The sequence below is a fragment of the Leptodactylus fuscus genome, chromosome 5 (assembly GCF_031893055.1).
Source record: "Leptodactylus fuscus isolate aLepFus1 chromosome 5, aLepFus1.hap2, whole genome shotgun sequence".
NCBI classification, from domain to species: domain Eukaryota; kingdom Metazoa; phylum Chordata; class Amphibia; order Anura; family Leptodactylidae; genus Leptodactylus; species Leptodactylus fuscus.
In genome coordinates this window covers 10,197,769-10,258,716 of record NC_134269.1, presented here as the reverse complement: position 1 = coordinate 10,258,716, position 60,948 = coordinate 10,197,769, and the positions used below count along the sequence as shown (strand labels likewise).

General features: G+C 46.8%; 2 protein-coding genes across 2 annotated transcripts in view; both read right to left on the bottom strand.

Moving 5' to 3' along the window:
* Positions 1-1,389: 1,389 nt before the first annotated feature.
* LOC142204685 (uncharacterized) lies at positions 1,390-42,282 on the bottom strand. Its single transcript, XM_075275991.1, has 6 exons — positions 42,131-42,282; positions 7,259-7,350; positions 6,867-7,100; positions 6,176-6,303; positions 2,367-2,436; positions 1,390-1,646 (listed from the first exon to the last, which is right to left on the bottom strand). The coding sequence occupies exons 1-6, from the start codon at positions 42,213-42,215 to the stop codon at positions 1,500-1,502; spliced, it is 756 nt and encodes a 251-aa protein (XP_075132092.1). The 5' UTR covers positions 42,216-42,282; the 3' UTR covers positions 1,390-1,499.
* Positions 42,283-52,045: 9,763 nt separating this feature from the next.
* WRAP53 (WD repeat containing antisense to TP53) overlaps positions 52,046-60,948 on the bottom strand; it is a 15,342-nt gene continuing 6,439 nt past the window's right edge. Inside the window, exons 6-11 of the mRNA XM_075272420.1 lie at positions 60,724-60,814; positions 60,518-60,650; positions 59,636-59,844; positions 53,733-53,836; positions 53,518-53,652; positions 52,046-52,470 (exon numbers count right to left, since the gene is read on the bottom strand). Of these exons, the coding sequence (XP_075128521.1) occupies positions 52,263-52,470; positions 53,518-53,652; positions 53,733-53,836; positions 59,636-59,844; positions 60,518-60,650; positions 60,724-60,814 (880 nt within the window). The 3' untranslated portion in view covers positions 52,046-52,262. The remainder of the gene's footprint in view (positions 52,471-53,517; positions 53,653-53,732; positions 53,837-59,635; positions 59,845-60,517; positions 60,651-60,723; positions 60,815-60,948) is intronic.

Below are 60,948 nucleotides of genomic sequence, written 5' to 3'. Positions count from 1 at the left end.
CAAGAAGTGTCCATGTTACCCCACCCCTCAGACTAATAATACACAGGAAGTGTCCATGTTACCCCGCCCCTCAGACTAATAATACACAGGAAGTGTCCATGTTACCCCGCCCCTCAGACTAATAGTACGCAGGAAGTGTCCATGTTACCCCGCCCCTCAGACTAATAGTACGCAGGAAGTGTCCATGTTACCCCACCCCTCAGACTAATAATACACAGGAAGTGTCCATGTTACCCCACCCCTCAGATTTATAATACACAGGAAGTGCCATGTTACCCCGCCCCTCAGACTAATAATATGCAGGAAGTGTCCATGTTACCCCGCCCCTCAGACTAATAATACACAGGAAGTGTCCATGTTACCCCGCCCCTCAGATTAATAATACACAGGAAGTGTCCATGTTACCCCGCCCCTCAGATTAATAATACACAGGAAGTGTCCATGTTGCCCCACCCCTCAGATTTATAATACACAGGAAGTGTCCATGTTACCCCGCCCCTCAGACTTGTAGGATTTTGAACAGATTTCTTAATTTAAAGGAACTGTATAAGACAAGGACATACAATTGTGTATGATAGGTTGTAATATAAGACACGACCTGTGGGCAGGAGGGGCGCTATTTCTGAGAGGTTTTGGCAGAGACCACCCCTTTCAGCTGTATAACCAGGACTAATGGTGAAGGCAGATGTTGCGGCCAGTGTAATAATGCACAGCGCACCGATCCATATCCAGCACGGACATAATGTGTGAGAACGTATCTGACACTTGTTAATAAGATAATGAGCAGATCTCTTAATTAAAGCCGTCTCTGATCTAATTACATGACCTGATTACAGGAAATGACAGCATTAAATCTATATACCCTGTGATACATTAGAACTGACACTCCGGTCACATCCAGAGCTGTGCTCACAATTCGCTCTGCTGCTGGGCCTGCAGGGGGCGTGCTTTGTGCTGCTGCATTAGATAAAGCCTCAACATCTCTCACAATGCAATGCAGCCTACAGCAGCGGGAGCTTAGCCAAGACCGCAGGGGCGGATCCGTCTGCACAGGGCTAACGCATTTCACATGGAAATAGAATATATTGTGAATGCAGCTTTGGAAGTGACTAGAGCAGAAGACGTGACTAATGCTAGATTTTTTTTCTGATTTGTCATCACCTCCTTCAGAAGGTGAGTAAGAAGAGAAGGAGGGAGGAACAGGGTGGAGGATGCGAATCTACGGAGAAGGTGGAGAAGTTATTGTATGGAGGGATCGGGAGATGGTGGAGCGCTGAGGGCCTCTAGTGGTGTCACAGTAAACTGCAACGTACTAAAAATTTGCATCCAAAACCCTACAAGTAACGAAAACCAGCGGAATATAAAAATATCACAGTTCTGTGCCGGATTAAAGGAATATCACTGTACACTAGTTGATATCTCCAAAACTTTGTGTCTGGCCCTTTAAGGACGAGCATTCCGGAATCTATCAGAACACTGACTGTATCGGAGACGACTCGTTACAAATTATCGATATCCGTGTCCGTCTGGACGGCAGAGTGGGCGTATCCTGGAGGTTTGCCCAGGCGGATTAACCGCAGAAGGTAATCGGAGTGAAGGGCGGAGTCTGTCAAATCGATAAACCGCTTGTAATTCAGCTGTAACTCCTGCAACAAAGGACAATGGAAAGTCAATGGTTAACACCCTGTATTATACTCCAGAGCTGCATTCATAATTCTGCAGACCCCGCTTGATCAGTGCCTGTGCACTCTGGGAAGTGTCATCTTTGCACCAGGAATTTGTCATCCAGTATTATAGCCGCTCCGCTAATTGTAGTTCTGTCAACAAGCTTGCTGCCTGTCTCCGCCTACAAGCAGCAGAATTGTGAATGCAGCTCTGAAGTATCAATCAAGATATAACTGTAATTATTAATGCTTGAAAGTCCCTCCCTTTTTTGACCCCATCCTTGACCACTGTCTGTATCACATGACCCTTCCTGCCACCTAACAGGAAATAGCCTGTTTCTAAGTTCCTTGGGGGTGGAGCTTACAATCCCACCCCTTTTTTTATGCTCCACCCCTGAACAAAAAAGATATGGATCCCTGCTTTTATAATATATGTATTTCTGCATTACTAAGTAGACTTGCCTTTCAGGAGCCAGGGAAAGTGATGGCCATAAATCACAATTGCCAATATTATATACTTGACCAATTACAAAGTTTTTAGGTTTAACCCTGAAGTGGGCAGTCTGTGGGTGTTCCTGGTTGTAAAAGGGGTGTTCACAATTGGGTTATGGGTGGGGCCAAGGGAGGAGCTTAAGTCCCCCAAGAGTTCTGACAACTGTGTGACCAGTGAAGTCTATGTATAGATAGAAACAGTAAAAATACCTTAAATTGACACTCAAAGTTGTCCTTTTCCCGATTGACGCTCTTCAGCTGCTCCTGGACGGCGCAGATCCTGGCGGTATAAGTGATAGGTTCAGTATACGGTATAGTGATGCTATATTCATGGTGGATGATGGGGTCAGGCCCAATGTGTTAGGAGTATTTAGGTTCATTACTTTCTATTTTTCTTACCTGGGGAGTTTTTGGCTGCGCGGTGTCTGGGGTGGCATCCTGGCGCTGCGGGGTTGTCCTGTCGTGGGTATTGGTGCACACCAATTTATACAATCTCACTATTCCGGAGAGGGAGGCGCTCAAAGAGTATATTGAGGGGAGTCTAGAGGTGGGGCATATTCGCCCATCTAAGTCCCCAGTAGCAGTGGGGTTTTTCTTTGTAAAGAAGAAAGATGGAGGGTTGCGCCCTTGTTTGGATTTTAGGGAGATTAACAAAATCACGGTGCGGAATCCCTATCCCATTCCGTTGATCTCGGATCTATTCAGCCAGATTACTGGAGCCCGCTGGTTTAGTAAAATAGATTTACGTGGGGCGTATAACTTGCTGAGAATCAAGAAGGGGGATGAGTGGAAAACAGCGTTTAACACACCCCTAGGACACTTTGAGAATCTTGTGATGCCTTTCGGTCTAACCAATGCGCCTGCGTTTTCTCAGAATTTTATTAATGATGTACTAAGGGCCGTCATAGGGAGGGGGGTTGTGGTCTATCTGGACGATATACTCATTTACACCCCGGATTTGGAGACTCATTGGGAGAGAGTGAGAGAGGTTTTAGATCTCCTGAGGGTTAACCAATTAAGTGCTAAGCTGGAGAAATGTGTGTTCGCGGTCAATAAATTATGTTTCCTTGGCTATATCCTATCGGAAAAGGGGTTCGAGATGGACCCTGAGAAGGTCAGGGCAGTCTTGGAGTGGCCGCGACCCGAGAACCTATAGGCGGTCCAACGGTTCTTGGGATTCTCCAACTATTATCGCCAGTTTATCAAGGGATTTTCTGAGGTTGTGAAACCTATCTCGGACTTGACTAAGAAGGGGGCTGACTGTGCTAAGTGGTCGCACCAGGCTAAGGTCCAGGCGGATCGGAAGAGAGGAGAGTTGCAGTTCTTCCCTGGTGAGATGGTTTGGTTGTCCACCAAGAATATCAGGTTGAAGGTTCCTAGCAAGAAGCTGGGTCCCAGATTTGTGGGTCCTTTTAAGATCAACAAGATGGTAAATGAAGTGGCGGCGCAGCTGCAACTACCTAAAAGGTGGAAGATAAACCGGGTCTTTCATGTCTCCTTGTTAAAGAAGGCCAAGAAGGGAACGTCTCCAGTTAAGGTTCCACCAGTTTCTGAGTCCGGGGAGTATGAGATATCCCGAGTTCTGGATAGCAAATATGTTCGGGGGAAGCTACGGTATCTGGTGGCATGGAAGGGATACGGTCCTGAGGATAATTCTTGGGTCCTGGAGTCGGATATGTCAGCCCCCAGACTCGTGGAGAAATTCCACAAGGAGTTCCCGAAGAAGGATGCTCCTAGAGAATCCGGAGTCTTCTCCTTGAGGGGAGGATCCTGTTAGGAGTATTTAGGTTCATTACTTTCTATTTTCTTACCTGGGGAGTTTTTGGCTGCGCAGTGTCTGGGGTGGCATCCTGGCGCTGCGGGGTTGTCCTGTCGTGAGTATTGGTGCACACCTTCTGACTTGCTCGCGCGCACTGCTGGTAGGCAGCTTTATCTCCTGGTTGATTAGTCTGTCCTCCCATTTGCACCTGGGAGGAGTGGTCTCTACTCTGTATTTAAACCCATGCCTCCCATGGTTCTGTGCTGAGTGTCGCTTTTACAGAGCTAGGCCTTAGCAGGAGGAGTAGGTGGTTATCTTGGATAGAGGAAGTTCCGTGGTTGGTTTTTGGGAAGTTTGGGTGAACGAGTTGGTTTGTGTGTTTTCCCTTCTGTGTTCACCAATCCTCCCTCTGTGTATAATTGACTGTGTGAGTGAATTGCCTTATCCTTTGATTTCTACTCAGTTTCCCTGTGTTTGTTTCCTAGTGTAAGGTTCCTTCCCATATTGGTTTGGGGGAATCCTTTCCCACATTTTTCCTGTGTGCTGCTTGTGTTGTTAGTCAGCGCACACCCTTGTCAGTCCCTGTCAGTAGCAGCTTCACTTCTTTGTTAGGGGTGACCCCCTTTAGTCTCCAGTCCCTAGAGATCTTATAGGGCAGTGATGGCGAACCTTTTAGAGACCGAGTGCCCAAACTGCAACCCAAAACCCACAAAATTTTCGCGGAGTGCCAACACGACAATATAGACTTAATACTATGCGGATCCACAATTGCGGACAGTTACTGACCAAAAATTACAGTCATGTGGGGCTTTACAGAGCTTTCAATAATACAAACAACGTTGTACTGAAATGTAAAGGTCTCGGCATTTGGTACTTTGAACAATTAATTTTCACTATTTACATCGCACAGGATCTGTTTTATAGTGAGCGTGTAATATTCTTACATCCTGTACTAATATCACGTCTGCTATAAAACAGATACTGTGTGATATAAATAGTGAGGGGACCCCAGACAGTATTATATGCTCTGCAGTGGGCCCACCACACAATATTATATTCTCCACAGTACCACAGTAGCCCCCCAGTGTTATATGCTCCGCAGTAGGTGTCCCCCCCCCCCCCCCCACAGGATTATATGCTCCACAGTGGCATCCACACACAGTATTGTGTGCTTATAAATAGGCCCCCCCCCAGTATTATATGCTCTTTAGTACACCCCCCAGTATTATAAGCCCCCCCAGTATTATAAGCCCCCTCAGTATTATACACTCCCCCCCAGTATTATACACTCCCCCCAGTATTATACACTCCCCCCAGTATTATACACCCCACCCAGTATTATACACTCCCCCCAGTATTATAAGCCCCCCCCAGTATTATACACTCCCCCCAGTATTATACACTCCCCCCAGTATTATACACTCCCCCCAGTATTATACACTCCCCCCCAGTATTATACACTCCCCCCAGTATTATACACTCCCCCCAGTATTATAAGCCCCCTCAGTATTATACACTCCCCCCAGTATTATACACTCCCCCCCAGTATTATACACTCCCCCCAGTATTATACACTCCCCCCAGTATTATACACTCCCACCCAGTATTATAAGCCCCCTCAGTATTATACACTCCCCCCCAGTATCATACACCCCACCAAGTATTATAAGCGCTCCCCCCAACATCATATAGACAGTGAGCCACTCTCATACTCACCCCTGAAGAGCCGCCGGCATCCACCTTCTTGTCACTGGCGGCGCTGATGACGTCATCGCGCCCGCGTCGGGGCAGAGGTCAAACTCTGCAGCCAGTGTAGGCCGCGGTCGCGCGATCCGCGGCCTACCCTGACAGCTTTCAGCTGTATGTGCATTTGCACATACAACTGAAGGCAGTGATCGCTCATCAACGGGGAATCCTGTACCGGATTCCCCGTTGGTGAGCGATCCGGGCGACCGCACACGTGCCAGCATGGAGGGCTCTGCGTGCCCTCTCTGGCACGCGTGCCATAGGTTCGCCATCACTGTTATAGGGCATTCCTTCTCCCACTTCCCTCTAGGCCTACGGTATCAGTGAGAGAGGAGCTGTCGGGGTCAGGCTTAGCCTGAGTACAGCCGACCCACACCCGTGAGGCAGGGATCGGGATAGCTAGTGGGAGTAGTGCAGGGCGAGATTCCCTACTGCTATTCCTTAGCCCCGTTGCAGCTACCTGGACTGACATAACACAATGGGCAAGAAGGCCAAGACAGAATAAAAGTCTTACTTTTCCTGAAATGACTTCAGTTCCTCCTCATGTTGCCTCTTCAGAGAGTCCGTCTGCAGCTCAGCCTGTCTCCGCTCCTCTGCGACCGCCTCCGATACGGCGTCCTTCATACGATCCCTGTAATACAACTAACAAGAAGTGGATGATAGGTGCAGTAGTGTCTGGTCAACGCTGTCATTACATACAGAATTCATTGGCATGATAAGCATGGGTGTGTCTGTGGAGGTGGAGTCATAATAAGGACTTCCTCTTGGTCACGCCCCTGAGCTTCCTTTTCCACTGATCTGAGCAGAATTGACATGAGGATTTGGGATTACCGTATTAGTAGAAAAGGATACTTGAGGGTGACGGTGGGATGGACCATGGGGCCCTCCTGTGGCCCTCTTGAATTGCGTTGACAGGACTGAATGTGAGTCCATCTACCACTAGTCATATAATTTCCCGTGATTAATGTGATTGGTCATACTACTCTGACTGCTTATGGCTCTGTCGCCATTTTATGAGGTACGGGCCCCTGTGGTCCTTTTGTTTTTGGACCCTTCATATTGGATATTGCCTTTACTGAACTGAGTGGGACTGAGCTGCTATACCACATACAACCTCAGGAAAGGTGTGGCGCTGTTTAGTGTAAAAAATCACAAACCCTTGTGGCCCTTGAAGGCCCATGTTCTTACAAACCCCACAATCTCACCTCCGCGGCCTCCTTCACTGCCTGCATCTCCCTCGCCCATTCCATCTCTGCCCGTTTCTGCGTTTCCTGACACGCCTCCTCCACAGCCACAGTAGACTCCGTCTTCCAGCCACGCCGCAGTTCCTCCATTTCCTCCTCCAGTTCCTTCCGTATCCTTTGCCGCAGCGTCCTTACTCTTTCCTCCTCAAGACGTTTGCGGTTCTTGGAGATCTCCGCCAGTTGTTTTTGGAAAGACTGGGCCACAGAACGGGCACGATGGAATTTTTAAAAATATTTTAGACATTTTTATGTTATATTTCCATATAAAGGCAACTTTTGGCACATGACTACAAGACTACAATGGGCAGTGCCGGGGGGATCTTTATACCTCCTGGGGGGAGGGGGGGTCTTACCTCATTTTGGCCCCTGATCGCCTCCTCCTTTTCCTTCTCTACCCTGTCAATGGTCGCTCGCAGTTTGGCACACGTCTCACACGAATCGGTATCTGTGAAGAAAAAATAAATATATTTTACAGGAACAGCGCCACATCTGCCCATGTCTGGTATTGCAGGCAATGAATGGACTTGAGCTGCAATACTGCACACAACCTGAGGGCAGGCGTGGCACTGTTTTCATTTAAGAAAGCAGCCATTTGTGTTCTGGAAAATCCCTTTAAATATAAAGGTGTCATTTCCTCTCAGAGAAGAGCTGTCCTAGGTTCCTGAATGGAATATCAGAATCCTTGGAAAGTTGGGTGGGATTCAGAACTAAGAAGAGCTGGATTCTCCTGTAACCATGGACATGTGATGTGACAGAGATGCTGGCGTCTCCTTATTTACCAGTGTGAGTTAGCGGCTACATCAAACACGTTTCGCCTCTTTATTTGCACAGATTCCTCATGACCCATAAAACCCGCCAATTCTTGACCTTTCACCTGTAACCAGCACTGGGGGCAGTAGTGTCAAGAAACCCCCCTCCCCAAAAGGGGCTATTACTAATACCAACACAGCAGGGCACCAACAGGTGGGAAAATACACCAAGGAGCAGCAGCACAGAGTATTACAGGAGAGGAGTGTGCTGATCTGGTGGTGACTACAGACTGAGAGTTATATAGTAGAAGGAGCAGCAACACAGAGTATTACAGGAGAGAAGTGTGCTGATCTGGTGGTGACTACAGACTGAGCGTTATATAGTAGAAGGTGCAGGGTGCACAGCAGCACAGAGTATTACAGGAGAGGAGTGTGCTGATCTGGTGGTGACTACAGACTGAGTGTTAGAAAGTAGTAGGCGCAGCAGCAGCACAGAGTATTACAGGAGAGGAGTGTGCTGATCTGGTGGTGACTACAGACTGAGAGTTATATAGTAGAAGGAGCAGGGTGCACAGCAGTACAGAGTATTACAGGAGAGGAGTGTGCTGATCTGGTGGTGACTACAGACTGAGCGTTATATAGTAGAAGGAGCAGCAGCAGCAGCACAGAGTATTACAGGAGAGTGTGCTGATCTGGTGGTGACTACAGACTGACAGTTATATAGTAGAAGGTGCAGCAGCACAGAGTATTACAGGAGAAGAGTGTGCTGATCTGGTGGGGACTACAGACTGAGCGTTATATAGTAGAAGGAGCAGCAGCACAGAGTATTACAGGAGAGGAGTGTGCTGATCTGGTGGTGACTACAGACTGAGAGTTATATAGTAGAAGGAGCAGCAGCACAGAGTATTACAGGAGAGAAGTGAAGGGAAATGTTCGTTGTTGTACCGTTTTAGCCAGTGGGTTGGAAATATAAAAAAAACACGAAAACTTGGTAATCTTCAGTAGTTGATACCTTTTTAATGGCTAACTCATAATGATGACAAATGGCTAACGTTTCGAAGCGCAAGGCTCCTTTGTCAAAGCAAATTTAAAAACATTTCTGAAGGATGCATATATATATATACACAGAGCAGGCACAAAGGGTGTTAGATTTCAGGAGGAGGGGGGGGGTTGTTAGTAGTTGGTGAGACAATGTAAGCAATTGGTGGAGACATTTGGTCGAGACAATGTGGTAATTGGTGGAGACAATATAAACACTTACAGGTCCTTGTCAGATCACACACTACTGTAAAAAGACATGAACCCCTGTGATGCATTAAGTCCACACTCTAGTGTCCGAAACAATGTCATGAATTTATATTCGTGTATGCGCCTTTCTCTCTTAGATCTGAAATTCCCTCTCAAAACCAGAATTTTCATGTCATTGGTAATGTTGTGATCCCCCCTGCAGAAATGTTTAGACACAGGAAGGTCAGATCTTTGTTCTTTAATAGTATGGCGATGTGAGTTCATGCGCAGTCTAAGTTGCTGTCCGGTCTCTCCAACATACAGATTATCAGTGGAGCATTTGGTACACATAATTAAATACACTACATTGGATGTGCTGCAGGTGAAGGTACCTGGAATGTTATATTCCTTGTTCGAGTTTGGTATCTCTATCCTGTCAGTGGTCAGTATGTGAGGGCAGGTTTTGCACCTCTTATTCCCACATGGAAATGTTCCTGCGTTGGTTGGGGATGGTAATGAGCTACTGACCATCATATTCCTGAGGTTTGGTGGCTGTCTATAGCACAGGAGAGGGGGGTCCGGAAATATGGATGTTAGACGGTTGTCTTTTTGTAGTAGTGGATGTAATTTGCGTGTGATTCCTCTCAGCGTCTCCAGGTGGGGGTTGTATGTGACGACCAGGGGCACTCGGTTGTTCTCCTTTTTGGTATTGTATCTTAATAACTCCGATCTTGGTATTCTGGTGGCTCTGGTGATTTGGTTATCAATCGTTCTTGGATGGTAACCCTGCTTCAAGAATGTGTCTCTGAGGACTCCGAGGTGTTCTTCTCTATCTGCAGGGTTAGAATATATGCGATGGTATCTGATGGCCTGGCTGTATACAATGGAGTTCTTTATGTGTTTCGGATGAAAGCTGTCCCATCCTAGGTAGGTTGGTCGGTCAATCGGCTTCCGATACAGTGATGTCTCAATTTTGTTGTCCTGTATCTTGATGACTGTGTCCAGGAAGTTTATTTCCGAGAAGGAGTGATTGAGCGTCAGGTTGATGGTGGGATGGAATTGGTTGAATAGTTCATGGAAGGTTTTCAGCTGTTGTTCAGACCCAGTCCAAATGATTAGGAGAGAAGTGTGCTGATCTGGTGGTGACTACAGACTGAGCATTATATAGTAGAAGGAGCAGGGCACCCAGCAGCACAGAGTATTACAGGAGAAGTGTGCTGATCTGGTGGTGACTACAGACTGAGAGTTATATAGTAGAAGGAGCAGCACAGAGTATTACAGCAGAGGAGTGTGCTGATCTGGTGGTGACTACAGACTGAGTGTTATATAGTAGAAGGAGCAGCAGCAGCACAGAGTATTACAGGAGAGGAGTGTGCTGATCTGGTGGTGACTACAGACTGAGCGTTATATAGTAGTAGGAGCAGCAGCAGCACAGAGTATTACAGGAGAGAAGTGTGCTGATCTGGTGGTGACTACAGACTGAGTGTTATATAGTAGAAGGAGCAGCAGCAGCACAGAGTATTACAGGAGAGGAGTGTGCTGATCTGGTGGTGACTACAGACTGAGTGTTATATAGTAGAAGGAGCAGTACAGAGTATTACAGGAGAGGAGTGTGCTGATCTGGTGGTGACTACAGACTGAGAGTTATATAGTAGAAGGAGCAGCAGCAGCACAGAGTATTACAGGAGAGGAGTGGGCTGATCTGGTGGTGACTACAGACTGAGAGTTATATAGTAGAAGGAGCAGCACAGAGTATTACAGCAGAGGAGTGTGCTGATCTGGTGGTGACTACAGACTGAGCGTTATATAGTAGAAGGAGCAGCAGCACAGAGTATTACAGGAGAGGAGTGTGCTGATCTGGTGGTGACTACAGACTGAGTGTTATAAAGTAGTAGGCGCAGCAGCAGCACAGAGTATTACAGGAGAGGAGTGTGCTGATCTGGTGGTGACTACAGACTGAGAGTTATATAGTAGAAGGAGCAGCAGCAGCACAGAGTATTACAGCAGAGGAGTGTGCTGATCTGGTGGTTACTACAGACTAAGTGTTATATAGTAGAAGGAGCAGCAGCAGCACAGAGTATTACAGGAGAGTGTGCTGATCTGGTGGTGACTACAGACTGAGAGTTATATAGTAGAAGGAGCAGCAGCACAGAGTATTACAGGAGAAGAGTGTGCTGATCTGGTGGTGACTACAGACTGAGCGTTATATAGTAGAAGGAGCAGCAGCACAGAGTATTACAGGAGACAAGTGTGCTGATCTGGTGGTGACTACAGACTGAGAGTTATATAGTAGAAGGAGCAGCAGCACAGAGTATTACAGGAGAGGAGTGTGCTGATCCGGTGGTGACTACAGACTGAGAGTTATATAGTAGAAGGAGCAGCACAGAGTATTACAGGAGAGGAGTATGCTGATCTGGTGGTGACTACAGACTGAGAGTTATACAGTAGAAGGAGCAGCACAGAGTATTAAAGGAGAGGAGTGTGCTGATCTGGTAGTGACTACAGACTGAGAGTTATACAGTAGAAGGAGCAGCAGCAGCACAGAGTATTACAGGAGAGGAGTGTGCTGATCTGGTGGTGACTACAGACTGAGAGTTATATAGTAGAAGGAGCAGCAGCACAGAGTATTACAGGAGAGAAGTGTGCTGATCTGGTGGTGACTACAGACTGAGAGTTATATAGTAGAAGGAGCAGCAGCACAGAGTATTACAGGAGAGGAGTGTGCTGATCTGGTGGTGACTACAGACTGAGCGTTATATAGTAGAAGGAGCAGCAGCACAGAGTATTACAGGAGAGTGTGCTGATCTGGTGGTGACTACAGACTGAGAGTTATATAGTAGAAGGAGCAGCAGCACAGAGTATTACAGGAGAGGAGTGTGCTGATCTGGTGGTGACTACAGACTGAGAGTTATATAGTAGAAGGAGCAGCAGCACAGAGTATTACAGGAGAGCAGTGTGCTGATCTGGTGGTGACTACAGACTGAGAGTTATATAGTAGAAGGAGCAGCAGCAGCACAGAGTATTACAGGAGAGGAGTGTGCTGATCTGGTGGTGACTACAGACTGAGAGTTATATAGTAGAAGGAGCAGCAGCAGCACAGAGTATTACAGCAGAGGAGTGTGCTGATCTGGTGGTGACTACAGACTGAGAGTTATATAGTAGAAGTAGCAGCAGCACAGAGTATTACAGGAGAGGAGTGGGCTGATCTGGTGGTGACTACAGACTGAGAGTTATATAGTAGAAGGAGCAGCAGCACAGAGTATTACAGGAGAGGAGTGTGCTGATCTGGTGGTGACTACAGACTGAGCGTTATATAGTAGAAGGAGCAGCACAGAGTATTACAGCAGAGGAGTGTGCTGATCTGGTAGTGACTACAGACTGAGTGTTATATAGTAGAAGGAGCAGCAGCAGCACAGAGTATTACAGGAGAAGAGTGTGCTGATCTGGTGGTGACAACAGACTGAGCGTTATATAGTAGAAGGAGCAGCAGCACAGAGTATTACAGCAGAGGAGTGTGCTGATCTGGTGGTGACTACAGACTGAGAGTTATATAGTAGAAGGAACAGCAGCACAGAGTATTACAGGAGAGGAGTGGGCTGATCTGGTGGTGACTACAGACTGAGAGTTATATAGTAGAAGGAGCAGCAGCAGCACAGAGTATTACAGCAGAGGAGTGTGCTGATCTGGTGGTGACTACAGACTGAGTGTTATAAAGTAGTAGGCGCAGCAGCAGCACAGAGTATTACAGGAGAGGAGTGTGATGATCTGGTGGTGACTACAGACTGAGTGTTATATAGTAGAAGGAGCAGCAGCACAGAGTATTACAGGAGAGGAGTGTGCTGATCTGGTGGTGACTACAGGCTGAGTGTTATAAAGTAGTAGGCGCAGCAGCAGCACAGAGTATTACAGGTGAGGAGTGTGATGATCTGGTGGTGACTACAGACTGAGTGTTATATAGTAGAAGGAGCAGCAGCAGCACAGAGTATTACAGCAGAGGAGTGTGCTGATCTGGTGGTGACTACAGACTGAGTGTTATATAGTAGAAGGAGCAGCAGCACAGAGTATTACAGGAGAGCAGTGTGCTGATCTGGTGGTGACTACAGACTGAGCATTATATAGTAGAAGGAGCAGCAGCACAGAGTATTACAGCAGAGGAGTGTGCTGATCTGGTGGTGACTACAGACTGAGAGTTATATAGTAGAAGGAGCAGAAGCACAGAGTATTACAGGAGAGGAGTGTGCTGATCTGGTGGTGACTACAGACTGAGAGTTATATAGTAGAAGGAGCAGCACAGAGTATTACAGGAGAGGAGTGTGCTGATCTGGTGGTGACTACAGACTGAGCATTATATAGTAGAAGGAGCAGGGCACCCAGCAGCACAGAGTATTACAGGAGAAGTGTGCTGATCTGGTGGTGACTACAGACTGAGAGTTATATAGTAGAAGGAGCAGCACAGAGTATTACAGCAGAGGAGTGTGCTGATCTGGTGGTGACTACAGACTGAGTGTTATATAGTAGAAGGAGCAGCAGCAGCACAGAGTATTACAGGAGAGGAGTGTGCTGATCTGGTGGTGACTACAGACTGAGCGTTATATAGTAGTAGGAGCAGCAGCAGCACAGAGTATTACAGGAGAGAAGTGTGCTGATCTGGTGGTGACTACAGGCTGAGTGTTATAAAGTAGTAGGCGCAGCAGCAGCACAGAGTATTACAGGTGAGGAGTGTGCTGATCTGGTGGTGACTACAGACTGAGTGTTATATAGTAGAAGGAGCAGTACAGAGTATTACAGGAGAGGAGTGTGCTGATCTGGTGGTGACTACAGACTGAGAGTTATATAGTAGAAGGAGCAGCAGCAGCACAGAGTATTACAGGAGAGGAGTGGGCTGATCTGGTGGTGACTACAGACTGAGAGTTATATAGTAGAAGGAGCAGCACAGAGTATTACAGCAGAGGAGTGTGCTGATCTGGTGGTGACTACAGACTGAGCGTTATATAGTAGAAGGAGCAGCAGCACAGAGTATTACAGGAGAGGAGTGTGCTGATCTGGTGGTGACTACAGACTGAGTGTTATAAAGTAGTAGGCGCAGCAGCAGCACAGAGTATTACAGGAGAGGAGTGTGCTGATCTGGTGGTGACTACAGACTGAGAGTTATATAGTAGAAGGAGCAGCAGCAGCACAGAGTATTACAGCAGAGGAGTGTGCTGATCTGGTGGTTACTACAGACTGAGTGTTATATAGTAGAAGGAGCAGCAGCAGCACAGAGTATTACAGGAGAGTGTGCTGATCTGGTGGTGACTACAGACTGAGAGTTATATAGTAGAAGGAGCAGCAGCACAGAGTATTACAGGAGAAGAGTGTGCTGATCTGGTGGTGACTACAGACTGAGCGTTATATAGTAGAAGGAGCAGCAGCACAGAGTATTACAGGAGACAAGTGTGCTGATCTGGTGGTGACTACAGACTGAGAGTTATATATTAGAAGGAGCAGCAGCACAGAGTATTACAGGAGAGGAGTGTGCTGATCCGGTGGTGACTACAGACTGAGAGTTATATAGTAGAAGGAGCAGCACAGAGTATTACAGGAGAGGAGTATGCTGATCTGGTGGTGACTACAGACTGAGAGTTATACAGTAGAAGGAGCAGCACAGAGTATTAAAGGAGAGGAGTGTGCTGATCTGGTAGTGACTACAGACTGAGAGTTATACAGTAGAAGGAGCAGCAGCAGCACAGAGTATTACAGGAGAGGAGTGTGCTGATCTGGTGGTGACTACAGACTGAGAGTTATATAGTAGAAGGAGCAGCAGCACAGAGTATTACAGGAGAGAAGTGTGCTGATCTGGTGGTGACTACAGACTGAGAGTTATATAGTAGAAGGAGCAGCAGCACAGAGTATTACAGGAGAGGAGTGTGCTGATCTGGTGGTGACTACAGACTGAGCGTTATATAGTAGAAGGAGCAGCAGCACAGAGTATTACAGGAGAGTGTGCTGATCTGGTGGTGACTACAGACTGAGAGTTATATAGTAGAAGGAGCAGCAGCACAGAGTATTACAGGAGAGGAGTGTGCTGATCTGGTGGTGACTACAGACTGAGAGTTATATAGTAGAAGGAGCAGCAGCACAGAGTATTACAGGAGAGCAGTGTGCTGATCTGGTGGTGACTACAGACTGAGAGTTATATAGTAGAAGGAGCAGCAGCAGCACAGAGTATTACAGGAGAGGAGTGTGCTGATCTGGTGGTGACTACAGACTGAGAGTTATATAGTAGAAGGAGCAGCAGCAGCACAGAGTATTACAGCAGAGGAGTGTGCTGATCTGGTGGTGACTACAGACTGAGAGTTATATAGTAGAAGGAGCAGCAGCACAGAGTATTACAGGAGAGGAGTGTGCTGATCTGGTGGTGACTACAGACTGAGCGTTATATAGTAGAAGGAGCAGCACAGAGTATTACAGCAGAGGAGTGTGCTGATCTGGTAGTGACTACAGACTGAGTGTTATATAGTAGAAGGAGCAGCAGCAGCACAGAGTATTACAGGAGAAGAGTGTGCTGATCTGGTGGTGACTACAGACTGAGAGTTATATAGTAGAAGGAGCAGCAGCACAGAGTATTACAGGAGAGGAGTGGGCTGATCTGGTGGTGACTACAGACTGAGAGTTATATAGTAGAAGGAGCAGCAGCAGCACAGAGTATTACAGCAGAGGAGTGTGCTGATCTGGTGGTGACTACAGACTGAGTGTTATAAAGTAGTAGGTGCAGCAGCAGCACAGAGTATTACAGGAGAGGAGTGTGATGATCTGGTGGTGACTACAGACTGAGTGTTATATAGTAGAAGGAGCAGCAGCACAGAGTATTACAGGAGAGGAGTGTGCTGATCTGGTGGTGACTACAGGCTGAGTGTTATAAAGTAGTAGGCGCAGCAGCAGCACAGAGTATTACAGGTGAGGAGTGTGATGATCTGGTGGTGACTACAGACTGAGTGTTATATAGTAGAAGGAGCAGCAGCAGCACAGAGTATTACAGCAGAGGAGTGTGCTGATCTGGTGGTGACTACAGACTGAGTGTTATATAGTAGAAGGAGCAGCAGCACAGAGTATTACAGGAGAGCAGTGTGCTGATCTGGTGGTGACTACAGACTGAGCATTATATAGTAGAAGGAGCAGCAGCACAGAGTATTACAGCAGAGGAGTGTGCTGATCTGGTGGTGACTACAGACTGAGAGTTATATAGTAGAAGGAGCAGCAGCACAGAGTATTACAGGAGAGGAGTGTGCTGATCTGGTGGTGACTACAGACTGAGAGTTATATAGTAGAAGGAGCAGCACAGAGTATTACAGGAGAGGAGTGTGCTGATCTGGTGGTGACTACAGACTGAGCATTATATAGTAGAAGGAGCAGGGCACCCAGCAGCACAGAGTATTACAGGAGAAGTGTGCTGATCTGGTGGTGACTACAGACTGAGAGTTATATAGTAGAAGGAGCAGCAGCACAGAGTATTACAGGAGAGGAGTGTGCTGATCTGGTGGTGACTACAGACTGAGCGTTATATAGTAGTAGGAGCAGCAGCAGCACAGAGTATTACAGGAGAGAAGTGTGCTGATCTGGTGGTGACTACAGACTGAGTGTTATATAGTAGAAGGAGCAGTACAGAGTATTACAGCAGAGGAGTGTGCTGATCTGGTGGTGACTACAGACTGAGAGTTATATAGTAGAAGGAGCAGCAGCACAGAGTATTACAGGAGAGGAGTGTGCTGATCTGGTGGTGACTACAGACTGAGAGTTATATAGTAGAAGGAGCAGCAGCAGCACAGAGTATTACAGGAGAGGAGTGGGCTGATCTGGTGGTGACTACAGACTGAGAGTTATATAGTAGAAGGAGCAGCACAGAGTATTACAGCAGAGGAGTGTGCTGATCTGGTGGTGACTACAGACTGAGAGTTATATAGTAGAAGGAGCAGCAGCACAGAGTATTACAGGAGAGGAGTGTGCTGATCTGGTGGTGACTACAGAATGAGCGTTATATAGTAGAAGGAGCAGCAGCACAGAGTATTACAGGAGAGGAGTGTGCTGATCTGGTGGTGACTACAGACTGAGAGTTATATAGTAGAAGGAGCAGCAGCAGCACAGAGTATTACAGGAGAGGAGTGTGCTGATCTGGTGGTGACTACAGACTGAGTGTTATAAAGTAGTAGGTGCAGCAGCAGCACAGAGTATTACAGGAGAGGAGTGTGCTGATCTGGTGGTGACTACAGACTGAGAGTTATATAGTAGAAGGAACAGCAGCAGCACAAAGTATTACAGGAGAAGAGTGTGCTGATCTGGTGGTGACTACAGACTGAGCGTTATATAGTAGAAGGAGCAGCAGCACAGAGTATTACAGGAGACAAGTGTGCTGATCTGGTGGTGACTACAGACTGAGAGTTATATAGTAGAAGGAGCAGCAGCACAGAGTATTACAGGAGAGGAGTGTGCTGATCCGGTGGTGACTACAGACTGAGAGTTATATAGTAGAAGGAGCAGCACAGAGTATTACAGGAGAGGAGTGTGCTGATCTGGTGGTGACTACAGACTGAGCATTATATAGTAGAAGGAGCAGCAGCACAGAGCATTACAGGAGAGGAGTGTGCTGATCTGGTGGTGACTACAGACTGAGAGTTATATAGTAGAAGGAGCAGCAGCACAGAGTATTACAGGAGAGAAGTGTGCTGATCTGGTGGTGACTACAGACTGAGAGTTATACAGTAGAAGGAGCAGCACAGAGTATTAAAGGAGAGGAGTGTGCTGATCTGGTAGTGACTACAGACTGAGAGTTATATAGTAGAAGGAGCAGCAGCACAGAGTATTACAGGAGAGGAGTGTGCTGATCTGGTGGTGACTACAGACTGAGAGTTATATAGTAGAAGGAGCAGCAGCACAGAGTATTACAGGAGAGCAGTGTGCTGATCTGGTGGTGACTACAGACTGAGTGTTATATAGTAGAAGGAGCAGCAGCAGCACAGAGTATTACAGGAGAGGAGTGTGCTGATCTGGTGGTGACTACAGACTGAGAGTTATATAGTAGAAGGAGCAGCAGCAGCACAGAGTATTACAGCAGAGGAGTGTGCTGATCTGGTGGTGACTACAGACTGAGAGTTATATAGTAGAAGTAGCAGCAGCACAGAGTATTACAGCAGAGGAGTGTGCTGATCTGGTGGTGACTACAGACTGAGAGTTATATAGTAGAAGGAGCAGCAGCACAGAGTATTACAGGAGAGGAGTGTGCTGATCTGGTGGTGACTACAGACTGAGCATTATATAGTAGAAGGAGCAGGGCACCCAGCAGCACAGAGTATTACAGGAGAAGTGTGCTGATCTGGTGGTGACTACAGACTGAGAGTTATATAGTAGAAGGAGCAGCACAGAGTATTACAGCAGAGGAGTGTGCTGATCTGGTAGTGACTACAGACTGAGTGTTATATAGTAGAAGGAGCAGCAGCAGCACAGAGTATTACAGGAGAAGAGTGTGCTGATCTGGTGGTGACAACAGACTGAGCGTTATATAGTAGAAGGAGCAGCAGCACAGAGTATTACAGCAGAGGAGTGTGCTGATCTGGTGGTGACTACAGACTGAGAGTTATATAGTAGAAGGAGCAGCAGCACAGAGTATTACAGGAGAGGAGTGGACTGATCTGGTGGTGACTACAGACTGAGAGTTATATAGTAGAAGGAGCAGCAGCAGCACAGAGTATTACAGCAGAGGTGTGTGCTGATCTGGTGGTGACTACAGACTGAGTGTTATAAAGTAGTAGGCGCAGCAGCAGCACAGAGTATTACAGGAGAGGAGTGTGATGATCTGGTGGTGACTACAGACTGAGTGTTATATAGTAGAAGGAGCAGCAGCACAGAGTATTACAGGAGAGGAGTGTGCTGATCTGGTGGTGACTACAGGCTGAGTGTTATAAAGTAGTAGGCGCAGCAGCAGCACAGAGTATTACAGGTGAGGAGTGTGATGATCTGGTGGTGACTACAGACTGAGTGTTATATAGTAGAAGGAGCAGCAGCACAGAGTATTACAGGAGAGCAGTGTGCTGATCTGGTGGTGACTACAGACTGAGCATTATATAGTAGAAGGAGCAGCAGCACAGAGTATTACAGCAGAGGAGTGTGCTGATCTGGTGGTGACTACAGACTGAGAGTTATATAGTAGAAGGAGCAGCAGCACAGAGTATTACAGGAGAGGAGTGTGCTGATCTGGTGGTGACTACAGACTGAGAGTTATATAGTAGAAGGAGCAGCACAGAGTATTACAGGAGAGGAGTGTGCTGATCTGGTGGTGACTACAGACTGAGCATTATATAGTAGAAGGAGCAGCAGCACAGAGTATTACAGGAGAGGAGTGTGATGATCTGGTGGTGACTACAGACTGAGAGTTATATAGTAGAAGGTGCAGCAGCACAGAGTATTACAGGAGAGGAGTGTGCTGATCTGGTGGTGACTACAGACTGAGAGTTATATAGTAGAAGGAGCAGCAGCAGCACAGAGTATTACAGGAGAGCAGTGTGCTGATCTGGTGGTGACTACAGACTGAGAGTTATATAGTAGAAGGAGCAGCAGCAGCACAGAGTATTACAGCAGAGGAGTGTGCTGATCTGGTGGTGACTACAGACTGAGAGTTATATAGTAGAAGGAGCAGCAGCACAGAGTATTACAGGAGAGCAGTGTGCTGATCTGGTGGTGACTACAGACTGAGCATTATATAGTAGAAGGAGCAGCAGCACAGAGTATTACAGGAGAGCAGTGTGCTGATCTGGTGGTGACTACAGACAGAGTTATATAGTAGAAGGTGCAGGGTGCACAGCAGCACAGAGTATTACAGGAGAGCAGTGTGCTGATCTGGTGGTGACTACAGACTGAGAGTTATATAGTAGAAGGAGCAGCAGCAGCACAGAGTATTACAGGAGAGGAGTGTGATGATCTGGTGGTGACTACAGACTGAGAGTTATATAGTAGAAGGAGCAGCAGCACAGAGTATTACAGGAGAGCAGTGTGCTGATCTGGTGGTGACTACAGACTGAGTGTTATAAAGTAGTAGTCGCAGCAGCAGCACAGAGTATTACAGGAGAGGAGTGTGCTGATCTGGTGGTGACTACAGACTGAGCATTATATAGTAGAAGGAGCAGCAGCACAGAGTATTACAGCAGAGGAGTGTGCTGATCTGGTGGTGACTACAGACTGAGTGTTATATAGTAGAAGGAGCAGCAGCAGCACAGAGTATTACAGGAGAGGAGTGTGCTGATCTGGTGGTGACTACAGACTGAGAGTTATATAGTAGAAGGAGCAGCAGCAGCACAGAGTATTACAGGAGAGGAGTGTGCTGATCTGGTGGTGACTACAGACTGAGAGTTATATAGTAGAAGGAGCAGCAGCACAGAGTATTACAGGAGAGAAGTGTGCTGATCTGGTGGTGACTACAGACTGAGAGTTATATAGTAGAAGGAGCAGCAGCAGCACAGAGTATTACAGGAGAGGAGTGTGCTGATCTGGTGGTGACTACAGACTGAGTGTTATATAGTAGAAGGAGCAGCAGCACAGAGTATTACAGGAGAGGAGTGTGCTGATCTGGTGGTGACTACAGGCTGAGTGTTATAAAGTAGTAGGCGCAGCAGCAGCACAGAGTATTACAGGAGAGGAGTGTGATGATCTGGTGGTGACTACAGACTGAGTGTTATATAGTAGAAGGAGCAGCAGCACAGAGTATTACAGGAGAGGAGTGTGCTGATCTGGTGGTGACTACAGACTGAGCATTATATAGTAGAAGGAGCAGCAGCACAGAGTATTACAGCAGAGGAGTGTGCTGATCTGATGGTGACTACAGACTGAGAGTTATATAGTAGAAGGAGCAGCAGCACAGAGTATTACAGCAGAGGAGTGTGCTGATCTGGTGGTGACTACAGACTGAGTGTTATAAAGTAGTAGGCGCAGCAGCAGCACAGAGTATTACAGGAGAGGAGTGTGATGATCTGGTGGTGACTACAGACTGAGTGTTATATAGTAGAAGGAGCAGCAGCACAGAGTATTACAGGAGAGGAGTGTGCTGATCTGGTGGTGACTACAGACTGAGAGTTATATAGTAGAAGGAGCAGCAGCACAGAGTATTACAGGAGAGGAGTGTGCTGATCTGGTGGTGACTACAGACTGAGAGTTATATAGTAGAAGGAGCAGCAGCACAGAGTATTACAGGAGAGCAGTGTGCTGATCTGGTGGTGACTACAGACTGAGTGTTATATAGTAGAAGGAGCAGCAGCAGCACAGAGTATTACAGGAGAGGAGTGTGCTGATCTGGTGGTGACTACAGACTGAGAGTTATATAGTAGAAGTAGCAGCAGCACAGAGTATTACAGCAGAGGAGTGTGCTGATCTGGTGGTGACTACAGACTGAGAGTTATATAGTAGAAGGAGCAGCAGCACAGAGTATTACAGGAGAGGAGTGTGCTGATCTGGTGGTGACTACAGACTGAGCATTATATAGTAGAAGGAGCAGGGCACCCAGCAGCACAGAGTATTACAGGAGAAGTGTGCTGATCTGGTGGTGACTACAGACTGAGAGTTATATAGTAGAAGGAGCAGCACAGAGTATTACAGCAGAGGAGTGTGCTGATCTGGTAGTGACTACAGACTGAGTGTTATATAGTAGAAGGAGCAGCAGCAGCACAGAGTATTACAGGAGAAGAGTGTGCTGATCTGGTGGTGACAACAGACTGAGCGTTATATAGTAGAAGGAGCAGCAGCACAGAGTATTACAGCAGAGGAGTGTGCTGATCTGGTGGTGACTACAGACTGAGAGTTATATAGTAGAAGGAGCAGCAGCACAGAGTATTACAGGAGAGGAGTGGGCTGATCTGGTGGTGACTACAGACTGAGAGTTATATAGTAGAAGGAGCAGCAGCAGCACAGAGTATTACAGCAGAGGTGTGTGCTGATCTGGTGGTGACTACAGACTGAGTGTTATAAAGTAGTAGGCGCAGCAGCAGCACAGAGTATTACAGGAGAGGAGTGTGATGATCTGGTGGTGACTACAGACTGAGTGTTATATAGTAGAAGGAGCAGCAGCACAGAGTATTACAGGAGAGGAGTGTGCTGATCTGGTGGTGACTACAGGCTGAGTGTTATAAAGTAGTAGGCGCAGCAGCAGCACAGAGTATTACAGGTGAGGAGTGTGATGATCTGGTGGTGACTACAGACTGAGTGTTATATAGTAGAAGGAGCAGCAGCACAGAGTATTACAGGAGAGCAGTGTGCTGATCTGGTGGTGACTACAGACTGAGCATTATATAGTAGAAGGAGCAGCAGCACAGAGTATTACAGCAGAGGAGTGTGCTGATCTGGTGGTGACTACAGACTGAGAGTTATATAGTAGAAGGAGCAGCAGCACAGAGTATTACAGGAGAGGAGTGTGCTGATCTGGTGGTGACTACAGACTGAGAGTTATATAGTAGAAGGAGCAGCACAGAGTATTACAGGAGAGGAGTGTGCTGATCTGGTGGTGACTACAGACTGAGCATTATATAGTAGAAGGAGCAGCAGCACAGAGTATTACAGGAGAGGAGTGTGATGATCTGGTGGTGACTACAGACTGAGAGTTATATAGTAGAAGGTGCAGCAGCACAGAGTATTACAGGAGAGGAGTGTGCTGATCTGGTGGTGACTACAGACTGAGAGTTATATAGTAGAAGGAGCAGCAGCAGCACAGAGTATTACAGGAGAGCAGTGTGCTGATCTGGTGGTGACTACAGACTGAGAGTTATATAGTAGAAGGAGCAGCAGCAGCACAGAGTATTACAGGAGAGGAGTGTGCTGATCTGGTGGTGACTACAGACTGAGAGTTATATAGTAGAAGGAGCAGCAGCAGCACAGAGTATTACAGGAGAGGAGTGTGCTGATCTGGTGGTGACTACAGACTGAGAGTTATATAGTAGAAGGAGCAGCAGCACAGAGTATTACAGGAGAGAAGTGTGCTGATCTGGTGGTGACTACAGACTGAGTGTTATATAGTAGAAGGAGCAGCAGCACAGAGTATTACAGGAGAGGAGTGTGCTGATCTGGTGGTGACTACAGGCTGAGTGTTATAAAGTAGTAGGCGCAGCAGCAGCACAGAGTATTACAGGAGAGGAGTGTGATGATCTGGTGGTGACTACAGACTGAGTGTTATATAGTAGAAGGAGCAGCAGCACAGAGTATTACAGGAGAGGAGTGTGCTGATCTGGTGGTGACTACAGACTGAGCATTATATAGTAGAAGGAGCAGCAGCACAGAGTATTACAGCAGAGGAGTGTGCTGATCTGATGGTGACTACAGACTGAGAGTTATATAGTAGAAGGAGCAGCAGCACAGAGTATTACAGCAGAGGAGTGTGCTGATCTGGTGGTGACTACAGACTGAGTGTTATAAAGTAGTAGGCGCAGCAGCAGCACAGAGTATTACAGGAGAGGAGTGTGATGATCTGGTGGTGACTACAGACTGAGCATTATATAGTAGAAGGAGCAGCAGCACAGAGTATTACAGCAGAGGAGTGTGCTGATCTGGTGGTGACTACAGACTGAGAGTTATATAGTAGAAGGAGCAGCAGCAGCACAGAGTATTACAGGAGAGGAGTGTGATGATCTGGTGGTGACTACAGACTGAGAGTTATATAGTAGAAGGAGCAGCAGCACAGAGTATTACAGGAGAGGAGTGTGCTGATCTGGTGGTGACTACAGACTGAGTGTTATATAGTAGAAGGAGCAGCAGCACAGAGTATTACAGGAGAGCAGTGTGCTGATCTGGTGGTGACTACAGACTGAGAGTTATATAGTAGAAGGAGCAGCAGCAGCACAGAGTATTACAGCAGAGGAGTGTGCTGATCTGCTGGTGACTACAGACTGAGAGTTATATAGTAGAAGGAGCAGCAGCACAGAGTATTACAGGAGAGCAGTGTGCTGATCTGGTGGTGACTACAGACTGAGCATTATATAGTAGAAGGAGCAGCAGCACAGAGTATTACAGGAGAGGAGTGTGCTGATCTGGTGGTGACTACAGACTGAGTGTTATAAAGTAGTAGGCGCAGCAGCAGCACAGAGTATTACAGGAGAGGAGTGTGCTGATCTGGTGGTGACTACAGACTGAGAGTTATATAGTAGAAGGAGCAGCAGCACAGAGTATTACAGGAGAGCAGTGTGCTGATCTGGTGGTGACTACAGACTGAGTGTTATATAGTAGAAGGAGCAGCAGCAGCACAGAGTATTACAGGAGAGGAGTGTGCTGATCTGGTGGTGACTACAGACTGAGAGTTATATAGTAGAAGGAGCAGCAGCAGCACAGAGTATTACAGCAGAGGAGTGTGCTGATCTGGTGGTGACTACAGACTGAGAGTTATATAGTAGAAGTAGCAGCAGCACAGAGTATTACAGCAGAGGAGTGTGCTGATCTGGTGGTGACTACAGACTGAGAGTTATATAGTAGAAGGAGCAGCAGCACAGAGTATTACAGGAGAGGAGTGTGCTGATCTGGTGGTGACTACAGACTGAGCATTATATAGTAGAAGGAGCAGGGCACCCAGCAGCACAGAGTATTACAGGAGAAGTGTGCTGATCTGGTGGTGACTACAGACTGAGAGTTATATAGTAGAAGGAGCAGCACAGAGTATTACAGCAGAGGAGTGTGCTGATCTGGTAGTGACTACAGACTGAGTGTTATATAGTAGAAGGAGCAGCAGCAGCACAGAGTATTACAGGAGAAGAGTGTGCTGATCTGGTGGTGACAACAGACTGAGCGTTATATAGTAGAAGGAGCAGCAGCACAGAGTATTACAGCAGAGGAGTGTGCTGATCTGGTGGTGACTACAGACTGAGAGTTATATAGTAGAAGGAGCAGCAGCACAGAGTATTACAGGAGATCAGTGTGCTGATCTGGTGGTGACTACAGACTGAGAGTTATATAGTAGAAGGAGCAGCAGCAGCACAGAGTATTACAGCAGAGGTGTGTGCTGATCTGGTGGTGACTACAGACTGAGTGTTATGAAGTAGTAGGCGCAGCAGCAGCACAGAGTATTACAGGAGAGGAGTGTGATGATCTGGTGGTGACTACAGACTGAGTGTTATATAGTAGAAGGAGCAGCAGCACAGAGTATTACAGGAGAGGAGTGTGCTGATCTGGTGGTGACTACAGGCTGAGTGTTATAAAGTAGTAGGCGCAGCAGCAGCACAGAGTATTACAGGTGAGGAGTGTGATGATCTGGTGGTGACTACAGACTGAGTGTTATATAGTAGAAGGAGCAGCAGCACAGAGTATTACAGGAGAGCAGTGTGCTGATCTGGTGGTGACTACAGACTGAGCATTATATAGTAGAAGGAGCAGCAGCACAGAGTATTACAGCAGAGGAGTGTGCTGATCTGGTGGTGACTACAGACTGAGAGTTATATAGTAGAAGGAGCAGCAGCACAGAGTATTACAGGAGAGGAGTGTGCTGATCTGGTGGTGACTACAGACTGAGAGTTATATAGTAGAAGGAGCAGCACAGAGTATTACAGGAGAGGAGTGTGCTGATCTGGTGGTGACTACAGACTGAGCATTATATAGTAGAAGGAGCAGCAGCACAGAGTATTACAGGAGAGGAGTGTGATGATCTGGTGGTGACTACAGACTGAGAGTTATATAGTAGAAGGTGCAGCAGCACAGAGTATTACAGGAGAGGAGTGTGCTGATCTGGTGGTGACTACAGACTGAGAGTTATATAGTAGAAGGAGCAGCAGCAGCACAGAGTATTACAGGAGAGCAGTGTGCTGATCTGGTGGTGACTACAGACTGAGAGTTATATAGTAGAAGGAGCAGCAGCAGCACAGAGTATTACAGCAGAGGAGTGTGCTGATCTGGTGGTGACTACAGACTGAGAGTTATATAGTAGAAGGAGCAGCAGCACAGAGTATTACAGGAGAGCAGTGTGCTGATCTGGTGGTGACTACAGACTGAGCATTATATAGTAGAAGGAGCAGCAGCACAGAGTATTACAGGAGAGCAGTGTGCTGATCTGGTGGTGACTACAGACTGAGAGTTATATAGTAGAAGGTGCAGGGTGCACAGCAGCACAGAGTATTACAGGAGAGCAGTGTGCTGATCTGGTGGTGACTACAGACTGAGAGTTATATAGTAGAAGGAGCAGCAGCAGCACAGAGTATTACAGGAGAGGAGTGTGATGATCTGGTGGTGACTACAGACTGAGAGTTATATAGTAGAAGGAGCAGCAGCACAGAGTATTACAGGAGAGCAGTGTGCTGATCTGGTGGTGACTACAGACTGAGTGTTATAAAGTAGTAGTCGCAGCAGCAGCACAGAGTATTACAGGAGAGGAGTGTGCTGATCTGGTGGTGACTACAGACTGAGAGTTATATAGTAGAAGGAGCAGCAGCAGCACAGAGTATTACAGGAGAGGAGTGTGCTGATCTGGTGGTGACTACAGACTGAGAGTTATATAGTAGAAGGAGCAGCAGCAGCACAGAGTATTACAGGAGAGGAGTGTGCTGATCTGGTGGTGACTACAGACTGAGAGTTATATAGTAGAAGGAGCAGCAGCACAGAGTATTACAGGAGAGAAGTGTGCTGATCTGGTGGTGACTACAGACTGAGTGTTATATAGTAGAAGGAGCAGCAGCAGCACAGAGTATTACAGGAGAGGAGTGTGCTGATCTGGTGGTGACTACAGACTGAGAGTTATATAGTAGAAGGAGCAGCAGCAGCACAGAGTATTACAGGAGAGGAGTGTGCTGATCTGGTGGTGACTACAGACTGAGAGTTATATAGTAGAAGGAGCAGCAGCACAGAGTATTACAGGAGAGAAGTGTGCTGATCTGGTGGTGACTACAGACTGAGTGTTATATAGTAGAAGGAGCAGCAGCACAGAGTATTACAGGAGAGGAGTGTGCTGATCTGGTGGTGACTACAGGCTGAGTGTTATAAAGTAGTAGGCGCAGCAGCAGCACAGAGTATTACAGGAGAGGAGTGTGATGATCTGGTGGTGACTACAGACTGAGTGTTATATAGTAGAAGGAGCAGCAGCACAGAGTATTACAGGAGAGGAGTGTGCTGATCTGGTGGTGACTACAGACTGAGCATTATATAGTAGAAGGAGCAGCAGCACAGAGTATTACAGCAGAGGAGTGTGCTGATCTGATGGTGACTACAGACTGAGAGTTATATAGTAGAAGGAGCAGCAGCACAGAGTATTACAGCAGAGGAGTGTGCTGATCTGGTGGTGACTACAGACTGAGTGTTATAAAGTAGTAGGCGCAGCAGCAGCACAGAGTATTACAGGAGAGGAGTGTGATGATCTGGTGGTGACTACAGACTGAGCATTATATAGTAGAAGGAGCAGCAGCACAGAGTATTACAGCAGAGGAGTGTGCTGATCTGGTGGTGACTACAGACTGAGAGTTATATAGTAGAAGGAGCAGCAGCAGCACAGAGTATTACAGGAGAGGAGTGTGATGATCTGGTGGTGACTACAGACTGAGAGTTATATAGTAGAAGGAGCAGCAGCACAGAGTATTACAGGAGAGGAGTGTGCTGATCTGGTGGTGACTACAGACTGAGTGTTATATAGTAGAAGGAGCAGCAGCACAGAGTATTACAGGAGAGCAGTGTGCTGATCTGGTGGTGACTACAGACTGAGTGTTATAAAGTAGTAGGCGCAGCAGCAGCACAGAGTATTACAGGAGAGGAGTGTGATGATCTGGTGGTGACTACAGACTGAGTGTTATATAGTAGAAGGAGCAGCAGCACAGAGTATTACAGGAGAGGAGTGTGCTGATCTGGTGGTGACTACAGACTGAGAGTTATATAGTAGAAGGAGCAGCAGCACAGAGTATTACAGGAGAGGAGTGTGCTGATCTGGTGGTGACTACAGACTGAGAGTTATATAGTAGAAGGAGCAGCAGCACAGAGTATTACAGGAGAGCAGTGTGCTGATCTGGTGGTGACTACAGACTGAGTGTTATATAGTAGAAGGAGCAGCAGCAGCACAGAGTATTACAGGAGAGGAGTGTGCTGATCTGGTGGTGACTACAGACTGAGAGTTATATAGTAGAAGGAGCAGCAGCAGCACAGAGTATTACAGCAGAGGAGTGTGCTGATCTGGTGGTGACTACAGACTGAGAGTTATATAGTAGAAGTAGCAGCAGCACAGAGTATTACAGCAGAGGAGTGTGCTGATCTGGTGGTGACTACAGACTGAGAGTTATATAGTAGAAGGAGCAGCAGCACAGAGTATTACAGGAGAGGAGTGTGCTGATCTGGTGGTGACTACAGACTGAGCATTATATAGTAGAAGGAGCAGGGCACCCAGCAGCACAGAGTATTACAGGAGAAGTGTGCTGATCTGGTGGTGACTACAGACTGAGAGTTATATAGTAGAAGGAGCAGCACAGAGTATTACAGCAGAGGAGTGTGCTGATCTGGTAGTGACTACAGACTGAGTGTTATATAGTAGAAGGAGCAGCAGCAGCACAGAGTATTACAGGAGAAGAGTGTGCTGATCTGGTGGTGACAACAGACTGAGCGTTATATAGTAGAAGGAGCAGCAGCACAGAGTATTACAGCAGAGGAGTGTGCTGATCTGGTGGTGACTACAGACTGAGAGTTATATAGTAGAAGGAGCAGCAGCACAGAGTATTACAGGAGAGGAGTGGGCTGATCTGGTGGTGACTACAGACTGAGAGTTATATAGTAGAAGGAGCAGCAGCAGCACAGAGTATTACAGCAGAGGTGTGTGCTGATCTGGTGGTGACTACAGACTGAGTGTTATGAAGTAGTAGGCGCAGCAGCAGCACAGAGTATTACAGGAGAGGAGTGTGATGATCTGGTGGTGACTACAGACTGAGTGTTATATAGTAGAAGGAGCAGCAGCACAGAGTATTACAGGAGAGGAGTGTGCTGATCTGGTGGTGACTACAGGCTGAGTGTTATAAAGTAGTAGGCGCAGCAGCAGCACAGAGTATTACAGGTGAGGAGTGTGATGATCTGGTGGTGACTACAGACTGAGTGTTATATAGTAGAAGGAGCAGCAGCACAGAGTATTACAGGAGAGCAGTGTGCTGATCTGGTGGTGACTACAGACTGAGCATTATATAGTAGAAGGAGCAGCAGCACAGAGTATTACAGCAGAGGAGTGTGCTGATCTGGTGGTGACTACAGACTGAGAGTTATATAGTAGAAGGAGCAGCAGCACAGAGTATTACAGGAGAGGAGTGTGCTGATCTGGTGGTGACTACAGACTGAGAGTTATATAGTAGAAGGAGCAGCACAGAGTATTACAGGAGAGGAGTGTGCTGATCTGGTGGTGACTACAGACTGAGCATTATATAGTAGAAGGAGCAGCAGCACAGAGTATTACAGGAGAGGAGTGTGCTGATCTGGTGGTGACTACAGACTGAGAGTTATATAGTAGAAGGAGCAGCAGCAGCACAGAGTATTACAGGAGAGCAGTGTGCTGATCTGGTGGTGACTACAGACTGAGAGTTATATAGTAGAAGGAGCAGCAGCAGCACAGAGTATTACAGCAGAGGAGTGTGCTGATCTGGTGGTGACTACAGACTGAGAGTTATATAGTAGAAGGAGCAGCAGCACAGAGTATTACAGGAGAGCAGTGTGCTGATCTGGTGGTGACTACAGACTGAGCATTATATAGTAGAAGGAGCAGCAGCACAGAGTATTACAGGAGAGCAGTGTGCTGATCTGGTGGTGACTACAGACTGAGAGTTATATAGTAGAAGGTGCAGGGTGCACAGCAGCACAGAGTATTACAGGAGAGCAGTGTGCTGATCTGGTGGTGACTACAGACTGAGAGTTATATAGTAGAAGGAGCAGCAGCAGCACAGAGTATTACAGGAGAGGAGTGTGATGATCTGGTGGTGACTACAGACTGAGAGTTATATAGTAGAAGGAGCAGCAGCACAGAGTATTACAGGAGAGCAGTGTGCTGATCTGGTGGTGACTACAGACTGAGTGTTATAAAGTAGTAGTCGCAGCAGCAGCACAGAGTATTACAGGAGAGGAGTGTGCTGATCTGGTGGTGACTACAGACTGAGAGTTATATAGTAGAAGGAGCAGCAGCAGCACAGAGTATTACAGGAGAGGAGTGTGCTGATCTGGTGGTGACTACAGACTGAGAGTTATATAGTAGAAGGAGCAGCAGCAGCACAGAGTATTACAGGAGAGGAGTGTGCTGATCTGGTGGTGACTACAGACTGAGAGTTATATAGTAGAAGGAGCAGCAGCACAGAGTATTACAGGAGAGAAGTGTGCTGATCTGGTGGTGACTACAGACTGAGTGTTATATAGTAGAAGGAGCAGCAGCAGCACAGAGTATTACAGGAGAGGAGTGTGCTGATCTGGTGGTGACTACAGACTGAGTGTTATATAGTAGAAGGAGCAGCAGCACAGAGTATTACAGGAGAGGAGTGTGCTGATCTGGTGGTGACTACAGACTGAGCATTATATAGTAGAAGGAGCAGCAGCACAGAGTATTACAGCAGAGGAGTGTGCTGATCTGGTGGTGACTACAGACTGAGTGTTATAAAGTAGTAGGCGCAGCAGCAGCACAGAGTATTACAGGAGAGGAGTGTGATGATCTGGTGGTGACTACAGACTGAGTGTTATATAGTAGAAGGAGCAGCAGCACAGAGTATTACAGGAGAGGAGTGTGCTGATCTGGTGGTGACTACAGGCTGAGTGTTATAAAGTAGTAGGCGCAGCAGCAGCACAGAGTATTACAGGTGAGGAGTGTGATGATCTGGTGGTGACTACAGACTGAGTGTTATATAGTAGAAGGAGCAGCAGCACAGAGTATTACAGGAGAGCAGTGTGCTGATCTGGTGGTGACTACAGACTGAGCATTATATAGTAGAAGGAGCAGCAGCACAGAGTATTACAGCAGAGGAGTGTGCTGATCTGGTGGTGACTACAGACTGAGAGTTATATAGTAGAAGGAGCAGCAGCAGCACAGAGTATTACAGGAGAGGAGTGTGATGATCTGGTGGTGACTACAGACTGAGAGTTATATAGTAGAAGGAGCAGCAGCACAGAGTATTACAGGAGAGGAGTGTGCTGATCTGGTGGTGACTACAGACTGAGTGTTATATAGTAGAAGGAGCAGCAGCACAGAGTATTACAGGAGAGCAGTGTGCTGATCTGGTGGTGACTACAGACTGAGAGTTATATAGTAGAAGGAGCAGCAGCAGCACAGAGTATTACAGCAGAGGAGTGTGCTGATCTGCTGGTGACTACAGACTGAGAGTTATATAGTAGAAGGAGCAGCAGCACAGAGTATTACAGGAGAGGAGTGTGCTGATCTGGTGGTGACTACAGACTGAGTGTTATAAAGTAGTAGGCGCAGCAGCAGCACAGAGTATTACAGGTGAGGAGTGTGATGATCTGGTGGTGACTACAGACTGAGTGTTATATAGTAGAAGGAGCAGCAGCACAGAGTATTACAGGAGAGCAGTGTGCTGATCTGGTGGTGACTACAGACTGAGCATTATATAGTAGAAGGAGCAGCAGCACAGAGTATTACAGCAGAGGAGTGTGCTGATCTGGTGGTGACTACAGACTGAGAGTTATATAGTAGAAGGAGCAGCAGCAGCACAGAGTATTACAGGAGAGGAGTGTGATGATCTGGTGGTGACTACAGACTGAGAGTTATATAGTAGAAGGAGCAGCAGCACAGAGTATTACAGGAGAGGAGTGTGCTGATCTGGTGGTGACTACAGACTGAGCATTATATAGTAGAAGGAGCAGCAGCACAGAGTATTACAGCAGAGGAGTGTGCTGATCTGGTGGTGACTACAGACTGAGAGTTATATAGTAGAAGGAGCAGCAGCAGCACAGAGTATTACAGGAGAGGAGTGTGATGATCTGGTGGTGACTACAGACTGAGAGTTATATAGTAGAAGGAGCAGCAGCACAGAGTATTACAGGAGAGGAGTGTGCTGATCTGGTGGTGACTACAGACTGAGTGTTATATAGTAGAAGGAGCAGCAGCACAGAGTATTACAGGAGATCAGTGTGCTGATCTGGTGGTGACTACAGACTGAGAGTTATATAGTAGAAGGAGCAGCAGCAGCACAGAGTATTACAGCAGAGGAGTGTGCTGATCTGCTGGTGACTACAGACTGAGAGTTATATAGTAGAAGGAGCAGCAGCACAGAGTATTACAGGAGAGCAGTGTGCTGATCTGGTGGTGACTACAGACTGAGCATTATATAGTAGAAGGAGCAGCAGCACAGAGTATTACAGGAGAGCAGTGTGCTGATCTGGTGGTGACTACAGGCTGAGTGTTATAAAGTAGTAGGCGCAGCAGCAGCACAGAGTATTACAGGTGAGGAGTGTGATGATCTGGTGGTGACTACAGACTGAGTGTTATATAGTAGAAGGAGCAGCAGCACAGAGTATTACAGGAGAGCAGTGTGCTGATCTGGTGGTGACTACAGACTGAGCATTATATAGTAGAAGGAGCAGCAGCACAGAGTATTACAGCAGAGGAGTGTGCTGATCTGGTGGTGACTACAGACTGAGAGTTATATAGTAGAAGGAGCAGCAGCAGCACAGAGTATTACAGGAGAGGAGTGTGATGATCTGGTGGTGACTACAGACTGAGAGTTATATTGTAGAAGGAGCAGCAGCACAGAGTATTACAGGAGAGCAGTGTGCTGATCTGGTGGTGACTACAGACTGAGTGTTATATAGTAGAAGGAGCAGCAGCACAGAGTATTACAGGAGAGCAGTGTGCTGATCTGGTGGTGACTACAGACTGAGAGTTATATAGTAGAAGGAGCAGCAGCAGCACAGAGTATTACAGCAGAGGAGTGTGCTGATCTGGTGGTGACTACAGACTGAGAGTTATATAGTAGAAGGAGCAGCAGCACAGAGTATTACAGGAGAGGAGTGTGCTGATCTGGTGGTGACTACTGACTGAGCATTATATAGTAGAAGGAGCAGGGCACCCAGCAGCACAGAGTATTACAGGAGAAGTGTGCTGATCTGGTGGTGACTACAGACTGAGAGTTATATAGTAGAAGGAGCAGCACAGAGTATTACAGCAGAGGAGTGTGCTGATCTGGTAGTGACTACAGACTGAGTGTTATATAGTAGAAGGAGCAGCAGCAGCACAGAGTATTACAGGAGAAGAGTGTGCTGATCTGGTGGTGACAACAGACTGAGCGTTATATAGTAGAAGGAGCAGCAGCACAGAGTATTACAGCAGAGGAGTGTGCTGATCTGGTGGTGACTACAGACTGAGAGTTATATAGTAGAAGGAGCAGCAGCACAGAGTATTACAGGAGAGGAGTGGGCTGATCTGGTGGTGACTACAGACTGAGAGTTATATAGTAGAAGGAGCAGCAGCAGCACAGAGTATTACAGCAGAGGTGTGTGCTGATCTGGTGGTGACTACAGACTGAGTGTTATGAAGTAGTAGGCGCAGCAGCAGCACAGAGTATTACAGGAGAGGAGTGTGATGATCTGGTGGTGACTACAGACTGAGTGTTATATAGTAGAAGGAGCAGCAGCACAGAGTATTACAGGAGAGGAGTGTGCTGATCTGGTGGTGACTACAGGCTGAGTGTTATAAAGTAGTAGGCGCAGCAGCAGCACAGAGTATTACAGGTGAGGAGTGTGATGATCTGGTGGTGACTACAGACTGAGTGTTATATAGTAGAAGGAGCAGCAGCACAGAGTATTACAGGAGAGCAGTGTGCTGATCTGGTGGTGACTACAGACTGAGCATTATATAGTAGAAGGAGCAGCAGCACAGAGTATTACAGCAGAGGAGTGTGCTGATCTGGTGGTGACTACAGACTGAGAGTTATATAGTAGAAGGAGCAGCAGCACAGAGTATTACAGGAGAGGAGTGTGCTGATCTGGTGGTGACTACAGACTGAGAGTTATATAGTAGAAGGAGCAGCACAGAGTATTACAGGAGAGGAGTGTGCTGATCTGGTGGTGACTACAGACTGAGCATTATATAGTAGAAGGAGCAGCAGCACAGAGTATTACAGGAGAGGAGTGTGATGATCTGGTGGTGACTACAGACTGAGAGTTATATAGTAGAAGGTGCAGCAGCACAGAGTATTACAGGAGAGGAGTGTGCTGATCTGGTGGTGACTACAGACTGAGAGTTATATAGTAGAAGGAGCAGCAGCAGCACAGAGTATTACAGGAGAGCAGTGTGCTGATCTGGTGGTGACTACAGACTGAGAGTTATATAGTAGAAGGAGCAGCAGCAGCACAGAGTATTACAGCAGAGGAGTGTGCTGATCTGGTGGTGACTACAGACTGAGAGTTATATAGTAGAAGGAGCAGCAGCACAGAGTATTACAGGAGAGCAGTGTGCTGATCTGGTGGTGACTACAGACTGAGCATTATATAGTAGAAGGAGCAGCAGCACAGAGTATTACAGGAGAGCAGTGTGCTGATCTGGTGGTGACTACAGACTGAGAGTTATATAGTAGAAGGTGCAGGGTGCACAGCAGCACAGAGTATTACAGGAGAGCAGTGTGCTGATCTGGTGGTGACTACAGACTGAGAGTTATATAGTAGAAGGAGCAGCAGCAGCACAGAGTATTACAGGAGAGGAGTGTGATGATCTGGTGGTGACTACAGACTGAGAGTTATATAGTAGAAGGAGCAGCAGCACAGAGTATTACAGGAGAGCAGTGTGCTGATCTGGTGGTGACTACAGACTGAGTGTTATAAAGTAGTAGTCGCAGCAGCAGCACAGAGTATTACAGGAGAGGAGTGTGCTGATCTGGTGGTGACTACAGACTGAGAGTTATATAGTAGAAGGAGCAGCAGCAGCACAGAGTATTACAGGAGAGGAGTGTGCTGATCTGGTGGTGACTACAGACTGAGAGTTATATAGTAGAAGGAGCAGCAGCAGCACAGAGTATTACAGGAGAGGAGTGTGCTGATCTGGTGGTGACTACAGACTGAGAGTTATATAGTAGAAGGAGCAGCAGCACAGAGTATTACAGGAGAGGAGTGTGCTGATCTGGTGGTGACTACAGACTGAGTGTTATATAGTAGAAGGAGCAGCAGCACAGAGTATTACAGGAGAGGAGTGTGCTGATCTGGTGGTGACTACAGACTGAGCATTATATAGTAGAAGGAGCAGCAGCACAGAGTATTACAGCAGAGGAGTGTGCTGATCTGATGGTGACTACAGACTGAGAGTTATATAGTAGAAGGAGCAGCAGCACAGAGTATTACAGCAGAGGAGTGTGCTGATCTGGTGGTGACTACAGACTGAGTGTTATAAAGTAGTAGGCGCAGCAGCAGCACAGAGTATTACAGGAGAGGAGTGTGATGATCTGGTGGTGACTACAGACTGAGTGTTATATAGTAGAAGGAGCAGCAGCACAGAGTATTACAGGAGAGGAGTGTGCTGATCTGGTGGTGACTACAGGCTGAGTGTTATAAAGTAGTAGGCGCAGCAGCAGCACAGAGTATTACAGGTGAGGAGTGTGATGATCTGGTGGTGACTACAGACTGAGTGTTATATAGTAGAAGGAGCAGCAGCACAGAGTATTACAGGAGAGCAGTGTGCTGATCTGGTGGTGACTACAGACTGAGCATTATATAGTAGAAGGAGCAGCAGCACAGAGTATTACAGCAGAGGAGTGTGCTGATCTGGTGGTGACTACAGACTGAGAGTTATATAGTAGAAGGAGCAGCAGCAGCACAGAGTATTACAGGAGAGGAGTGTGATGATCTGGTGGTGACTACAGACTGAGAGTTATATAGTAGAAGGAGCAGCAGCACAGAGTATTACAGGAGAGGAGTGTGCTGATCTGGTGGTGACTACAGACTGAGCATTATATAGTAGAAGGAGCAGCAGCACAGAGTATTACAGCAGAGGAGTGTGCTGATCTGGTGGTGACTACAGACTGAGAGTTATATAGTAGAAGGAGCAGCAGCAGCACAGAGTATTACAGGAGAGGAGTGTGATGATCTGGTGGTGACTACAGACTGAGAGTTATATAGTAGAAGGAGCAGCAGCACAGAGTATTACAGGAGAGGAGTGTGCTGATCTGGTGGTGACTACAGACTGAGTGTTATATAGTAGAAGGAGCAGCAGCACAGAGTATTACAGGAGAGCAGTGTGCTGATCTGGTGGTGACTACAGACTGAGAGTTATATAGTAGAAGGAGCAGCAGCAGCACAGAGTATTACAGCAGAGGAGTGTGCTGATCTGCTGGTGACTACAGACTGAGAGTTATATAGTAGAAGGAGCAGCAGCACAGAGTATTACAGGAGAGGAGTGTGCTGATCTGGTGGTGACTACAGACTGAGTGTTATAAAGTAGTAGGCGCAGCAGCAGCACAGAGTATTACAGCAGAGGAGTGTGCTGATCTGCTGGTGACTACAGACTGAGAGTTATATAGTAGAAGGAGCAGCAGCACAGAGTATTACAGGAGAGCAGTGTGCTGATCTGGTGGTGACTATAGACTGAGCATTATATAGTAGAAGGAGCAGCAGCACAGAGTATTACAGGAGAGCAGTGTGCTGATCTGGTGGTGACTACAGGCTGAGTGTTATAAAGTAGTAGGCGCAGCAGCAGCACAGAGTATTACAGGTGAGGAGTGTGATGATCTGGTGGTGACTACAGACTGAGTGTTATATAGTAGAAGGAGCAGCAGCACAGAGTATTACAGGAGAGCAGTGTGCTGATCTGGTGGTGACTACAGACTGAGCATTATATAGTAGAAGGAGCAGCAGCACAGAGTATTACAGCAGAGGAGTGTGCTGATCTGGTGGTGACTACAGACTGAGAGTTATATAGTAGAAGGAGCAGCAGCAGCACAGAGTATTACAGGAGAGGAGTGTGATGATCTGGTGGTGACTACAGACTGAGAGTTATATTGTAGAAGGAGCAGCAGCACAGAGTATTACAGGAGAGCAGTGTGCTGATCTGGTGGTGACTACAGACTGAGAGTTATATAGTAGAAGGAGCAGCAGCAGCACAGAGTATTACAGCAGAGGAGTGTGCTGATCTGCTGGTGACTACAGACTGAGAGTTATATAGTAGAAGGAGCAGCAGCACAGAGTATTACAGGAGAGCAGTGTGCTGATCTGGTGGTGACTACAGACTGAGCATTATATAGTAGAAGGAGCAGCAGCACAGAGTATTACAGGAGAGCAGTGTGCTGATCTGGTGGTGACTACAGACTGAGAGTTATATAGTAGAAGGTGCAGGGTGCACAGCAGCACAGAGTATTACAGGAGAGCAGTGTGCTGATCTGGTGGTGACTACAGACTGAGAGTTATATAGTAGAAGGAGCAGCAGCAGCACAGAGTATTACAGGAGAGGAGTGTGATGATCTGGTGGTGACTACAGACTGAGAGTTATATAGTAGAAGGAGCAGCAGCACAGAGTATTACAGGAGAGGAGTGTGCTGATCTGGTGGTGACTACAGACTGAGCATTATATAGTATAAGGAGCAGCAGCAGCACAGAGTATTACAGGAGAGGAGTGTGCTGATCTGGTGGTGACTACAGACTGAGCGTTATATAGTAGAAGGAGCAGCAGCACAGAGTATTACAGGAGAGCAGTGTGCTGATCTGGTGGTGACTACAGACTGAGAGTTATAAAGTAGTAGGCGCAGCAGCAGCACAGAGTATTACAGGAGAGGAGTGTGCTGATCTGGTAGTGACTACAGACTGAGCATTATATAGTAGAAGGAGCAGCAGCACAGAGTATTACAGCAGAGGAGTGTGCTGATCCGGTGGTGACTACAGACAGAGTGTTATATAGTAGAAGGAGCAGGGTGCACAGCAGCACAGAGTATTACAGGAGAGGAGTGTGCTGATCTGGTGGTGACTACAGACTGAGAGTTATATAGTAGAAGGAGCAGCACAGAGTATTACAGGAGAGGAGTGTGCTGATCTGCTGGTGACTACAGACTGAGAGTTATATAGTAGAAGGAGCAGCAGCACAGAGTATTACAGGAGAGGAGTGTGCTGATCTGCTGGTGACTACAGACTGAGAGTTATATAGTAGAAGGAGCAGCAGCACAGAGTATTACAGGAGAGCAGTGTGCTGATCTGGTGGTGACTACAGACTGAGAGTTATATAGTAGAAGGAGCAGCAGCACAGAGTGTTACAGGAGAGGAGTGTGCTGATCTGGTGGTGACTACAGACTGAGCGTTATATAGTAGAAGGAGCAGCAGCACAGAGTATTACAGGAGAGCAGTGTGCTGATCTGGTGGTGACTACAGACTGAGCATTATATAGTAGAAGGAGCAGCAGCACAGAGTATTACAGGAGAGGAGTGTGCTGATCTGGTGGTGACTACAGACTGAGTGTTATATAGTAGAAGGAGCAGCAGCAGCACAGAGTATTACAGGAGAGGAGTGTGCTGATCTGGTGGTGACTACAGACTGAGAGTTATATAGTAGAAGGAGCAGCAGCACAGAGTATTACAGGAGAGCAGTGTGCTGATCTGGTGGTGACTACAGACTGAGCGTTATATAGTAGAAGGAGCAGCAGCAGCACAGAGTATTACAGGAGAGGAGTGTGCTGATCTGGTGGTGACTACAGACTGAGAGTTATATAGTAGAAGGAGCAGCAGCACAGAGTATTACAGGAGAGCAGTGTGCTGATCTGGTGGTGACTACAGACTGAGCATTATATAGTAGAAGGAGCAGCAGCAGCACAGAGTATTACAGGAGAGGAGTGTGCTGATCTGGTGGTGACTACAGACTGAGAGTTATATAGTAGAAGGAGCAGCAGCAGCACAGAGTATTACAGGAGAGGAGTGTGCTGATCTGGTGGTGACTACAGACTGAGAGTTATATAGTAGATGGAGCAGCAGCACAGAGTATTACAGGAGAGGAGTGTGCTGATCTGGTAGTGACTACAGACTGAGAGTTATATAGTAGAAGGAGCAGCAGCACAGAGTATTACAGGAGAGGAGTGTGCTGATCTGGTGGTGACTACAGACAGAGTGTTATATAGTAGAAGGAGCAGGGTGCACAGCAGCACAGAGTATTACAGGAGAGGAGTGTGCTGATCCGGTGTTGACTACAGACTGAGCGTTACATAGTAGTAGGCGCAGGATTGCCCGGGGTGCAGAGTATTTCAGGAGCGGGGTGTTTGGCAGCGCCTTCTCCTCACATTCACAGATTTGTGACTCTTCTCACATCATTAATTTACAATTCCTTAATATTTCGCTTCCCCGGATGGAGTTTTTTTTTTTTTTTTTACATGTTTTTATCAAATAGCCGTAAAAAGCAGCAGGCCGGTGTAAGGAGGGCAGCGTGTCCATGGTGTTCATCGCCTGCATATCTGCGCCGCTGCGAAATACAAGGACAAGATTTTATTTCCCTTCCTGTTCCTCACATCTGCTTATTGCAGGGTCACATCTCTCCACTTATGTGGCCCGGGGGGAGGGGTGCAGTTAGACATCAGGAGAATGATCCACCAGAGGTCCCCGTGACCAGGAGGCCGTGGCCTGTCCATCAGTCTACACAAGCGCAAATTAATTCCGTAGACGACCGCCGCGGATCAGGTCGCCATAAAACGGATTTCAGACACATTTGATCATAAGGTAGCGCTTTGTCAGGGGATCACTGCGCCCTTGTTGTGACCACGACCAGGACAGACCCCTATAAACTAAGGCTACCTTAAAACTAGGGGGCGCTCATGTGCTCAGTAAATGGAGGAGGGGCACAAAACACACATAGCCTGACTGTACCAAAGAAATATCGACACTCCTTAAGGAGAACTCAGAAGTCAGGCAAAGCCTCCTGGGAAAAAATATATGCAAATTGATTTAAAACTGCGCCATCTAGAGGTGACCTCAGAGTCTTACAATATACTGTGATTTATCTATCCTGCTGGGATTAGGTTCCACAGAAACGTAAGGAATTAGAAAAACACTGAATTGTGGTGGTGGCTTCTCATGGATCTCCAGATAGTCTTTGTCCTGTAGACATGTGGGGACGACAGGATCGTGCAAAGTACTTCAAGACGCTTCGGACTCCTAGTGAATATCATCCTTGGTTCGTAGGATGCAAGTCTGAAGATATTATCTAATGTTACCAGTCTAGAGATGTCACCTTTGGATCTCCTGGTCCAAGTCAGGAGATGTCATCTTTGGATCTTTTGGTTAGAATCTGGAGATGTCATCTTTGGATCTTTTGGTCAGAGTCTTGAGATGTCATCTTTGGATCTTTTCGTCCGAGTCTGGAGATGTCACCTATGAATCTTTTGGTCAGAGTCAGGAGATGTCAACTTTGGATCTTTTGGTCCGAGTCAGGAGATGTCATCTTTGGATCTTTTGGTCAGAGTCTGGAGATGTCAACTTTGGATCTTTTGGTCATAGTCTGGAGATATCATCTTTGGATCTTTTGGTAGAAATCTGGAGATGTCATCTTTAGATCTCTTGGTCCGAGTCTGGAGATGTCATCTTTGGATCTTTTAGTCGGAGTCTGGAGATGTCATCTTTGGATCTTTTGGTCCGAGTCTGGAGATGTCAACTTTGGATCTTTTGGTCATAGTCTGGAGATATCATCTTTGGATCTTTTGGTAGAAATCTGGAGATGTCATCTTTAGATCTCTTGGTCCGAGTCTGGAGATGTCATCTTTGGATCTTTTAGTCGGAGTCTGGAGATGTCATCTTTGGATCTTTTGGTCCGAGTCTGGAGATGTCAACTTTGGATCTTTTGGTCATAGTCTGGAGATATCATCTTTGGATCTTTTGGTAGAAATCTGGAGATGTCATCTTTAGATCTCTTGGTCCGAGTCTGGAGATGTCATCTTTGGATCTTTTAGTCGGAGTCTGGAGATGTCATCTTTGGATCTTTTGGTCCGAGTCTGGAGATGTCAACTTTGGATCTTTTGGTAGAAATCTGTAGATGTCATCTTTGGATCTTTTGGTTGGAGTCAGGAGATGTCATCTTTAGTTCTTTTGGTCCGAAGATATTGGTTTGAAGATATTATTCTAAGGATATTTTAGTGTCATCCTTGGATCTCCTGGTGCTTGTACGGAGATGTCATCTCTGGATATATGTATACCAGTGTGTCATCTCTGGGCCTTATGTTACCAGTCTGTAGATGTCACCTCTGGGTTAGTACCAAAGGAGTTGTTATTAAAATAAACTGCGTCTACTTCTGCCTCCGTTCACACTATCATTGCCACACCATATATACTGTATGTCCATCAGACATTATGACCACCATGTCCGACCTCGGCCTCGGTACAATCAATAGGCATCTGTAAACCATTTATCCTATGGTGGTCCTACCAGCCGAAACACCCTCACCCCCATGTGATCGTCTGGTAAGAATACCCCTTTAAGTACGGCAAAAGAAGTCGTCTTTTATATAAACTGCTGATTTCCATGTGAACAGGACAGATGTGGTGGTGCACGCGCCGTCTCCCCAGTCACGGGAGGATGTGATCCTGCGCCTGTAAATGGGGCTAATCAGCACGGCTCATTATTTTTAGCTGCGTAATTCTCGATGTCAGCGCCATCGCGGCTCCGATGAAACCTGACGAATATATTAAACCGCCCCCCCTCAGCTGCTGATGGCGAACACAACAAATTTACTTGTTATAGACGCAAAGACGAAGGGGCAAATATAACATCCGAGTTCTATCCCTGGAGGAGGGGTCACCTAGCGGCTAAAGGCGCTACGAGGACGGGATATCCCTAGACGGCCGACCCATCACGGAATCCACCCAGTTATACTCAGCCACGTTAGGTACCCCTGCAACTCAGCTTTCCGAAGACTCTGAACTCATATAGATCAGTGCTGACTCTCCTACTGCACTTTGCGTGTGTCAGTCTTCACTGCAGTTCTTGCATTCTATTCATAGACTACAACACTCAGGATCAAAAGTTACAGGAGTCCATTGAAAATATGGCAGAGCAGTGGAGCATGGAATTGCCGAAAAGTACAAAGACACACAACTAAAAAGTTACAAAAAACACAAAATTCAACCAAAAATAAGTTATTTACATTCATATAAAGGGAGACGGCGCCACCTGCAGGTCAATGGGATAGGTACATCTGGTTTTATAATATAGTTTTATAACATCAACATGGTCTAAAATAGCAAATTGAGAAATTCCCATTTTGATTCTGATAATTTTGCAGCCGGTGGTGACAATTACAGGAAACAACCAATGATCAGTGACACAACAAATGATCAAATACAGTAAATGGAGGAAAAAACGAAAGCGGATTACCCCGGTGCCTGGGCTGCGGCAGTGGAGGACGTAACGAGCGGACTGAGGAGGTGGATGGTGACCGTAAGTCAACCACAGCAGACATGATATCGGGGAAAGCTGCAGAGTCAATTCTCAGAGACGCCGAGTGTACAGGAAGTGTTTACTATGAGTTTCCTAGAAACAAGAGAAGTCTAGAAAGGAGGAGGAGGCCGAGGAGAAGACAAGAGGGAAGGAGGAGGCCAAGGAGAAGACCAGAGGAGAGGAGGAGGAGGCCAAGGAGACAAGAGGTGAGGAGGAGGCCAAGGAGAAGACCAGAGGGGAGGAGGAGGCCGAGGAGAAGACAAGAGGGAAGGAGGAGGCCAAGGAGAAGACCAGAGGAGAGGAGGAGGAGGCCAAGGAGACAAGAGGTGAGGAGGAGGCCAAGGAGAAGACCAGAGGGGAGGAGGAGGCCAAGGAGAAGACCAGAGGAGAGGAGGAGGCCGAGGAGAAGACAAGAGGGAAGGAGGAGGAGGCCGAGGAGAGGACAAGAGGAGAGGAGGAGGCCGAGGAGAAGACCAGAGGAGAGGAGGAGGAGGCCAAGGAGACAAGAGGTGAGGAGGAGGCCAAGGAGAAGACCAGAGGGGAGGAGGAGGCCGAGGAGAAGACCAGAGGAGAGGAGGAGGAGGAGGCCGAGGAGACAAGAGGGGAGGAGGAGGCCGAGGAGAAGACCAGAGGGGAGGAGGAGGCCGAGGAGAAGACCAGAGGAGAGGAGGAGGAGGAGGCCGAGGAGACAAGAGGGGAGGAGGAGGCCGAGGAGAAGACCAGAGGGGAGGAGGAGGCCGAGGAGAAGACCAGAGGAGAGGAGGAGGCCGAGGAGAAGACAAGAGGGGAGGAGGAGGCCGAGGAGAAGACCAGAGGGGAGGAGGAGGCCGAGGAGAAGACCAGAGGAGAGGAGGAGGCCGAGGAGAAGACAAGAGGGAAGGAGGAGGAGGCCGAGGAGAGGAGGAGGCCGAGGAGAAGACCAGAGGAGAGGAGGAGGAGGAGGCCGAGGAGAAGACCAGAGGAGAGGAGGAGGCCAAGGAGAAGACCAGAGGGGAGGAGGAGGCCAAGGAGAAGACCAGAGGAGAGGAGGAGGCCGAGGAGAAGACAAGAGGGAAGGAGGAGGAGGCCGAGGAGAGGACAAGAGGAGAGGAGGAGGCCGAGGAGAAGACCAGAGGAGAGGAGGAGGAGGCCAAGGAGACAAGAGGTGAGGAGGAGGCCAAGGAGAAGACCAGAGGGGAGGAGGAGGCCGAGGAGAAGACCAGAGGAGAGGAGGAGGAGGAGGCCGAGGAGACAAGAGGGGAGGAGGAGGCCGAGGAGAAGACCAGAGGGGAGGAGGAGGCCGAGGAGAAGACCAGAGGAGAGGAGGAGGAGGAGGCCGAGGAGACAAGAGGGGAGGAGGAGGCCGAGGAGAAGACCAGAGGGGAGGAGGAGGCCGAGGAGAAGACCAGAGGAGAGGAGGAGGCCGAGGAGAAGACAAGAGGGGAGGAGGAGGCCGAGGAGAAGACCAGAGGGGAGGAGGAGGCCGAGGAGAAGACCAGAGGAGAGGAGGAGGCCGAGGAGAAGACAAGAGGGAAGGAGGAGGAGGCCGAGGAGAGGAGGAGGCCGAGGAGAAGACCAGAGGAGAGGAGGAGGAGGAGGCCGAGGAGAAGACCAGAGGAGAGGAGGAGGAGGAGGCCGAGGAGACAAGAGGGGAGGAGGAGGCCGAGGAGAAGACCAGAGGGGAGGAGGAGGCCGAGGAGAAGACCAGAGGGGAGGAGGAGGCCGAGGAGAAGAACAGAGGAGAGGAGGAGGCCGAGGAGAAGAACAGAGGAGAGGAGGAGGCCGAGGAGAAGACCAGAGGAGAGGAGGAGGAGGCCGAGGAGAAGACCAGAGGAGAGGAGGAGGAGGCCAAGGAGACAAGAGGGAAGGAGGAGGAGGCCGAGGAGAAGACCAGAGGAGAGGAGGAGGCCGAGGAGAAGACAAGAGGGAAGGAGGAGGAGGCCGAGGAGAGGACAAGAGGAGAGGAGGAGGCCGAGGAGAAGACCAGAGGAGAGGAGGAGGAGGAGGCCGAGGAGAAGACCAGAGGAGAGGAGGAAGCCGAGGAGACAAGAGGGGAGGAGGAGGCCGAGGAGAAGACCAGAGGGGAGGAGGAGGCCGAGGAGAAGACCAGAGGAGAGGACGAGGCCGAGGAGAAGACCAGAGGAGAGGAGGAGGAGGAAGCCGAGGAGAAGACCAGAGGAGAGGAGGAGGAGGAGGCCGAGGAGACAAGAGGGGAGGAGGAGGCCGAGGAGAAGACCAGAGGGGAGGAGGAGGCCGAGGAGAAGAACAGAGGAGAGGAGGAGGAAGCCGAGGAGAAGACCAGAAGAGAGGAGGAGGAAGCCGAGGAGAAGACCAGAAGAGAGGAGGAGGAAGCCGAGGAGAAGACCAGAAGAGAGCAGGAGGCCAAGGAGAAGACCAGAGGAGAGGAGGAGGAGGCCGAGGAGAAGACCAGAGGAGAGGAGGAGGAGGCCGAGGAGAAGACCAGAGGAGAGGAGGAGGAGGCCGAGGAGAAGACCAGAGGAGAGGAGGAGGAGGAGGCCGAGGAGAAGACCAGAGGAGAGGAGGAGGAGGCCGAGGAGAAGACAAGAGGGAAGGAGGAGGCCGAGGAGAAGACCAGAGGAGAGGAGGAGGAGGCCGAGGAGAAGACAAGAGGGAAGGAGGAGGCTGAGAAGACCAGAGGAGAGGAGGAGGAGGCCGAGGAGAAGACAAGAGGGAAGGAGGAGGCTGAGAAGACCAGAGGAGAGGAGGAGGAGGCCAAGGAGAAGCCAAGAGGGGAGGAGGAAGCCGAGGAGAAGACCAGAAGAGAGGAGGAGGAAGCCGAGGAGAAGACCAGAAGAGAGGAGGAGGAAGCCGAGGAGAAGACCAGAAGAGAGGAGGAGGCCGAGGAGAAGACCAGAGGAGAGGAGGAGGAGGCCGAGGAGACAAGAGGGGAGGAGGAGGCTGAGGAGAAGACCAGAGGAGAGGAGGAGGAGGCCGAGGAGACAAGAGGGGAGGAGGAGGCTGAGGAGAAGACAAGAGGGAAGGAGGAGGCCGAGGAGAAGACCAGAGGAGAGGAGGAGGAGGCCGAGGAGAAGACAAGAAGGAAGGAGGAGGCTGAGAAGAGCAGAGGAGAGGAGGAGGAGGCCAAGGAGAAGCCAAGAGGGGAGGAGGAAGCCGAGGAGAAGACCAGAAGAGAGGAGGAGGAAGCCGAGGAGAAGACCAGAAGAGAGGAGGAGGAAGCCGAGGAGAAGACCAGAAGAGAGGAGGAGGCCGAGGAGAAGACCAGAGGAGAGGAGGAGGAGGCCGAGGAGACAAGAGGGGAGGAGGAGGCTGAGGAGAAGACCAGAGGAGAGGAGGAGGAGGCCGAGGAGACAAGAGGGGAGGAGGAGGCTGAGGAGAAGACAAGAGGGAAGGAGGAGGCCGAGGAGAAGACCAGAGGAGAGGAGGAGGAGGCCGAGGAGAAGACCAGAGGAAAGGAGGAGGAGGCCGAGGAGAAGACAAGAGGGAAGGAGGAGGCTGAGAAGACCAGAGGAGAGGAGGAGGAGGCCAAGGAGAAGACAAGAGGGAAGGTGGAGGCTGAGGAGACAAGAGGGAAGGAGGAGGCCGAGGAGAAGACCAGAGGAGAGGAGGAGGAGGCCAAGGAGAAGAGGAGACGAGGAGGAGGAGTCCGAGGAGAAGAGGAGGAGGCCAAGGAGAAGAGGAGACGAGGAGGAGGAGTCCGAGGAGAAGAGGAGGAGGCCAAGGAGTAGACCAGAGGAGAGGAGAAGACCAGAGGAGAGGAGGAGGAGGCTGAGGAGAAGACCAGAGGAGAGGAGGCCGAGGAGAACACAAGAAGGGGAGGAGAAGGCCGTGAGATCTACCTGCACCCATCACTGAGAAAGGACAGGACACCAAATAAATACAGGGGGCACTTACTTATCACTAGAGATGAGCGAACAGTAAAATATTAGATATTCGTTTCGAATAGCCGCTCAATATTCGACTATTCAAACAAATATCGAACCCCATTATAGTCTATGGGGAAAAATGTTTTGTTTCAGGGGATCCCACCATTCGACTAAGGGGAGAGTCACCAAGTCCACTATGACACCCCAGGAAATGATGCCAACACCTCAGCAATGCAACTGGGACAGCAGGGAAAGCATGTCTGGGGGCATCTAACACACCAAAGTCACTGTATTACGTCAGGATCCCTGTCAGCTTGCGATATGCGGGAGCTGACTTTTTCCCATAGGAATGCATTGACCAGCGTTGATTGGCCGAATGTCATACAGACTACAGCATTCAGCCAATCAACGCTGGTTCTGTCAGAGGCTCGTCTGTGAGGAGGCAGAGTCTAATATCGAACCAGAATGGAGACTGCTGTGGACCGATCTTAGACTCCGCCTCCACCGGCAGAACCAGCGTTGATTGGCTGAATGCTGTACTCTATGGCATTCGGCCAATCAACGCTGGTCAATGCATTCCTATGCCGAGATGAAGCAGTGCTGGCCGTGCACTGAGCTCGGCTACTCCGAAGATGTAGCCGAGTTGAGTGTGCAGCAGGGTTCAACGCCACTCAGCACTGCTACATCTCAGATGCAGCAGGGTTCAACGCACACTCAGCTCTGCTGCATCTCAGATGTAGCAGTGCTGAGTGTGCGTTGAACGCTGCTGTACACTCAGCTCTGCTGCATCTCTGTGTGTGCTGAGCTCTGCCGCTTCTCCATGTAGCAGAGCTGTGTCATCACTGCTACATCTAAGATTGGACCACGATGGAAACTGCTGTGGACCGACCATAGACTCCGCCTACTCCGTCAGAACCAGTGTTGATTGGCCGAATGTCTGTATGGCATTCGGCCAATCAACGCTGGTCAATGCATTCCTTTGGGAAAAAGTCAGCATATCGCAAGCTGACAGGGTTCCCGACCAGATAGAGCCCCTAAGAGCTGGGTGAGTAACATTCCCACCTAAATAAAGGTAATCCCTAGCTAACCCTGCCTGTACATCTGTCCCTGTCTCACAGTCACATAGTTCACAGTCTCAAATGAACCGGATATTAAATCCATTATTCGTATAAATTGGTCACCTGAATTAGCCAGCCAATTACTTTTTCCGATTTTTTATCAATGCCTCCATAGTTGTAGTTCCTGTCCCACCTCCCCTGCACAGTTATTGGTGCAAAAAAATCTATCTATTCAATCAATTGGTATTTGCTCATCTCTACTTATCACTTACTACAGTCTGCAGCTATATGTACACCTGCGACCACCTGAGAGTGGCAACTTCTTAAACATAGGAGTAGTATTATAGTAGTTATATTCTTGTACATAGGAGTAGTATTATAGTAGTTATATTCTTGTACATAGGAGCAGTATTATAGTAGTTATATTCTTTTACATAGGAGTAGTATTATAGTAGTTATATTCTTGTACATAGGAGGTAGTATTATAGTAGTTATATTCTTGTACATAGGAGGTAGTATTATAGTAGTTATATTCTTGTACATAGGAGTAGTATTATAGTAGTTATATTCTTGTACATAGGAGCAGTATTATAGTAGTTATATTCTTGTACATAGGAGGTAGTATTATAGTAGGTATATTCTTGTACATAGTAGTAGTATTATAGTAGTTATATTCTTGTACATAGGAGGTAGTATTATAGTAGTTATATTCTTGTACATAGGAGTAGTATTATAGTAGTTATATTCTTGTACATAGGAGTAGTATTATAGTAGTCATATTCTTGTACATAGGAGTAGTATTATAGTAGTTATATTCTTGTACATAGGAGTAGTATTATAGTAGTTATATTCTTGTACATAGGAGGTAGTATTATAGTAGGTATATTCTTGTACATAGGAGTAGTATTATAGTAGTTATATTCTTGTACATAGGAGTAGTATTATAGTAGTTATATTCTTGTACATAGGAGCAGCATTATAGTAGTTATATTCTTGTACATAGGAGCAGTATTATAGTAGTTATATTCTTGTACATAGGAGCAGCATTATAGTAGTTATATTCTTGTACATAGGAGCAGCATTATAGTAGTTATATTCTTGTACATAGGAGCAGCATTATAGTAGTTATATTCTTGTACATAGGAGCAGCATTATAGTAGTTATATTCTTGTACATAGGAGCAGTATTATAGTAGTTATATTCTTGTACATAGGAGCAGTATTATAGTAGTTATATTCTTGTACATAGGAGGTAGTATTATAGTAGTTATATTCTTGTACATAGGAGCAGTATTATAGTAGTTATATTCTTGTACATAGGAGCAGTATTATAGTAGTTATATTCTTGTACATAGGAGCAGTATTATAGTAGTTATATTCTTGTACATGGGAGCAGTATTATAGTAGTTATATTCTTGTACATGGGAGCAGTATTATAGTAGTTATATTCTTGTACATAGGAGTAGTATTATAGTAGTTATATTCTTGTACATAGGAGCAGTATTATAGTAGTTATATTCTTGTACATAGGAGCAGTATTATAGTAGTTATATTCTTGTACATAGGAGCAGTATTATAGTAGTTATATTCTTGTACATGGGAGCAGTATTATAGTAGTTATATTCTTGTACATAGGAGCAGTATTATAGTAGTTATATTCTTGTACATGGGAGCAGTATTATAGTAGTTATATTCTTGTACATAGGAGTAGTATTATAGTAGTTATATTCTTGTACATAGGAGCAGTATTATAGAAGTTACAGTCCTATGAAAAAGTTTGGGCACCCCTATTAATCTTAATCATTTTTAGTTCTAAATATTTTGGTATTTGCAACAGCCATTTCAGTTTGATATATCTAATAACTGATGGACACAGTAATATTTCAGGATTGAAATGAGGTTTATTGTACTAACAGAAAATGCGCAATATGCATTAAACCAAAATTTGACCGGTGCAAAAATATGGGCACCTCAACAGAAAAGTGACATTAATATTTAGTACATCCTCCTTTTGCAAAGATAACAGCCTCTAGTCGCTTCCTGTAGCTTTTAATCAGTTCCTGGATCCTGGATGAAGGGATTTTGGACCATTTCTTTCTGCAAAACAATTCAAGTTCAGTTAAGTTAGATGGTCGCCGAACATGGACAGCCCGCTCTCAAATGATCGGAAAACAAAGATTGTTCAACATAGTTGTTCAGGGGAAGGATACAAAACGTTGTCTCAGAGATTTAACCTGTCAGTTTCCACTGTGAGGAACATGGTAAGGAAATGGAAGACCACAGGGACAGTTCTTGTTAAGCCCAGAAGTGGCAGGCCAAGAAAAATATCAGAAAGGCAGAGAAGAAGAATGGTGAGAACAGTCAAGGACAATCCACAGACCACCTCCAAAGAGCTGCAGCATCATCTTGCTGCAGATGGTGTCACTGTGCATCGGTCAACTATACAGCGCACTTTGCACAAGGAGAAGCTGTATGGGAGAGTGATGAGAAAGAAGCCGTTTCTGCACGTACGCCACAAATAGAGTTGCCAGAGGTATGAAAAAGCACATTTGGACAAGGCAGCTTCATTTTGGAAACGAAAATTGAGTTGTTTGGTTATAAAAAAAGGCGTTATGCATGGCGTCCAAAAAGAAACAGCATTCCAAGAAAAACACATGCTACCCACTGTAAAATTTGGTGGAGGTTCCATCATGCTTTGGGGCTGTGTGGCCAATGCCGGCACCGGGAATCTTGTTAAAGTTGAGAGTCGCATGGATTCCACTCAGTATCAGCAGATTCTTGAGAATAATGTTCAAGAATCAGTGACGAAGTTGAAGTTACGCCGGGGATGGATATTTCAGCAAGACAATGATCCAAAACACCGCTCCAAATCCTCAGGCATTCATGCAGAGGAACAATTACAATGTTCTGGAATGGCCATCCCAGTCCCCAGACCTGAATATCATTGAACATCTGTGGGATGATTTGAAGCGGGCTGTCCATGCTCGGCGACCATCTAACTTAACTGAACTTGAATTGTTTGTCCAAAATACCTTTATCCAGGATCCAGGAACTGATTAAAAGCTACAGGAAGCGACTAGAGGCTGTTATCTTTGCAAAAGGAGGATCTACTAAATATTAATGTCACTTTTCTGTTGAGGTGCCCATACTTTTGCACCGGTCAAATTTTGGTTTAATGCATATTGCACATTTTCTGTTAGTACAATAAACCTCATTTCAATCCTGAAATATTACTGTGTCCATCAGTTATTAGATATATCAAACTGAAATGGCTGCTGCAAATACCAAAATATTTAGAACTAAAAATGATTAAGATTAATAGGGGTGCCCAAACTTTTTCATAGGACTGTATATTATTGTACATAGGAGTAGTATTATAGTAGTTATATTCTTGTACATAGGAGTAGTATTATAGTAGTTATATTCTTGTACATAGGAGGTAGTATTATAGTAGTTATATTCTTGTACATAGGAGTAGTATTATAGTAGTTATATTCTTGTACATAGGAGTAGTATTATAGTAGTTATATTCTTGTACATAGGAGTAGTATTATAGTAGTTATATTCTTGTACATAGGAGCAGTATTATAGTAGTTATATTCTTGTACATAGGAGCAGTATTATAGTAGTTATATTCTTGTACATAGGAGGTAGTATTATAGTAGGTATATTCTTGTACATAGTAGTAGTATTATAGTAGTTATATTCTTGTACATAGGAGGTAGTATTATAGTAGTTATATTCTTGTACATAGGAGCAGTATTATAGTAGTTATATTCTTGTACATAGGAGCAGTATTATAGTAGGTATATTCTTGTACATAGTAGTAGTATTATAGTAGTTATATTCTTGTACATAGGAGGTAGTATTATAGTAGTTATATTCTTGTACATAGGAGGTAGTATTATAGTAGTTATATTCTTGTACATAGGAGCAGTATTATAGTAGTTATATTCTTGTACATAGGAGCAGTATTATAGTAGTTATATTCTTGTACATAGGAGCAGTATTATAGTAGTTATATTCTTGTACATAGGAGCAGTATTATAGTAGTTATAGTTCAGTATATACAGAGCAGTATTATAGTAGTTATAGTCCAGTATATACAGAGCAGTATTATAGTAGTTAGTCCAGTATATACAGAGCAGTATTATAGTAGTTATAGTCCAGTATATACAGAGCAGTATTATAGTAGTTAGTCCAGTATATACAGAGCAGTATTATAGTAGTTAGTCCAGTATATACAGAGCAGTATTATGGTAGTTATAGTCCAGTATATACAGAGCAGTATTATAGTAGTTATAGTCCAGTATATACAGAGCAGTATTATAGTAGTTATAGTCCAGTATATACAGAGCAGTATTATAGTAGTTATAGTCCAGTATATACAGAGCAGTATTATAGTAGTTAGTCCAGTATATACAGAGCAGTATTATAGTAGTTATAGTCCAGTATATACAGAGCAGTATTACAGTAGTTACTTTCATTAAATCCATTCTAGGGTTTGAATGATAAATCAGTGAATGGGTTTATTATGTGACAACTACATCCATTATAAAGGCACATATTGTACATTAGGTGTTAGTATTACTACTGTCTCTATCTCCTTCCCTCATAGATTGTAAGCTCTTTTGGCAGCTACAACTAAATGACTGTTCTAGGTGGTCACGATCAGTCTATTGTAATTATTCTTATGTATTGTATTTGTAAACCCTCTTATAATGTACAGCACTATGGAATACTAAACTAAACGGCAATAATGATTGTGGAGAACAGTTCCCATGCCGCCCTCTAGTGGTCAAGTTGTAGAAAACCCTTTAGCTTTGAATGTGTAGATAGCTGCTTACAGTGATGGTCACGGACATAGTAGTAGTTCTTTTCTCTAGAAAATCCGACTGCATCTGATCTCGATGATGTGAGTAGATCCGGAGATCCATGGCGGGACCGTCTGCAGCTTCACCTCCCCTATTCCCCACTGCACCCCCTAAAAGCATCATACAGTTGTAGGGACGGTTTATTGTGTTCAGACTGTACACAAAGTATAAAATATATACAGATACCTACAGGGGTACACATATGTACAAAATATAAAATATACCCACATGTATACATCAGTCTATGGGACAAAATGAAGAGATCATCCTCTAGGTGGCAGCACAGTGTCTATGGGACACCATCACAGCTGTGTTTATAGGCCTGGCACATTCGCCATTACATCCCTCTCCTCGGCCCCCTTGTTGCCGCCTCCGCACCACCAGAGCTGCAGTGAGTTCTCTCCAGCGTTGCTGCGTTTCGCTCGCTTTCCTTCCTGCTGGGACTCGTCTCCGCTGTCTTCTGATTCTGGGAATTTCCGCTGTCCCGACGTCGTGGCCAGGATGGGTAAAGACGGGTGCAGGCTGCGGGCAAGGACATAAGATTAGTCACTGACAGCAAGCAGAGATCTTATACCGGGACGCTGCAGCCGGCTGGTCATAGACAAAATAAAAAATCTGACCCCTAGTGGACAAAATGTAGATTTTTCAGAATTATTTTTTGTTTTAATTGAGAAAAATTACTTTAACCCCTTCAGGACTGGGTCATTTTCCCTGGATAAGGGCTGAGCATGGTTTTTTTTTTGTTTTGTTTTTTTTGAGAGCTGTAAAATATTTAATTTTTTCTCTTAGATAATTTAAATTTTTTGGGTGATATAAAAAAAGTTTTTAGGATTTTTGCAATTTTTTTGTATTTACAGTACACTAAAGTGGAAGGGAAATTTGTTGCTTTTTAATGTTTTTTGTTATCATAAATAAAGAAGAAAAAAAAAAAAAAAAAAAAAAAAAATCGAAAAAAGTTTCCCTCTTCATTGCAGTAATTTTTATGTAGGTGACACATAGGCGTGGGGCGGAGCTAGAATCTGTCATGTGGTATAAGCATTTTTTTAAAAACTTTTTATTTATACATTGTTTGCCGTCACCCCCCCCCCCCCTCCCCCGTAAGGCCAAATAAATAATAGACCTTTGGGGTGCATTTAAAGTTTTTTTTACATTGCAGCCTCCTGATCTGGGTTCTCTAGGACCCAGCAGTTCCTAGTTTCAGGCCCTTAGCTGATCACATGACCATGGGGCCCAGAGAAGGAGCCATATGATGCGGCTCTCACAGCTGTGCCCACAGCACTCCAGGGATCCTAATAATCGGTCCCCGCCTTCTCTCTGCTTCTACGAGAGATAGACGCTGACCCCCGGATGTATATAGTCAATGGGCGGTCAACATCTGGTTAAAAAGAAACAAAAAAATTGAACCTACAATCGTTATATCAATTTCTACCATATACTAAAATACTATTGTACTGCAGTCTAGGGTAAAATCCCTGTATTACTATTGAGACCTGCCATCGGCACCGCCATGTTTAAACATCCACCATGAAATGTTAGGAAGGGGTTACAGTGTGCGTTTCGCCCTCTCACCTGATGCCGTTGATGCAGTCTTTCTGTCCTTGGAATTGCAGTACCGGTGACGATACGCCCTCTTCTGGTGGAGATAACATGTCCCAGACAGACACCATCCCCTGTGTGTCCCCGCTGACCAGGTACCGACCGGAGCTGTGAGGCAGAAGAGACCAGAAGGTGGTAATATCAGTTATGGCGAGGAGACGGGCGAATGGGGCGGAGTCAACACTCACCAATCCATATCAAAGTATATCCTCTGGTTGGTGGCGACGTTACGTCTCAGAGTGGTCAACACCTGCCCGGGGTGACGGACGTCCCAGCACAAGATCTCAGGGTCCTGCAAGGAGAGTAGTTAATGTCTGACCACAGATTCTGAGGCCCCGATATTAGCGTTACTGGCCCTTTAAGATGGATATAGACATTACTGCTTTCTTAAAGGGACGACTATGGAAGAAGTCTATAGAAGATCTCAGTACTGGAGAGATGGGATATGAAGTAAAGATCTTGTGGGGAGGGAGGGCGCCGCGTGGGAACTGGCCTGATAACAGAGAGCAATCGTAGTGTGGAACAGGCAAATCTATTGTTCTCTGTTATCAGCCATGTCAGGAGGGGAGAGGCCGACTGTAGGACAGGAGAATACAATCTATTACTATCTGTTATCAGCCATGTCAGGAGAGGAGAGGCCGACTGTAGGACAGGGAATACAATCTATTAATATCTGTTATCAGCCATGTCAGGAGAGGCCGACTGTAGGACAGGGGAATACAATCTATTACTATCTGTTATCAGCCATGTCAGGAGAGGCCGACTGTAGGACAGGGGAATACAATCTATTACTATCTGTTATCAGCCATGTCAGGAAGGGAGAGGCCGACTGTAGGACAGAGGAATACAATCTATTACTATCTGTTATCAGCCATGTCAGGAGAGGCCGACTGTAGGACAGGAGAATACAATCTATTACTATCTGTTATCAGCCATGTCAGGAGAGGAGAGGCCGACTGTAGGACAGAGGAATACAATCTATTACTATCTGTTATCAGCCATGTCAGGAGAGGCCGACTGTAGGACAGGAGAATACAATCTATTACTATCTGTTATCAGCCATGTCAGGAGAGGAGAGGCCGACTGTAGGACAGGGGAATACAATCTATTACTATCTGTTATCAGCCATGTCAGGAGAGGAGAGGCCGACTGTAGGACAGGGGAATACAATCTATTACTATCTGTTATCAGCCATGTCAGGAGAGGAGAGGCCGACTGTAGGACAGGGGAATACAATCTATTACTATCTGTTATCAGCCATGTCAGGAGGGGAGAGGCCGACTGTAGGACAGGGGAATACAATCTATTACTATCTGTTATCAGCCATGTCAGGAGAGGAGAGGCCGACTGTAGGACAGGGGAATACAATCTATTACTATCTGTTATCAGCCATGTCAGGAGAGGAGAGGCCGACTGTAGGACAGAGGAATACAATCTATTACTATCTGTTATCAGCCATGTCAGGAGAGGCCGACTGTAGGACAGGAGAATACAATCTATTACTATCTGTTATCAGCCATGTCAGGAGAGGAGAGGCCGACTGTAGGACAGGGGAATACAATCTATTACTATCTGTTATCAGCCATGTCAGGAGAGGAGAGGCCGACTGTAGGACAGGGGAATACAATCTATTACTATCTGTTATCAGCCATGTCAGGAGAGGAGAGGCCGACTGTAGGCCAGGGGAATACAATCTATTACTATCTGTTATCAGCCATGTCAGGAGAGGAGAGGCCGACTGTAGGACAGGGGAATACAATCTATTACTATCTGTTATCAGCCACGTCAGGAGAGGAGAGGCCGACTGTAGGACAGGGGAATACAATCTATTACTATCTGTTATCAGCCACGTCAGGAGAGGAGAGGCCGACTGTAGGACAGGGGAATACAATCTATTACTATCTGTTATCAGCCACGTCAGGAGAGGAGAGGCCGACTGTAGGACAGGGGAATACAATCTATTACTATCTGTTATCAGCCACGTCAGGAGGGAAGAGGCCGACTGTAGGACAGGAGAATACAATCTATTACTATCTGTTATCAGCCATGTCAGGAGAGGAGAGGCCGACTGTAGGACAGGGGAATACAATCTATTACTATCTGTTATCAGCCATGTCAGGAGAGGAGAGGCCGACTGTAGGACAGGGGAATACAATCTATTACTATCTGTTATCAGCCATGTCAGGAGAGGAGAGGCCGACTGTAGGACAGGGGAATACAATCTATTACTATCTGTTATCAGCCATGTCAGGAGAAGAGAGGCCGACTGTAGGACAGGGGAATACAATCTATTACTATCTGTTATCAGCCATGTCAGGAGAGGAGAGGCCGACTGTAGGACAGGGGAATACAATCTATTACTATCTGTTATCAGCCATGTCAGGAGAGGAGAGGCCGACTGTAGGACAGAGGAATACAATCTATTACTATCTGTTATCAGCCATGTCAGGAGAGGAGAGGCCGACTGTAGGACAGGAGAATACAATCTATTACTATCTGTTATCAGCCATGTCAGGAGAGGCCGACTGTAGGACAGGGGAATACAATCTATTACTATCTGTTATCAGCCATGTCAGGAGAGGAGAGGCCGACTGTAGGACAGGAGCATACAATCTATTACTATCTGTTATCAGCCATGTCAGGAGAGGAGAGGCCGACTGTAGGACAGGGGAATACAATCTATTACTATCTGTTATCAGCCATGTCAGGAGAGGCCGACTGTAGGACAGGGGAATACAATCTATTACTATCTGTTATCAGCCATGTCAGGAGAGGAGAGGCCGACTGTAGGACAGGGGAATACAATCTATTACTATCTGTTATCAGCCATGTCAGGAGAGGAGAGGCCGACTGTAGGACAGGGGAATACAATCTATTACTATCTGTTATCAGCCATGTCAGGAGAGGCCGACTGTAGGACAGGAGAATACAATCTATTACTATCTGTTATCAGCCATGTCAGGAGAGGAGAGGCCGACTGTAGGACAGGGGAATACAATCTATTACTATCTGTTATCAGCCATGTCAGGAGAGGAGAGGCCGACTGTAGGCCAGGGGAATACAATCTATTACTATCTGTTATCAGCCATGTCAGGAGAGGAGAGGCCGACTGTAGGACAGGGGAATACAATCTATTACTATCTGTTATCAGCCATGTCAGGAGAGGAGAGGCCGACTGTAGGACAGGAGAATACAATCTATTACTATCTGTTATCAGCCATGTCAGGAGAGGCCGACTGTAGGGCAGGAGAATACAATCTATTACTATCTGTTATCAGCCATGTCAGGAGGGGAGAGGCCGACTGTAGGACAGGGGAATACAATCTATTACTATCTGTTATCAACCATGTCAGGAGAGGAGAGGCCGACTGTAGGACAGGGGAATACAATCTATTACTATCTGTTATCAACCATGTCAGGAGAGGAGAGGCCGACTGTAGGACAGGAGAATACAATCTATTACTATCTGTTATCAGCCATATCAGGAGAGGCCGACTGTAGGACAGGAGAATACAATCTATTACTATCTGTTATCAGCCATGTCAGGAGGGGAGAGGCCGACTGTAGGACAGGGGAATACAATCTATTACTATCTGTTATCAACCATGTCAGGAGAGGAGAGGCCGACTGTAGGACAGGGGAATACAATCTATTACTATCTGTTATCAGCCATGTCAGGAGAGGAGAGGCCGACTGTAGGACAGGGGAATACAATCTATTACTATCTGTTATCAGCCATGTCAGGAGAAGAGAGGCCGACTGTAGGACAGGGGAATACAATCTATTACTATCTGTTATCAGCCATGTCAGGAGAGGAGAGGCCGACTGTAGGCCAGGGGAATACAATCTATTACTATCTGTTATCAGCCATGTCAGGAGAGGAGAGGCTGACTGTAGGACAGGGGAATACAATCTATTACTATCTGATATCAGCCACGTCAGGAGAGGAGAGGCCGACTGTAGGACAGGGGAATACAATCTATTACTATCTGTTATCAGCCACGTCAGGAGAGGAGAGGCCGACTGTAGGACAGGGGAATACAATCTATTACTATCTGTTATCAGCCATGTCAGGAGAGGAGAGGCCGACTGTAGGACAGGAGAATACAATCTATTACTATCTGTTATCAGCCATGTCAGGAGAGGCCGACTGTAGGACAGGGGAATACAATCTATTACTATCTGTTATCAGCCATGTCAGGAGAGGAGAGGCCGACTGTAGGACAGGAGAATACAATCTATTACTATCTGTTATCAGCCATGTCAGGAGAGGCCGACTGTAGGACAGGGGAATACAATCTATTACTATCTGTTATCAGCCATGTCAGGAGAGGCCGACTGTAGGACAGGAGAATACAATCTATTACTATCTGTTATCAGCCATGTCAGGAGAGGAGAGGCCGACTGTAGGACAGGGGAATACAATCTATTACTATCTGTTATCAGCCATGTCAGGAGAGGAGAGGCCGACTGTAGGACAGGGGAATACAATCTATTACTATCTGTTATCAGCCATGTCAGGAGAGGCCGACTGTAGGACAGGAGAATACAATCTATTACTATCTGTTATCAGCCATGTCAGGAGAGGAGAGGCCGACTGTAGGCCAGGGGAATACAATCTATTACTATCTGTTATCAGCCATGTCAGGAGAGGAGAGGCCGACTGTAGGACAGGGGAATACAATCTATTACTATCTGTTATCAGCCATGTCAGGAGAGGAGAGGCCGACTGTAGGACAGGAGAATACAATCTATTACTATCTGTTATCAGCCATGTCAGGAGAGGCCGACTGTAGGGCAGGAGAATACAATCTATTACTATCTGTTATCAGCCATATCAGGAGAGGCCGACTGTAGGACAGGAGAATACAATCTATTACTATCTGTTATCAGCCATGTCAGGAGGGGAGAGGCCGACTGTAGGACAGGGGAATACAATCTATTACTATCTGTTATCAACCATGTCAGGAGAGGAGAGGCCGACTGTAGGACAGGGGAATACAATCTATTACTATCTGTTATCAGCCATGTCAGGAGAAGAGAGGCCGACTGTAGGACAGGGGAATACAATCTATTACTATCTGTTATCAGCCATGTCAGGAGAGGAGAGGCCGACTGTAGGCCAGGGGAATACAATCTATTACTATCTGTTATCAGCCATGTCAGGAGAGGAGAGGCTGACTGTAGGACAGGGGAATACAATCTATTACTATCTGATATCAGCCACGTCAGGAGAGGAGAGGCCGACTGTAGGACAGGGGAATACAATCTATTACTATCTGTTATCAGCCACGTCAGGAGAGGAGAGGCCGACTGTAGGACAGGGGAATACAATCTATTACTATCTGTTATCAGCCATGTCAGGAGAGGAGAGGCCGACTGTAGGACAGGAGAATACAATCTATTACTATCTGTTATCAGCCATGTCAGGAGAGGCCGACTGTAGGACAGGGGAATACAATCTATTACTATCTGTTATCAGCCATGTCAGGAGAGGAGAGGCCGACTGTAGGACAGGAGAATACAATCTATTACTATCTGTTATCAGCCATGTCAGGAGAGGCCGACTGTAGGACAGGGGAATACAATCTATTACTATCTGTTATCAGCCATGTCAGGAGAGGAGAGGCCGACTGTAGGACAGGAGCATACAATCTATTACTATCTGTTATCAGCCATGTCAGGAGAGGAGAGGCCGACTGTAGGACAGGGGAATACAATCTATTACTATCTGTTATCAGCCATGTCAGGAGAGGCCGACTGTAGGACAGGGGAATACAATCTATTACTATCTGTTATCAGCCATGTCAGGAGAGGCCGACTGTAGGACAGGGGAATACAATCTATTACTATCTGTTATCAGCCATGTCAGGAGAGGCCGACTGTAGGACAGGGGAATACAATCTATTGTTCTCTGTTATCAGCCACATCAAGCCAGGGAGAGATTAACCGCAGCCTGACTCTCCACAGTTTAACATGGCTGATAACAGGGAGCAATAGTTTGCATGTGCAGTAAATGGTGAGAACACAGTAAACAGATTTTATTGTCCCTTTAAATAGGATAAAATCTGCAGCTGGTCATATAATTTACCTTTCTGCCTCCGGAGAAGACGCAGCGGCCATCTGCAGAGAAGAGCAGGTGGGTGACTCCTCCTATGGGACCATGGAGGACGGCCAGCATCACCCCTTCATCGTAGGAGTAGAGGCCCAGACATCTGGAGTAGGAGCCACAGGCGTAGATGTCCTGATCCGGGCTGAACGCCATGCAGGAGATGATCCCCGGCTGACCCAGCTTCTTCTCTGCACAAGGAAAGCAGAAACATTAGAAGAAGGTTCTCTAGAAAAGTCTGGGGGGTGCTAAGTGGTATGATCGGATTGTGGGAAAGCTGGGTGATAAGAGACATAGGTGTTAATAAGGCTCGAGACTGCTGTCAGCGCAAAGGATGCATCACTACCCATCTATGCCTCTCAGGATTATTAGAAAGCTGGGTGACAGTTATATCTCTATGCTAGAGCCAAAGACAACTGTTATGTGTTTCTGACAACCCAGAAATGGCTGGTAAAGATCCAACAGGGTTGTCAGCCCCCGAAGAAGTGACAGGTGTACTAAGTCCCTGGAGGGTCAGGCATGTACACCAATCAGGATTCTAAGAAAGCTGGATGGAAAACCACGTGGCATCTATAACAATGGCCATAGTCACCCAGCTCTCCAAGAGACGGATAAAAGTACAAACAGATGCAGATCATTCTTATCAGTTTTACAGAAAGCTGGGTGACTACGTCCGCCATTATAGCTTCCATAGGGGTTGTCACTGAGATTTCTCAGAACGTAGGACATGATTTTACCCAACAAGGCAGATTTGCCTTTCAGGGTCCTCTAAAAGCTGGGTGATTGTGTAATGGAACCCCAAAAGACAGCACTTACTAGTTCAAACCCTAATAAAAGACAATCCACAACTCGCCCTTAACTTACGGAAAGTCGGGCGACTTTCACAGTCTCTTCCGGGCCGAGACGTGTCAAACACTCGAACCATCTTATCGAATCCACAAAACAGCCGAGAGCCGTCCGGTGAGAAACACAGCGAGTGTGCGGCGGTCAACTCATCCTGAGGAAGACAAGCGTCATTATATGGGAGTCTATCCACCGGGAAGCCCCGCCCCCTGCAGGGTGACACCTACCAGATGGTTGTAGGCCCGGTAAGAAGCCTTCAGGTCTCCTGTGAAGGCGTCCCATATATGAATGGGGTTGTCACGGCTGCTGCTGGCGACACTGAGGGGGAGTGCGTTAGCGTAAAAGACAGTGCATAGGGCTACCCCACTAATACACTGGCACGACCCTCCAACATATTGACCCCATTTTATTAACCCTTTCACTGTGGAACATAAATAATACGTTGCGTTTAT

Bases quoted from the DNA above. Each gene is read 5' to 3' on its own strand.
- LOC142204685 (XM_075275991.1), bottom strand. From the start codon at position 42,215: ATGTCTGCTGTGGTTGACTTACGGTCACCATCCACCTCCTCAGTCCGC. The intron at 7,351-42,130 runs GTAATCCGCTTT...TTTTCTTCACAG, and splicing joins GCCGCAGCCCAGGCACCGGG to ATACCGATTCGTGTGAGACG. The intron at 6,304-6,866 runs GTGAGATTGTGG...ACTTCTTGTTAG, and splicing joins CAGTGAAGGAGGCCGCGGAG to TTGTATTACAGGGATCGTAT.